Source organism: Grampus griseus, assembly GCF_964374135.1.
Source record: "Grampus griseus genome assembly, chromosome: X".
NCBI lineage: Eukaryota > Metazoa > Chordata > Mammalia > Artiodactyla > Delphinidae > Grampus > Grampus griseus.
In genome coordinates, this window is record NC_138999.1 from 97067725 (window position 1) to 97139813 (window position 72089).

The 72089-nt window shown below is 41.6% G+C and overlaps 1 protein-coding gene across 1 annotated transcript; it reads right to left on the reverse strand.

The window, feature by feature from the left end:
* Window positions 1–10444: 10444 nt before the first annotated feature.
* LHFPL1 (LHFPL tetraspan subfamily member 1) lies at window positions 10445–53946 on the reverse strand (the record flags this gene model as incomplete). Its single annotated transcript, XM_082681161.1, has 3 exons — window positions 53470–53946; window positions 42179–42277; window positions 10445–10626 (listed from the first exon to the last, which is right to left on the reverse strand). The coding sequence occupies exons 1-3, from the start codon at window positions 53849–53851 to the stop codon at window positions 10445–10447; spliced, it is 663 nt and encodes a 220-aa protein (XP_082537287.1). The 5' UTR covers window positions 53852–53946.
* Window positions 53947–72089: the final 18143 nt, after the last annotated feature.

The following is a 72089-nucleotide window of genomic DNA, read 5'->3' on the forward strand; positions in this document are numbered from 1 at the left end:
GCCTTTGTCTGGACGAAGATCCTAATGAGACCTGAAAGAGGAGTGAGCCCTTTTCCATTCTCATGATCATGTTAAAAGTGTAACTTCATCATCTGACTTCTCATCAACCCAAGAATGAGGGCAGCAAGTGCCTAGTGGTTTATTTTTATCTCTGATATCACAGCCCAGATCCCAGAGGGAGCCCAGCCTGGCTTATTTAAGACCACACAATGTTGCTATTAAACTCGTGTGTGCCTGAGGGACCCTTCCTATCTGCTGTAGGGGAAGAGAGAACCAAAGCTGAACCTTGGCTGTCTGGCCCTTGTCTTCCAGCCAGTAGTTTAATAGTAGCACTGAACCAGAGAAAAGGCTCAGTGACACTCCGAGTCTGGTGAGCACATTGAGCAATTGCACCTGGCCCAGTGAGCTGATCTGTCACCAGTTAACAGGTCTGGAGTACTTACTGGACACGAGACTTTGCATTAGGGACAGTGGGCCTTTTCCACGGAGATGACATGATCTATGCCTTCAGCAGCTCCATGATCCTGGGACAAAATGAATTCATTAATATATTAGTTTTTATTGCTGCCTAACAAATTACCATTACTTTGTGGCTTAAAATAATACCCATTTATAAGTTCACAATTCTGCAGGTCAGAAGTGCAGCATGGTGTGACGGGAACCTCTGCTCAGGGTCTTACACGCTGTCAGCTGAGCTGCATTCTCAGCTGGAAGCCCCAGGCTCTCTTGCAGAGTTGAGTTCCTTGCAGTTGCAGGACTGAGGTCCCTGTCTCTGTGCCGACTGTCAACCAGGGAGCCACTCTCTGCTCCCAGAGGCCCCTTCCATATTCAAACTGGCAACAGCATTTCACATCCTTCTCATGGATGTGAATCTCTCTAACTTCCCCTTCTGCCTTTCCTTTCTGCCACCAGCTGAAAAAAGTTTTCTGCCTTTATGGGCTCATGTGAGTAGATGAGGCTCACCGGGCTAATCGCCCTAATTGAAGGTCAGCTGTGCCATATAATAATATAATCACAGGAGTGATATCTCATTATACTAGAAGCTCAAACTGGATGTATTTTTAGAATTCTTCCTACCACAAGTAATAAAAGGACACTTGTATATGTGTGTGCACCCACATACACTCTTTTCCCTTCCCTCTTCACCATTCACAGTTTTGCAGACCTGTGAGTCCATAAGTCAATACATTTCCAGGATCTAGCAATAGTCAGAATTTTCCCCAACCTCTCCTTTCTTTTTGGTATGATTTTGGAAATAGATCCTACTGTTCCCATCACTTCAGATACTAGTGCAGTCCTTGACTTTAGACCACAAAAGGGTGAGTTTACAGTTATGGTAGAGCACTGCCTTGAGAGCAAATTCTCCCTCATGGTTGGTCAGAAGAATGGAAACTGTTTTGTTGTTGTTGGTTTTACAGAAGTGCTCAATGGTGTGTAGCAGTGGGTGGTAACCATTTACATTTCACAAGTTCCCTGAAACCCCAAATCTCTTTGAGCTGCTGATTTTGAAAGTACTTCCATTTATCTAAATGCTCATGATTTTTCTATTATTTAGAAATAAAATAGGTTTCTGGCTATTGTCACATTTGATAGTCTAAAATACAAATTCAAAGAGAAAACTGTGCACAAGTGAAGACGTGAAAGCAGGATATGTTAAAGTTATGGTGCAGCTGGGAATCAGGTTGAACAGAGGGCTACTGCCCATGCATTGCTGTGATTTCCAGAAGAAAAGGGACGTGCATTATTCTTCAGAACCCAACCCAACAGAAATATGATTATGTTTGAATGGTAGTATGCCAGCCCTGCAAATGATAATAGTCCTTGAAACTTAAGGTGTAAGAAGATTCTAGCCTAAAAGCAATCAGGGAAAGATCAATTACTGAGGATGGCCCTCATATATACCTTCAACCTATATCTGAGTTATTCTTTATACTTATGCATATATACCACGGATATTTACATGGATTCTTTTGAGCTTCCCAACTACCCTGTAAAAGGAATGGCTATGCAAAAAAAGGGGAAAAAAAACCTCTTTCTAAATGTGCTAATTGAAAACAACCTTAGTCTGGCAAGAGTTTAGAGTTAGGAAAGGCAATTTTGTTGTTAATGAGTTAATGTTCTACACTACTGCTGACTCAGACCTAAAAGTATGGTGTGGAGATGTGCTCGTCCTGGCTGAGAGAGCAAAACTGTGAAAGAGCTTAGAGATCTGTGGGGAAGTATACTGTCAGAGAAAGGAAAGCTTGCATAACAATGAGATAGGTCCTTTTTCCTAGGTTGTATTCCAAAGAGTTTAGAGTTTGGTTCAGAATCCTAGAATGCTACTGAGTCAGAATTTTGTATAAATAATGAGAGCGTGTCTGACCTAGAAAAGAGAGATGAAGTGTATAAAGTTCAGCCAAAAATAGCTTTGCATTTGGGCGCAGGGAGCAAGGAAGCTGAGACAGAAATGTGGCATTAGACTGGGGGAAATAGAGACTTTACTCTTAAATGGCGCACACAAAAACTCACATGTTCCAGGACCCAGGGCAAAAGCAGTAATTGGATAGGAACCTGGGTCAGACCTACCTGCTGGTCTTGGAGGGTCTCCCGGAGAGGTAGAAGGCAACTGCAGCTCACCCTGGGAACGTAGACACTGGCGGCAAACATTTTCGGGAGCTCCTTCTACCACGGGGATACTGGTGCTCCTCCCTCTAGCTTATTAGCCCCAGGACCAAGCCCTACCCTGGCCCAACAGCCTGCAGGCACCAGTTCTGTGATGCCTCAGGCCAACTAACTAGCTGGGCAGGGACACATCCCCAACCAGCAGCAGACAAGCTACCTAGACCTCCTGAGCCCACAGCCGCCAACTCTGGACGTGGCCCTGCCCACCAGAGGGCCCAGGACCCAGCTCCACCCACCAGGCCAGAATCCCCTGGGCCCCGGCCCCGCCCTCCAGGAAGCTTGTTCTAGCCTCTGGACCAGCCTCACCCACTAGGGGGCAGACACCAGACGCAAGAAAACCACAGCCCTACAGCCTGTGGACCCATCCTGCTTATCAGTAAGCCAGACCCTGCCCTTAGACCAGCTGGGCCCGGATACCTTTCATTTTGGCCAACTAGCAGGCCAACTAGCAGGCCAATACAAGCTTCGGGACACTCCAGACCCCATACCCAACTGTGTCAAGAAGTTCCCCCTCCCCACCACCAGTGATCTGACACCTACTCTGGTTACCCCAGGCCCTGCAACCAGACTTTAGGACCCAATTCTGCCTGCCAGTAGTCCAGCACTAACCCCAGGACCTGGCTTCACCCACCAGCGGGTGGGCAACAGCCCCAGAGTCTTCTGAACACTGACTCTGCCCACTAGTAAGCCAGCACTAGCCTAGAGTTATTACTTTGGGAGTCATCAATATTTAAGTCAGTGGTTCTCAATCACAGCTGCACATAAAAATCACATAGTGACCTATAAAATTTATATATGTCCAGGCCTTACCCTAAACCAATTAAATTAGAACCTCTGAAAGTGGGCCTAGGCATTAGCAGTTTTAACTCTCCAGCTAATTCCAATTTGCAATCACCGTTCAGAACCACTGGCATAGATCAGTGCTTCTCAAACTTTAATGAATATGAATCACCTGGGGATTTTGCTAAAAGGCAGATTATGATTCAGTACACCTGGGGTAGGGCCCAATATTCTAAATCTCTAATGCACTCCCATGTTTTTGGACTATAGCTCACACTTTGAGTAGCAAGGGTATAGATAATATTTAAAGCCATGGAATTGCATGAACTCATCAAGGGAGTGGGTATAGACAGAGAAAATGCAAGAACAGTTATTGTTTTTCTTTGTCAACAGTTGGGACCAGGCAGATTATTAAATTTAACAAGGATTAATTAAGATTTTGTCAGACAGGGCTTCCCTGGTGGCGTAGTGGTTGAGAGTCCGCCTGCCGATGCAGGGGACGCGGGTTCGTGCCCCGGTCCAGGAAGATCCCACATGCCGCGGAGCAGCTGTGCCCGTGAGCCATGGTCGCTGTGCCTGCGCGTCCGGAGGCTCTGCTCCACAAAGGGAGAGGCCACAACAGTGAGAGGCCCGCGTACCACCAAAAAAAAAAAAAAAAAGGTTTTGTCAGACAAATATATTACAGGGTGAGCAGGGGGCAAAAGAGTGGTACATTTATTCAAGAGGTGATTACATTGATGAACTATGGACTTTGGATTGGGTAAGTAGGATGGGATCGAAGAGTTGATAGAGTGGGGATATTAAAAAACATGAGCTGAAAGAATAAGAAGTGTGGTCAGGAATGGGAGGCTGGAAATCTGGATTTTGGTGATGGTGCACTTATGGCCAATGTCAAAAGTGGGAGCAGCAGAGCTTGAATGGAAGAAAAATATCATCGGAGGTAAGGAAGTCAAAGAACTGAGAGTCCAAGAAGTTGGCAGAGTGGTTCATGTGGATGTTAAAGTTTCCAAAAGGATGACAGAAATAGGAATGAAAAACAAAAAGAAAATGAGCCAGGTGCTGAAGTCTTCAGTGAATGAGAGATGACAAGGGGGTCAGCAGATGATGTCAACAATGAAGATGGGATACTATGGTCTAGCAGCCCCCAGAGTCTGACTCAGTTGGACTGGGGTGGGACATAAGCATCAAACTTTAAAAAAAAATCTTCTCGGAGCAATCTAATGTGAACCAGGATTCAAAATTACTGTGTTAGAATAATCAGTGCGAAATGAAAGGTATTGGGCCACTGGATGGTACATGCCTTCTATAGATCCTGGGGTGTGCAAAGGTCAACAGCAGATAGGAGATGCTGTCTTAGAAAGTTTTGTAAACTCAGAGAAGTAACTTGCCCAAGGACACATAGCTTGGAAATGTCTGGGCTGGGATTCAAACTTTGATCTGACTGACTCCAAAACCAAACCTGAACTGTTTTCACTTTACCATGTTGTCTGGGGCGGGGAAGGGGGGGCAGTATTTTAGCTCGATATACGAAGAGATATCTCGGAAAAAAATTGCCAAGTTTCCCCAAATGGGATTCTAATAGGCCACAGTGGAGGGAGGCAATGTGTCTCTGGAATGATTACCATGTCTACCTCTTCATCTACCCCTCTTTATTCCCCTTGATCTTTCTACCAGCTTTGTTTCCTTTCTGTAGTTGCCACCACCTCTTCAGGAAGTAGAGGCACTACATGAAAAGGAGGCAACATCATGGGCTGCCCTCATGGATGCCAGGTGGCCTTGATGCCCTCCTCTCCCAAGTACTGTTCTCTGGAGCCTCCTTTCTGGAGAGGGAGGAAGAACCAGGATACAGTGCTGCAGTCAAAACCAAGCATTTTGTCTCCCCCTACTTCTGCCTCCTGACATATCGGCAGCCCTGTATAATGAAAATCTAAATCATTTGTGTGCACACAGAGCAACTGTTTATTTGCTGTTAGCTTTGAAGACTCAGTAGGGGTTCGATGCCTTTAGAGAAGACATCAGCACTGGGAGAGTCTAATCTCATAAGTAGACGAAATGAAAATTGAAGCTGAAAATACATCTCTCTATATCTGAAAGAGAGGCCAGTAATAGATATCCTTCAACTGCAGCCCCCCTCCAGATCAGAAAATGCTTTTAAACCAGGGACACAGAGCAGAGATGACTCCTTGTAAGGGTGCTGCCTTCTGTCTGCTAAGAAAGCTTTACTAGGTCTGGGTAGAGATTGATGGTGAGTTCTAGAAATAGCAGAACTTTCCCCTCAAGCCACAGAGTGTGTTGCTTGCCATCTTTTACAAAATGCATTCACTATTAGTTTTCTTGAAACTTCCATTTTTTTTTCTCACCAACAGACTGCCTTGGGACTAAATACAATCCTGAAGCTTCTGCACATTAGTATTTCTACCAAGAGTGAATGCGAGATTGACGACAGTGTCCTTAGCACATTATGAAGGGGCCAGACCTCCCTCTTAGTCCAACTTGTTGGACAATTTATAAAACCTCTGCTTGCCAGCAGCTTCTTCATCCCCTCATCCTCCTAGGGTTTCCCCTCATCCAACCTAAATCGCATATTACCACCGACTCTTGCAGAAGCTCAGAGGCCAGAGCCTGTCCATATTGGTTCAGGGCACACGTCCTTGCAAGGCGGGAACCCACTGCCTGGAAGTCATCGGCATGTGAAAATCAATGGCGGCAGCTACTGCTCTGGGAACAGGGATAATGAGAGGTGACATTAGGGAGAAGGCATCACTCAAGATAGACCTGGATGACTTGACACTTGCAGTATACCAAGGGCCACCTAAGGTGGAGAAATTGTAACCCTACAGACAGAGAGACATGCCAAATGGGTGAGTGCTGTCCATCTGACATTCTTTCCTGAAGGAATATCCTGCTAAATAGACTCTTAAGAAATAATCCGTTGGCTTTGAGCTAGCCTGGGTGAATAGCCTCCCACCTCTCACCCCTCTACACACAAGATCTAAGTGGTTCCAAGAGTCAGAAAGGACCCATGGTTAAGCACTCGATCTGTGTGCACAGGCGGGGAGCAGACCAGCCAGCCTGGCATGGGACAGACCACCATCTCTGAGATCCTCACTTTGCTCCTTCAGTCCTCCCCCGACCCATGGGCTCTCCTTCCTCTCTGCTTAACAGCAGCCAGAGGAGGCAGCCTTAGCTTCCAAGAGTCTGCTCTAGGCCACAGGGGAAAAAAAATAGGCTAGTCAGACATCTATGCAAAAACAATGCTTGGCAGGAAAGAAACCAGACACAGGCAGGGAGGAATTTAAATTCAAATTGAACAAGGGGCTGGATCCCTCTTTGAATATAAGCCCCTGCAGGCCTGGTTTCTTCACAGGAAAAAAAAAATCCCTTTTAAATCCTCTCCCCTTTCCCTGGAAGAGGAGAGGAAACATGCCAGCTAATACCTTATACAAGGTGACAGTCATTTAAAATGGTTCTTTTGAATTAACCCCTTCCTGCTCAGTCTCCTCTCTAGGGTATAACTACTTTACAGTGTGTTCAGGTATCTGGGTCATGGAGGGCAGCAAAGCATTGACTTCCCGGGAAGCAATGTGTAAGGGAATGGTAGCAACGGGAGCTGAGAAAACTCACTGAGCTGTTATTTTCCATTTGCCACTCACACCCGCAAGGTCCATTCTCTGCCCTTCTACTCCATGCTCTGTGACAAAGGAGGCTGACCTCAATGGACTGTAGCAACAGCCTTTTTTGCCAGCTGGCATCTGGCTGGGTCTGGCTAATGGTGAGCATTGGGAGGAGATCAGAGAGCGGGAAGAGAGGGAGATAAAGATTTTGTGCTCCTGTCTGCCTCCTAGCTGTGTTACATTTGGGCAGAGTTCACACTGTGCTACCTAAAGACACAGCTCCTATCAGGCAGCCCTTCTTGCATGGCTACAGTTCTTGTTGGGTTCCAATAACACAGTTACTTCCCCTTGTCCCTTCAGTCTTTGGGGTGATAACAGCTCCCCGCCATGCATCGCCTCTGTATGCCTCACCATCACTGTAGATTCCCTGAATTTTACCCACACCACCATAAATAGCCCCTTCATTAAGCTCAGCTAGGAAAACTCCTTGAGTATACCATCTCTTTCCTGCCAATACCCTGACTGAAACGCTTATATCACTTTCACAAATCCTATCCCGCAGAATTCCAGAAGGTTCCCTACCCTGAGAAGAAAGATCACCTGATCCGATTGCCTTTTCGAAAGAGACTGATCTGCATTTCCTCAAACACCTGACATATTCTCCATACATTGAGCTCTCCTAATTTAAGGTTGCATTATTGTGCCTACACAATAAAAATGAAGTTTGAGCCGGTTCCATTTTTGTTTTACCTGTTCTTAGTCATCTGTCTTGGGGAGAGGGGATGCTGCAAACCTAATTACATTGCTTTCCTCCCAGTGAGATATGTTCAACTTGCTTTACCTTAAACACTTAATCCAGTTCCATGGGGAAGATGATACTTGACATGAATCCAATCATCAGTTCCTTACTATCTGTTATTCCTACGGTATTCCCCATCTCGGTGATAGCCCACATCTCAGAGCGATCATGCCAAAATTTTCACTTGTCCTCACCTACCATATCCATTAGACATCAAGTACCATGGGATCTACTTCCTAGATATCTTTTTGAAATTTTAATATGCTCTATTTAACCCAATATACCCAAAATATTATCATTTCAACATTTACTCAGTATAAAATTATTAATAAGATATGTTAATTCTGGTAGGTAACAAAATATTCTAAATATCTTCTTTCAAATTCATCCATTTGCTCCAGCTCCACAGTCACTATCTTAATTCAGGACTTGATTTTCTTATACCTAGATTATTGAAATATCTATAGTCTCTCCCTATTTTCTTCCATTCTCCTCACATTAGTCAAACTGATCTTTGAAACACAAATATGTTCACATCACTTCCCTTTCAATGGCCCTCCTTTAGGATAAAATCCAAACTCCTTACCCTAGTGTAGAAGATCCCATTGGTATTTCCCTTTTCAGCTTCAGCTTCTGCCTCCTCCCTTTTCACACCTCTGTTCATCATTCTTGTGATGGGGTCGTGTTTTCTCATGTCTCCATGCCCTGCTTTCCACATTCCCTTGTATGGTACACACTTAGCCTTTGCTGACTAACTCCCCCTATTCATCTCTCAGACTCATCTTAGGCATCATCTTTTCTAGAAATCTTTCCCATGAACCCCTTCACCCCAAGTTGGTTTAATAGCCCCTCTATGTGATCCTTTAGCCCCCAGCCCTTCACTTGGTAGCATGTAACACACTGTTTGGCAATATTTATCTACATGTCTGTCAATACCCTGTCACTTTTAGGGTGAGAAACTGTATCTTTTTTTTCCCCCAGTGCTTAGCACAGAATGTGGCATACAGTAGGATATTCAAAAAGTGTGTCCTGAATGAGTGATTAAATGAATGAATGAGCTCATGAATGGAGTGTATGCTTGAATTCACTTACCTGCATAAGGCCGATATATGGACCCTGACCCTTCTTGGGATGGCATATAACTAATGAGAACATTTTTTGCCATTTCTCTCCTTCCAGGTAGGGCTGTATCGGGCTGTACCGAAACCACTCTGGAGTGATTAAGAATAGAAAGAGATGAGCTGGCCTTTTGTGTCACAGGCCTTCCCTACTCCCTAAAGCTATAGTTATGGAGCAATAGAGCTAGCCTGAATTAATTAGGGAGGAGTGGGGGAGACAAATTCTGTCCCTGAGAGACACCAAGTTCTTCTACACCATCCATCAGCCTTGAGCACAGATGGGATGGAGGCCAAGCCTAAACATACATCAGCCTTAGGTGACATCAGGACTCTGTTCTTTTATGTCTAATTCACCCCAGATGGAAGGGAAAGCACTTGATGAATAGTCTTTGAAACAAGTAGAGAAATGTGTGTCATGCTAGGAATGACTATAGGGGCAAAAGGCCACTGTGGATTTCCTTGTCAATAAAAATGAACTCTAATAGGAATTTCAGTAAGGAACCAGCAGAAACATCCTTGTCATCATCATTCTGAATTTGTGTTTATTGAGCACACAGCAAAGGCTAGTCTCTGCTCAGAACATTTGATGAACACCATTTCTGTATCTATAAGGGACTAGGGAATACTTGCCACTATTGTGATGCCAGTCACCCAGCCAGAACACAAAATGAACTTTTATGAATATTCTAAAGCATTATGAGGAAGGGGTCTTAGACTATATGCAAGCATCCTTGATTAGTGTTTTCCCCATCGGGAGTCACCCTCCCCATAAGCTTGCTCACAACCGGCAAGGAAGAAAAACAGGAAAAAAGAGGACGAGTCAAGGTATAGTCCTGAGAAAGTCACAAAAATTGGGGCAGTGGCACTCCATAGATGTTTGGAGATGGCAATAAGTATCAGGGGATGACCAAAGGAATGGAGTGGTAGGAACCATCCCTGTCCATCTCATGACCCCTTCATGCACAAGTGTTTTTACCCAAACTTTAAGCTTTGGGGTAAGTGATAGGAGCTGTAGAGCTCTGAAGAGCTGCTTGACTGTGCAGTTACCTCTCAACTGAGGATCTTTCTTATCATTTTGTATGAAGGAGCACTTTGGGAGTTGGGGGCTAGTGGGCACTCACCAGCTAGGTAAACATTAGAGAGAATTATTTTTCTTTTTTTTTGGCCACACCGTAGGATCTTAGTTCCCCGACCAGGCATCGAACCCACGCCCCCTGCATTGGAAGCACGAAGTCTTAACCACTGGACCGCCAGGGAAGTCTGAGAATTATTGTTCTTGATGAATTTTGTAAATAGCCACTGACCCACTGGTTTAAGGGAAACCGAAAATGAATGACTGGGGAGTTAAAAAGCATGCAAACACTGGGTTACACTACTGGCAAGTGGGTAGGAACTGGCCTCGACTTAGTACCTCTTTTCAAGGCTCCCTTCCCTCCTCTTTCCCACCCTCTCCAATCTTCTGCTAAAGCTCAAGGTTTGAGGCAGTGGTCAAGCTCCATGGCATAAGAATTGGTGTTCCTCATGATGCTCTCCACCAACATGACAGGCTTGGGGTGTCTTCCAGCAAAGCAAGAGAGCCAGGTGCAGATCAACATGGCTGCAGCTGCGCCACCTCCAGCACAGTAGTATGCCCAGCCAAGCCGACAGGTACCTGTGGAAACAGGGACAGAGACATGAGGGTTAGAGTGTCTTCTCATACATTCTCTTTGAGACGTTAGGGTTAAAGTGAGAGTAGGAAACATTGAATGCGGGTGGGCTTACTCTTTCCTCCCTTGCTGATGGCTGGTATTAGCTTCAGCAAGAGGTTATAAAATTTTATTCTGTTACAGTAGGAACCTGGGGGTGATGTTGGTGGTGGCAGTGGTGGTGATGCTAATGACAGTGATGACAAGAACAACTTGATCAAGTGTCAAGAACTATGCTAAGCTCTTTAGACATATATTTCATTGATCATTATAGTAACTATATGAGTTAGCTACTCTTATTATCCCTGTTTTAGACAAGATGAGGCAACCAAGGTACAGGTTAAGTTAATTGTGAAAAATCACACAGAAAGTGGTAGGGCCGGGATATAAACCCTGGCTCATCTTGACTCTGAAGCTCCACAGTTTTAACTACACTGATATATTACAGTTCATGGACTGTTTTCAGAGAACTATATCCTGTATCATCAGGAAATTTGCAGGCAAAATCAAATCCCTTGCTCCGTACCACGTGTCTCTATCCTAACCTAATTTTTCAACATCCAGGGAGGAAATATGCATGGGAATCAAGGCCAAGCTTCTAAGGGGTAGCTTCAGTTTGAAGGATAATGGGAAAGGTCACCTGCTCAAAAATATCCACCCCACAACTTATCATTCATTCTACCAGAGGTAGATTCTTTCCTTTGAAGTGTTTGAGTTTTTTCAGAGATCCGTCAGAAAAGGTCAATGCCCAAAGAAAGAAAGCTATTATATTACAAGGGATCAGAGTAATAAATAACTGCTAAAATCAAGTGCTTAAGCAAATAGGACTCCAGAAATTGGAGTAGATGTCCAGTGATACAAAATTGCAAAGGAATTCTGAGAAAAAAAGGTGGGCAGTGACTTTCACCTACCTCACAGTCTTGCAGAAAGTGAGTTCTGACTATAGTCAGTCAGGTGGGGATGTCAAGACTGATCTTCATGACAATGTACTTTTTTAAATTGAAGTATAGTTGATTTCCAAGATTATATTAGTTTCAGGTGTACAACATAGTGACTCAGTATTTTTACAGATTATACTCCATTAAAAGTTATTATAAGATAATGGCTATAATCCCCTGTGCTATAGAATATATCCTGTTGCTTCTCTATTTTATACACAGTAGTGTGTATCTCTTAATCCCATACCCCTGTCTTGTCTCTCCCCCCTTTCCTCTCCCCACTGGTAACGAAGTTGGTATTCCATATCTGTGAGTCTGTTTCTGTTTTGCATGTACGTTCATTTGTATTATTATTTTAGATTCCACATATAAGTGATACCATACAGTATTTGTCTTTCTCTGTCTGACAAACCACTAAGCATAATATTCTCTAGGTCCATCCATGTATCTTCAAATGGCAGAATTTCATTCTTTTTTATGATGGAGTATAAATAGTGCTGCTATGAACATTGGGGTGCACGTATCTTTTTGAACTAGTGTTTTTGTTTTTTCCTGATATATACCCAGGAGTGGAATTGCTGGGTCATATAGTAGTTTTTTGAGGACTCTCCAAACTGTTTTCCATAGTGTCTACAGCAATTTATATTCCCACCAACAGAGTACAAGTGTTCCTTTTTCTCTATATCCTCACTAACATTTGTTATTTGTAGACTTTTTGATGATAGCCATTCTGACAGGTGTGAGGTGATGTCTCATTTTTTGTTTGACTTGAATTTCTCTGATAATTAGCAATATTGAGCATATTTTCATGTGCCTGTTGGCCATCTGTATGTCTTCTTTGGGAAAATGTCTATTCAGATCTTCTGTACAATTTTGACTGGGTTGTTCCTTTTTATGATATTAAGTTATATGAGCTATTTGTATATTTTGGATATTAACCACTTGCAGGCCATATCATTTGCAAATACTTTCCTCCATTTCATAGGTTGTCTTTTTATTTTGTTGATAGTTTCCTTTGCTGGGCAAAAGCTTTTAAATTTAATTAGGTCCCATTTGCTTAGTTTTGCTTTTTATTTCTTTTGCCTTGGGAGACAGATACAAAAAAGACATTGCTACAATTTATGTCAAAGAGTGTTTTACCTATGTTCTCTCCTAGGAATTTTATGGTTTCAGGTCTTACATTTAGATTTTTATCCCATTTTGAGTTTATTTTTGTATATGGTATGAGGAAACCTTACTGTTTTACATGTAGCAGTCCAGTTTTCCCAGCACCAGTTTTTTTTTTTAACAGTTTACATCTCTTTATTCTCAAAACAAGATCACAAGACATTTGTTATAAGTTACTGGCTAGATTAGTTTTTTTTTTAACATCTTTATTGGAGTATAATTGCTTTACAATGGTGTGTTAGTTTCTGCTTTATAACAAAGTGACTCAGTTATACATGTACATATATCCCCATATCTCTTCCCTCTTTCATCTCCCTCCCTCCTACTCTCCCTATCCCATCCTGCTAGGTGGTCACAGAGCACCGAGCTGATCTCCCTGTGCTATGTGGCTGCTTCCCACTAGCTATCTATTTTACATTTGGTAGTGTATGTATGTCCATGCCACTCTCTCACTTTGTCCCAGCTTACCCTTCCCCCTTCCTGTATCCTCAACTCCATTCTCTAGTAGGTCTGTGTCTTTATTCCCGTATTGCCCCTAGGTTCTTCATGACCTTTTTTTTTTCTTAGATTCCATATATATGTGTTAGCATACGGTATTTGTTTTTCTCTTTCTGACTTACTTCACTCTGTATGACAGACTCTAGGTCCATCCACCTCACTACAAATGACTCAATTTCGTTTCTTTTTATGGCTAATATTACATTGTATATATGTGCCACATCTTCTTTATCCACTCATCTGTTGATGGACACTTAGGTTGCTTCCATGTCCTGGCTATTGTAAATAGAGGCCAGCACCATTTATTAAAGAGACTGTTGTATACTCTTGCCTCCTTTGTCATAAATTAATTGACCATAAGTGTGTGGGTTTATTTCTGGGCACTCTATTCTCTTCCATTAATCTATGTGTCTGTTTTTGTGCCAGTACCATGCTGTTTTGATTATTGTAGCTTTATAGTATAGCCTGAAATCTGGGAGGGTTATACCTCCAGGTTTGTTCTTTTTTCTGAAGATTGCTTTGGCAATTTGGAGTCTTTTGTAGTTCCATATGAATTTTAGGTTTATGTGTTCTAGCTCGGTGAAAAATATCATGGGTATTTTAATAGGGATTGCATTAAATCTGTAGATTTCTTTCTTTCTGTGGTATGGCCATTTTAGCAATATTAATTCTTCTAATTCAAGAGCATGAAATAGGTTTCCATTTCTTTGTTTCATCTTCTATTTCCTTCATCAATGTTTTATAGCTTTCAGAGTACAGGTCTTTAACCTCTTTGCTTAAGTCTATTCCTAAGTATTTTATTCTTTTTGATGCAATTTTAAAACTGATTTTTTTTACTTTCTTTTTCTGATAGTTCTTTAACAACGTATAGAAAAGCAACAGATTTCTGTATATTAATCTCATATCCTGCAACTTTATAGAATTCACTTATTAGTTCTAATTGTTTTCTGGTGGAGACTTTAGGGTTATCTCTACGTTGTATCATGTCATCTGTAAGTAGTGACAGTTTTAGTTCTTCGTTCCAATTTGGATGCTTTTAATTTCTTTTTCTTGTCTGATTGCTGTGGCTAGGACTTCCAATACTATGTTAAATAGAAATGACAAGAGTGGGCATCCTTGGCTTGTTCCTGAATTTAAAGGAAAGGATTTCAGCTTTTCACTGTTGAGTATGATGTTAGTTGTGGGTTTGCTGTAAATGATCTTTATTATACTGAGATACATTCACTCTATACCCACTTTGATGAGAATTTTTATCATGAATGGATACTGAATTTTGTCAAACGTTTTTTCTGCATCTTTTGAGGTGATCATGTGATATTTATCCTTTCTTTTATTAATTCATGTATCACATTGAATGATTTGTGAATATTGTAGCGTTCTTGCATCCCTGGAATAAATCCCACTTGATCACAGTGTATGATACTTTTTATATATTGTTGAATTTGGTTTGCTGATATTTTGTTGAGGATTTTTGCATCTATGTTCATAAAGATATTGGCCTATAATTTTCTTTTTTTTTTTTGTATCTTTGTTTGCTTTTGGTATCAGGGTAATGGTGGCTTCATAGAACGAATCAGGGAGTGTTCCCTCCTCTTCAATTTTATGAATAGTTTGAGAAGGATAGGTATCATTTTTCTTTATATGTTTGATACAATAGAATTCCTATGTGAAGCCGTCAAGTCCTGGACTTTTGTTTGCAGGGGATTTTTAAATTACAAATTCAATTTGACTACTAGTGATCAGTCTGTTCAAATTATCTGTTTTTTCTTGATTCAATCTTGGCAGGTTGTATGTTTCTAGAAATTTTCTTTCTTCTAGGCTGTCTAATTTGTTGGCATATAACTATTCATAATATTCTCATTATTTTTTGTATCTCTGTGGTATCAGTTGTTATTTCTCCTCTTTCATTTTTTATTTTGTTTACCTGGGCCTTCTCTCTTTTATTCTTGGTGAACAAATTTTATCAGTTTTGTTTATCTTTTCAAAAAATGGATCTGGGTTTCATTGATCTTTTCTATTTTTTAATCTTTATTTAATTATTTCCTCTCTGATCTTTATTATTTCCTTCCTCTGCTGACTTTGGGCTTTTTTTTTTTTTTTTGCGGTATGCGGGCCTCTCACTGTTGTGGCCTCTCCCGTTGCGGAGCACAGGCTCCGGACGCGCAGCCTCAGCGGCCATGGCTTACAGGCCCAGCTGCTCCGCGGCAGGTGGGATCTTCCCGGACCGGGGCATGAACCCGCGTCCCCTGCGTCGGCAGGCGGACTCCCAACCACTGCGCCACCAGGGAAGCCCTTTGGGCTTTTTTTTGTTTGTTTGTTCTTTTTCTAATTCCTTTAGGTGGTAGGTTAGGTTGTTTAATTGAGATTTCTCTTTTTTCTTGAGGAAGGCCTTTGTTGCTATAAACTTCCCTCTTAGAACTGCTTTTGCTGCATCTCATAGATTTTGGAGTGTTGTGTTTCCACTTTCATTTGTCTCAAGGTATTTTCTGATTTACTCTTTGATTTCTTCATTGACCCTTTTTTTTTTTTTTTTTTTTTTTGCTGAGCATGCGGGATCTTAGTTCCCTGACCACGGATCGAACCTGTGCCCCCTCCATTGGGAGTTCAGAGTCTTAACCACTGGACCACCAGGGAAGTCCCAACCCATTGTTTTTTAGTAGCATGTTGCTTCATCTCCATGTGTTTGGGCTGGAGATGGAGGGGCTAGAGCTGGAGCCACTGTGAGGTGGGACTTCCCCTCTGCTCAGTGGCTGTCACCACACTATCAAGGGTGGGATCTGATCCCATGTTGCTGGAGCAGAAGCCCTGAAGTTTGAGCCCAAGCTGGCTCTGTTGCCTTTATGTGTGTCTTTTCCCCTCTCCCCAAACTAGGATCCTTGCCCCAGAGATGGGGAGTGCTGAAGCAAAGGGGCCCTGTGCAGGCTCTCTGCTCAAGTCAGCCACAGACAGAGATCCAAGCTGTCTCCGATGTGCTGCCTGTACAGGCGCCTGCAATTGTTTCCTCTCTCTCCTCAGACACAGCCTCAGGTGCAAGTCCCCTTTGTCTCTCATAGCTGCCACCCATACCTTGTTGTGGAGCCACACCACAAGACAGGCAGGGCCCATGTGAACTGTCAGTGTATACTTGGGGGTGAGCTATAGTGGAATGGCCACCATCAGAGGTCTAGGCTGCTTCTGATGCACTGCTTGAGTAAGTGCCAATGGTAGCCACTGCTGTTCCAGCCACTGCTGTTCCACCGAGGTTCTGCCCTGAGACCTGATCACCTCTGTATCCCATGGTCAATTCTTCTCCTCACTTGTGGCTGCCCCAGATCCAGTGCTGCACTATGATGTGGAGTGGGTGGGGCTGGAGTGTTGTTTAGCTTGGGCTGGGAAGCAGTGGGGCAGTTGTGGGAAACTCAGCAGCCACCAGAGCAGACCTCTCTCTGCCCCGCTTAGGGGGCAAGCAAGCATGCATACACAAGCACATGCTCCTCAAGAACAGAGTCCAGGCTTCCCACTAGCCCTCCTGCTAGTCCCTTTGGTTTTCCAACCAGCCAAGGTGGCTTGTCTCCTATGCATAAGACCCCGGGACTGGGGCACACAATCTGTGTCTCTCACTGGTCAATCCTCAAGTTGGGTCTCCATCTTTGCATTCTCCCTTTTCCTCTGAGTCCCTTCCCAGGGACGTAGGTCCTGACCCGATCACTTTTCTTCCCTTCCTACCCAATTACATGTGTATCTTTTGTACAGACTTGGTTGTGCAGGAGTCCTTCTGCCAGTTTCCAGATGATTTTCAGCGAGAATTTTTCCCCATATAGATGCATTTTTGATGTTTGTATGGGGGGAGGTGAGCCTCATGTCCTCTCACTCCACCATCTTGATTGATCTCCCCTCATGACAATTTATTTTTCAATAACCAATTATTTCTCTTCACATGGTTCCCAGGGAACCTAATTTTCCTTCTTTTAATTGTCTGGTTGCCATGTTATATAAAGAGTCTAAGATGCCCCCAAGTCAGGCTGCTTTGCTTTTTCATTAGGGCCAGGCTAATTTATCCCAAATTTCCTACCTCAGAAATAATCTTTCTACCACCAAGTCATCACTCATGCTGTCTCTCCTGACATAAACATCTTCTTTCCTCTTATTCACCAATTCATATCTTTCCTCTTATTCACCAATTCATATCTTCCTCAGAATACTCTTCAGGACTCAGCACCTCCAGGAAGTCTTCCCTGACTAACCCCAGTGGGCTCGAGTCACCTCAACCAAGTAGCCCTCCAGAAATTCATCTATATACCCCTTATGTAGGTGTACTTGTTAGGCAAAATGTTGGAAGGAAGATTTTTATATCATGCAGTTTTCACCTACTCTTTACCCCCTTCCAGATTGTTGGCTCAACAGAGTGAATGTATTTGTTTCTTTCTTGATAACGCTCCCATGCTCTGTCAACACTGGGTACTCAGTATGATTTAGCCTAACAATACTTCAAAGATAGAACCTAGGGGTAAAACAGGAATAAAGACACAGACCTACTAGAGAATGGACTTGAGGATATGGGGAGGGGGAAGGGTAAGCTGTGACAAAGCGAGAGAGAGACACCGACATATATACACTACCAAATGTAAGGTAGATAGCTAGTGGGAAACAGCCGCATAGCACAGGGAGATCAGCTTGGTGCTTTGTGACCGCCTGGAGGGGTGGGATAGGGAGGGTGGGAGGGAGGGAGACGCAAGCGGGAAGAGATATGGGAACATATGTATATATATAACTGATTCATTTTGTTGTGAAGCAGAAACTAACACACCATTGTAAAGCAATTATACTCCAATAAAGATGTTTTAAAAAAAAAGATGGATACACTTGCATTTTTAACCCTTAACACCCAAACTTATGACTTAAATTTTGAATTAAAATTATAAAATCAGCTATTCTATTTGTTTCTGGAATGTGCTATAAGGCCTATGCACATTCTGTTCCCTTTGCCTAAAATGCTTAGTGCATGTACGCATGTACACATACACTTCCCACCACTCTCTTTGCCTAGTGAATGTTCAACCATTCTTCAGAGCTCAACTCAATCATTAATTCCTTAGTGAAGCCTTGCTTGACATCCCTAAGTCAAATTCCATCAAAAGCCCTCATTAGTACAGTGTACCTTTCCTTCTGTACCTGAATGAATTAATGAATTCCTTATACTCTCCCATGGCAAGTGTCAAATCTTAGTTCTTCAGAGGAGATGGTACTTTACCAATAGACTTAGGCAGTCATATGATTTCCTGAAGTCCCATAGCCCCACCCAAACTCATGGTGAGAGCAACAACAGTAGCTATTGAAACAATGCAATCTTCAGAGAGAGGGGGTAAATCTGAAAGAGAAGCCGCCTTTTTTTTTTTTTGAGAAGCCTTCTTAAAGAAAGGAATCCAACTATCTACAAAGTAACCTCAACGTGAATAATAATAGTGGAACTCTGGGAAGAGTGAACTGAAAAATAAGATGTTGAAGCAAGCAGCCAATAGATCTGGATTCCCCCCCTCCAACATTGTCATACCTCCTTTTAGACACTGACTCACTCACTCAGTAAAAGTAGGAGGTTTTATATAATGCTTTGTGTATCACAGAGTGAAAATTCTAGAGATGGGCAAACCTTCAACTTTTACCATCCTTGGAAGGAAGGCTACAGGCTGTATTGCACCCACTTCACAGACAAGAATGTGAGGCTCAATCAAAAGCCCTAGGAACCCTCTCAGAAGCAGAGGTTAGAGGCAGGGATCCAGACCAAGTATCTTTACTTTCAATCTGGTTCTCTGCCCTCTACTCTTTTCCTCATACTCCCAAAAGCCATTTTCCTCTTATAGGACACTTAACCTGTAAGCTCTAAAGAGGGAGCTCCTAAATCAATTTGCAATAGGCTCACCTGAGCTTCTCTCCTAGCCTCCTCCAACAAAATTCTGTGCTCACGTAGCAGAGTAGACAGGCGCTAGCTCTTGGGGTGGGCCCACTGTTGGGAAGCTTCCTCCTCTCTCGCATGCTCCCAGGCTAGTCTAGAGAGGCATCAGAAGTCTCATTCTGTTTCTTCAGTTGCCTGTCAGTTCATCCCCCCACTGGAGCAGCAGGGCTTTTTCTATTAGGTACATGCACCCTGGGACCAGGGAAAGACTTGTTTCTGTAAATGAAAGGAATAAATGCATAGCATGCCATTACTCCAAAGCCCTGAGCAGGAAGAAAGCTGACACAGTGGGCAGCTCAAGAGTGAAGAGCTAGCTAGAAAGGCCTTAATAAACCTTACTGAAGTCAAGTCAGAACCAGGTATCACTGGGCTAGGAACCAACACCAAAGTGCCCCCTTTGCCACCCCAAGTGCAGAGTTTCCTCTCACAGAGATGCCTATTAGGCCACTGAACAGCATCTAAGGCCAAGGCTGCTGCCACACAGGAAACCAAAGAGAAACAGAGGAAATATATCTTCTATCCAGTCCCCTCCCTACAACCCTACCTGTTATCTGCTTGAGGGAACAGAGATGTTACATGACTAGCATTGCAAAAGGGAAAAAAAAAAGCAAACCTTTTAAGGACTACATTTCCAAGTTGAGAGCTGCTGTCATTACTCACCTACTCCACAGAAAGCTTGGACACTGGTCTGATGGCTTACAGAGGAACTCGTGTTTTCTATGGAAGGATGCAAATGTAGGGAGTAGTGGCAATGAACTACCACACTTTACCTCCAATCACCTTTTAGTGAAGTCCCATGGACCATCACCAATCCCTAACTTCTATTCCTTGAAGTATAGTTGATCCTTCTATTCATCTGACAAATATTTATCAAGTACCTACTATGTGCCATACATTCTGAATACACCATCTTATTTGATTCTCACAACAGCCATAATTATTTCCATTCAGAGCTGAGGAAACCGAATCTCAGAAAGGTAAATTACTTTACCAACTTACGAATGTCAGAGTTGAGATTTGAATGCCAAGACTAAGTCCATGGTCATCCGTTTCAACCATGCCAGGAGAGTGGAGTCAAGGATACAAATTACTATGGTCCAAGTTTTATGAGACAGTATGATACCTTCAACTAATCACTCCACCTTTCTTGGTCTCAATTTCCTTTTCTTAAAGTGAAGGGAATTTTACTGGAGAGATTTCTAAAAGCAACTTTTAATTCAAATTTTCCATTCTACTATGAATGTGATAAATGCTTTAAGAGACATCTGAGTAAAATAGTCCAGTAACATCCAGGGAAAGAATTATTTGTAGCTAAGAGGATTCAGGCTCAGATAGGACTTTATAGAGGAGATAGCATTTCAACCAGACTTTAATAGTGGGACGTGGGCATTCTGTGCAGGGGGAGAGGTTGGTGTGAGCAAAGTTATATAAGCGAGAAAGCAGATCACATGTTTCAGAAAAGAAGCTGTAGATGGCAAATAATAAGTTGAATCTAGACCAGGAAGGACCATGAAATCTGTCATCTTTCCCACAAGGAGTGGAGAACAATGGAAAGTTTCTGATCAGAGAATGGTACGATACAGCAAGGCTTCTCAACCTTGGCACTATTGACATTTTAGGCCAAAAAATTCTTTGTTGTAATGGGGGGTGTGTGTGTGTTGTTTTGTGCATTGTAACACCCTGACCTCCACCTACTAGATGTCTGCAAATTACCCCTCCACCACTGAACTGTGGAAACCAAAAATATTGACAGACATTGCCAAACAGATGTCCCTGGGGGTGGAGGTGTGGGGTCAGGGTAGGGGGTGGATTGCTTTCCATTAAGAACCACTGAGTTGGACGTACAGTTTGGGAAGATTAACCTAAAAGCTCTGTGTAAAAGGGATTGGAGGTAGTTTTATGCTACAGGCAGGGACCGGTTAACCAGAGGCCAGGGATGCTGTTGACACATCCAACAATACACAAAGCAGCCTCCCACAACAAAAAATGATCTGGCCAAAAATGTTAATATTTTCAAGGTTTATCAACCATCATTTAGGCAAACACCACATGTTTATACTTTGAATTACCTCCAAAACGAATCTTAGTGACTGAAAGATTACCAGAGCAGAATGGATCCTTCTCCCTTAAGAACAGCTGTACATGTTTCCTTACTGACCTGGGAAGCTGGCTGAAAGTGGGGCCTGGTCAGCCTTGAGCATTCTAGTGTGCTAGCCCAGGGAGGCTGGAGAAGGTCAAGGAGAGAGATCTCACAAGGTATTGAGAAGGACCTACAAATTCCCTGGGAGTCAAGAGATATATGACATTTCTTTCTTTGAAGAAATCTCTTAACCCTACTGGATCTCAGCTCTCTTGCCCTTAAAATGAGAGAAAATAATTAAGTACCTGTGTAAAGATAGAGCAATAGGACCAGATGAGGTTTTGAGATCCTCTTCAGAAATAGCCAGGCTCACTGCTGCCTTGCCTTTTAGATAGAATGCACTGAATGCAATTCCATGCTAGAATTGTTCAAGGACCTGTGTCCCCAGAAAATACTTCAGTGAGCTGACATCACACCTGGGGATTGTGTCTACATACATGCATAGGTGTCTGTGAAGAGAAAGATTGGGTGGTAGGATAGGGGGAGAGAAAAGGTCCTACCTGCAGATTAGCTTTACACACAGCTTTTGGATAAGCCCTGAGATAAGCCTGTTCCTTTTTGTGCTCTTCTGTATCATTTCTAACACCCTATCTGTGAGTCATTCTATTCCAGTGTTGAATTTGCTGTGACAAGATCCCTCATAAAAGTTATTAAATCATCACTCAGCAGTGGGCCTGACATTTAAATCAAGACACGTTGCTTTTATTCCAAGTTGCAAATCAAATTGGCTTGGAGTTTGACTCTATTTCCTTTGATTTAGCATTAAGTTATCTTATTATATCTCTGCTGTTTAGAGAACAAATTATCACTGTCTGCTACTTAAACTGACCCTCCCCCTAGAGCCCCAGTCCTATGCTCTTCAGGGACTTGGTGTCTGGCCAGCTGTCAATGGTTCATTAGTGGGAAGGGTTAGCCACAAGCCAATGCTATTTGTGGGGTCCAACGTTGGTGTGGGTGTCAGAGTTGGGAATTAGAGTAAGAATGAGTCTGACAGAGAATATTTCTCTGCAGGAGGCATGGTCATAGTTCTAGCTCAGAAGCCATAAATGCCAGAGAAGTAATCCAAAGAAAAGAGTCCTCCTTGAAGGAAGAGGGGAAAGGCATAAAACGAGAGTGCGCCCATTTTGGAAGACAGTTTGACTGTTTCTTACAAAACTAAACATATTCATACCATATGATCCAGCCATCATGCTACTTGGTATTTACCCAAATGAGTTGAAAACTTATGCCCACACAAAAACCTGCACACAGATGTTTACAGCAACTTTATCCATCATTGCCAAAACTTGGAAGCAACCAAGATGTCCTTCATTAGGTAAATGGATACATAAACAGTGGTACATCCAGACAATGGAATATTATTCAGTGCTGAAATGAACTCTCAAGCCATGAAAAGACATGGGGGAACCTTAAATGCATATTACTAAGTGAAAGAAGCCATTCCCAAAAGACTACATACTGTACAACTCCAGCTATATGACATTCTGGAAAAGGAAAAACTATGGAGGATCAGTGGTTGGAGGTATGTAGGGAGGAATGAATAGGCAGAGCACAGGGGACTGTTAGAGCAGTGAAAATACTCTGTGTGATAAATACTGTAATGATGGACGCATGTCATTATACATTTGCCCAAACCTATAGAAGGTACAACACCAAGAATGAGCCATAATGTAAACTATTGACTTTGAATGATTATGATGTGTCAGTGTAGCTTCATCAGTTGTACCATTCTGGTGGAGGATGTCGATAATGTGAGAGATTGTGCATATGTGGGAGCAGGGGGCATATGGGAAATCTCTGTACTTTCCCCTCAATTTTGCTGTGAACCTTAAACTGTTTTATTAAAGTCTTAATTAAAAACAAGAGTGAGGTAAGTCTGTCTTTGGGGTTTCTCAGGTCTTACATTTTAGAGAATCATCTGATGGAATTCTAGGCTCCTGAAAGGTTGGAGGAGGAGACAGAGAAGCAGGGATATAGAAAGAATAATAACAACCACTAACACCTTGAAAACTGACTATGATTAGATGAAATGTAATGGAATTTTCAGATACATGAAGTTTTGATTTGATGCAAGAGTGGCCAAAAGTCAAGTTCTGAGAGCTAATACTCCAGAAAAAGGCTTACTTGTGACTTGGGATCAGTGGTAAAAGCCAAAGATATTAGTGTGCTAGGGGAGAGGCTGATAGAAGCAAGCCTTAGGGTAGGGCAAGAAGGAATAAAGCTGTTTTAAGGAGGTAAACAGCTCAAGGGTGTAGAGAGAAGACTGAATTCCTATACAAAGATGAGATACAAATTCTAGGAACTCATGGAGTCAGGATGTCGGGAGGTGGTTGAGGTAGAATGCAGAGAGTACCATATTAACATCTGTTCTTTTCATCTAAGATACTCCAATAATCAGGGAATTTGAGAGACACTACTCTAGCCTTAGAGAAGCAAGATAAGGGAAGGAGTGACTACATGGACAGAGGAGGACCTGCAGTGGGAACCAGCATATTGCCCTCGACCTCAGCACCCAGAGCAGAGGGACAGGATAGATACGAGATATGCCGGATGTCTGTCTGGGAGCCACCTGGGGGGCCTTCACAGCCTTCATCATATCAAATCAGGCTGATTGCACTGGCCCTGAGGGCAAGATACTCAGCTACAGAGAGACACCCAAGGTTCCTTTGGAATTCTACAGAGTAGATCGAGAGGGGAAGGACTAGAGAGAGATCAAAGGAGAGAAAGAGACTAAAGGAGGGTCAATGCAGTAGGTGGAAGAGGATGAGAATAAAGGCAGGGGGAGTTTGTGGAGATAATATTAGAAGATTAGAACACTCGAGAACACGAGACACACTGAGGAGTGAAGAGATTAAAGAGATTGAGCTCTTCAACAGACTTCTTCTTAATGAGAGTCCTATTTTTTCCAAAGCAGACCCAGCTCAGAAAAACCAGGTGCTGCTCCCATTACTGTGGCACCATCTAAGCTTATGAAACCAGAGCTCCAACCCACCACCGCTTGCTGTTTGGTGTGCATGGTTGGTGCGGGGAGGGGGGGGGCGTGGTGAGGAAGAGGGCAGGTTGCTATTTGCTTATTCAACATATTTTTTGCCACAGGGACCTGAATTTAGTGCTAAGCAGACAGTAGGGTTTTGGAAGAGGCTGGTGGTCCCATCTGTTCTGAGAAATCCTGCTGACTTTAAGGTCTACATAGGTAGCAGCACAAAAACATTTTCAATGTAGCCAAGCCAAGGCCAAGCTAAATGAGCAGAGAACTTTCTGGATTCAGTACAGATGAATAATTGTTAATGATAAAGCAAAGCCAATGAATTCAAAGGTAATTGCCGAATACCCTTCCCTCCACACCCACCACAGACCCCAGTAAAAAGATAGCCAAAGCCATGAGAATGGGCTCTCTTCTCACTCTCTAGGCTGGATATGAGTGTCAGGAAGAGCCCAGACTGGAGGCGCAGAACCTACTGAAGATTCCAGGAGCCTATCAGGCTCCCTTGCCAGAGAAGAAGGAAACAAACAAACCACAAACCAAACAAGCAAACAAACTCCTCTGAAAACTTCAGTAGTTCAGGTAACCATATTATTGCTAGTAGCCACTATTTGGCTGGCTCAGTCAGGTCTGCTAGGGAGGCAGGACATTGTGAGTTGCCAACTCTGTCTTGGTCAAACCCAATGCTCTAAAGAGTAAGGGCAGACCAGGGCACTTGCTAGAAAGTCAGGGTAGCACTCACTCAGTAAAGTGTCAAATCCTCATGGTGACAGAGATGCCCTGATTTGATTGATTTTGTTCTCTCTCTTACACAAACTTCTGCTAAACAAATTGAATCCTTTTACTGAAATCTTCCTCACCACTACTGAGCATTTGTTTCTGACTTAACTTCATACTTTGCCAGCCTGCCTTTCCTACTTATATCATTTCTTGCATAACTAGCCTGAGGTTTAGCTACTCTGCTCATCTTTTTATTCCACTGGGGGTGAGGGGGAGGAATTATGTCTCAGGCCAATTTAAATTATGCTACTGGATCTTTTCCAAGATTGACTCCTACTTGCCCCTGAAAAAAACCTCCATGTCACTCTGTGTTGTCCTTCATACTGCCCATCAACTACCCTTGGAGCAGCTCCTCAGAAGATCTTTGGGAACTGCCATAGACTAAAAGTCCGCGTTCCCCCCATTCATATGTTAAATGCTAACGCCCAGTGTGATAGTATTTGGAGGTGGAGGCTTTGGGAGGTGATTAGGTCATGAGGGCAGAGCCTTAATGAATGGGATTAGTTCCCTTATAAAAGAGACCTCAGACAGCTCCCTTGCCCCCTTCTGCCATGTGAAGACACAGAGAGAAGATGGCCCTGTATGAAATCAGGAAGCATTTCCTTACCAGACACATTGATCTCGGACTGCCCAGCATCCAGAACTGTGAGATAAACATTCTGTTGTTTATAAGCTACCCAGTCTTTGGTGTCTCTATAGGAACCCAAACAGACTAACACATACTCTCCCCAAAGAGACAGGTTTAAAAAAAATATCTAATCAAGTATTGGACCTCTCTGACTCAGCATGAGTTCTCTAGGATACTTGACCTCTAAAAAACTGGCCCCTCTTCTCTAACATCTGCTCAATAGACCTCTTCTTGCATCCATTTGAATTTTCTCAGCTAATTAAGTCTGTAACTGGAATAGAAATAGCCAATATTGGTCAAATGCATCTATGTGCCAGGCACTGTGTTAAGTACTTTAAACATGTTGTTCTCAGATATGTAAGATCAACAAACCAGATGAGTGAAAGGGCACCAGAGACAGACGTGGAACAACTAAACAGAGTATTGGTGTGACAAGTGTTATAGCATAGAGTGATATAAGGATACAGATGAGGGGCATCAAATCCAGTTTCAAGGGAGCAGGGAGTTTTCAAGAAAAAGTAAAAAGTTAGGTAGGTAAGAAAGGGGAAAAAGGTATTTCTAACAAGGGAAGAACACATGAAAGGTTGCAAAAGTTTGAAGGAACATGGTATTTTCAGGGTGACTGGGCAAAAGCAGCTTGAGTGGTGATGGAAATGATGGCCAGGGTCCCCATAGACCATGCTAAGGAGTCTGGACTTTATCCTGAAGGCAATGGGGAACCATTGCTAAAAAATGAGAATGGCATCAGATTTGCCCTTTTGAAAAGCCACTTAGGCCACAGAGCAAGGCAGCAGTGTGCAGTAACTTGAGGAACAGATATAGAGAGTCAGGAACTGTTGTCTGTTATCCAGATAACTGATACTAAGGGAAAGAAGACAGATTATAGAGTTCTCATTGTATGCCTTTGCTAGCAGTATTTATTCCTTCTGATGACTGACATCATTATGGTTTGGGATTGACATTATTATGGTTGTATTTGTTAGATGTCCGTTGTTTTATATATATATATACACATATATATATGTATGTATATGTATATATATATCATGCCTCCTCAAATAAACTACAAGCTCCTTGAAGACTGTATTCTTGAATTCTATGAATTATGTACAGTTGTCCATTTAGCAGCTTGTATATAGTAAGTGTCCAGAATATGCTTATTGAGTGACTGTTATCTATTTTTGACATACTATTCAAAAACTTACGAGTGTTAAAAGGCCAGACCTGGCAAGCTAACCTACCTCAGAACTCAGGAATGAATGCACCCTCATTCCAGCCATTGACTTTACCCCGTATCAGCAACGCCAGCATTGAACATCAGCTGTTTCTATCCATGCTCCGTTGGTCAACACATGTATCTACACCATAGAGACTTTCCTGGGACCCAAGTTACCTGAGCAATAACCAATGCCACAAATAATACAATATGTGTATAGCACTTTACCATTTTACAAGGTAATTTTTCCATCCATTATTTCATTTAGTCCTTTTTCATTTATATTATTCATTTATCAACTCCCAACCAGAGACAGAAATATTGTTATAAGGAAGCAAATGAGCAGCCAGATGAAGTGTTTGACCAAGGTTCCCACTTAGTCAGAGGGTAGAGACAGGACCAGGCACATGTGTGCTCGGTAAGTCATGTGGTGCAGGGAGAAGGGCCTGGGATGAGGGTTACAAGGAACTGCATTTGAAACCATGCCCTGTCATTTATAGACTAAACCTCTAGGCAAGTCATTTAATCTTTCTGAGTTTCAGGCCCCCCATGGGTAAAATAGAAGTGACACCACCTACCTCTTAGGGTAGCTGTGAAGATCAAATGAGATGACACATATAAAGCACTTAGCATGGCACCTAGAATGATCAGTACTTCTCAGCTCCCTTTTCTCTCAGCTAAACACTTTTCAACTAGTCCACCAGTTCCCAAAAATGTCTGGGGAGAACTTTACAATTCGGATTCCTAGGCCCTACTCCATGCCTACAGAATCAGTCTCTGAGGAGAGGGCCCAAATGATTTTGATGCAGAGCACAGTGGGAAGCCACCCGAATCAGACCGTATCATGAGCCCAAACTGGTCTAGCTTTTAGATGAAAAGTAGAAGGGAATCAACATTTATTGGGACCTACCTAGCTCGATGCAGTGCTTGAAAGATACGTCTGATGCAATTCTTCTCAATTCACCTGGATGGGGCTTGGTGAAGATGGTTTGAAAAAGTCATATGAAACAACACAGAGACATATATTTTCACCCCTGTAACATTAATTTAGCCAGAGAATTGCTCCTAGGATGTGAAGGAGTTGTCCCTGGTTTTCTTTCTGGCTCCTGACTTTGAAACCCATTTCATTTTACTTAAAAAAAGAAACTTCTGGGTCAGTCTAAACTATAAAAATAATAACAGTAATTATAATAGCAGTTATTGTTAACATTTATTGAGTACAGACCCTGTACTAAATGTTTTAGGTATATATCATTTCATTTTATCCTCACAAGAGCCCTGTGAAATGGTTGCTGCAGTATTAACACCTCCAATTAAAAAATGATTTCTGATTTTAAAACAGAGGCTTAGGAGATAGTATCATCCCAGAATAGACAGGGAAAGACACTCACTCACTAAAGGTGAGGGGAACAAAGAAAGCTGCTGCTGAAGTTTATAGAAGGAAATTGTGTGGAGGAAATGGAAGCAAGGAAATTAAGCGTGAATCACGTTCTTTGACCTGAGCACCAGGCAGGACCGAGAAAGAAACAGAACAGAATGAATCTGCCTGACTTTACTGCCATCGCGTGGTGGTCTGCTGTATAGACAACTGGTTCACAATTCTGCCTTCACTGTTTCAGTCAGTGAGCCCACTAGACCCTCTGCGGGACACTGGGTGGGGAAATAAGGCCAAGTAAAGCTGAGGACCTGCCCTTGAGGCCTTTTTAGAGCCTTGCCTCCCTCTGGAGTCACCAAGCTGGAAGTCATCTTAGGGATCCACTACTCCAGGGGTATGCACCCTCCTCTCATATGGGGAATTTCAGGAAAGACTGAAATGTTTATAAACACCATTATTTTTTCTATTCAAAATAAAAATAGTTTAGCATTCCATGTGATGTATAGAGTCTCATTACTTTAAGTTCTTCTCTATTTTTTTTTTTTTTTTTCGGTACGCGGGCCTCTCACTGCTGTGGCCTCTCCCGTTGCGGAGCACAGGCTCCGGACGCGCAGGCTCAGCGGCCATGGCTCACGGGCCCAGCTGCTTCGCGGCATGTGGGACCTTCCCTGATCGGGGCACGAACCCGTGTCACCCTGTATCGGTAGACGGACTCTTCAACCACTGCGCCACCAGGGAAGCCCTGAGTCTTTCTTTTTAACAGGAGATGGTCAGTGAGAAAACTAGCACTGAATTTTAGCTACTGAAATGATAGGGAGGAGGAAGTTAATGGTAGATCAGCTTTCTCATTTTTTACCCCTTACACCTGTTGGGCATTTTTTTCATCAAGCACGTTCATGTAAACTTTGTCATTTCATGGCCAAAACAATCTCTGAAGGTAGATAAAATCATCCTCACTTTAGTCATGGGGAAATAGGTCGAAAGAGCTGAAATCTGTATGTAGAATCTAAAAAGGCCAAACTCGTAAAAAACAGAGAATAAAATGGTGGTTATCAGGGGCTGCGGGGTGAGAGAATAGATGTTTAAGGATACAAACATTGCAACAAGTACTAGATAAGCCCTAGAGATCTAATGCACATTACAGTAAATATAGAAAACAATATTGTATGATAATCACCAAACTTGCTAAGAGACTAGAACATAATTATTCCAACCACTACAAAGAAATTATAATTACATAATGTAATATAGGTGCTAATGATCATATTACAATATATAAATGTATCAAACTAACATGTTGTACAGCTTATATTTATACAATGCTATATACCAAATGTATTTCAATTAAAACACACAAAAAATAAAGAACTGAAATGACTTGGCTATGGTCACACAGTAAGATGGCAACAGAGCCACCCTACAATTTGTTCATTCCACTCAATGCAACATTTAGAGAGTGCCAAAAGTGTGCCAGGCACCAGGGATCTGCAGTTGAATTAAGTTGCTCCCTCACCCACTGATTCCCTCCTCCAGCTTAGCCCAGCTTCTCCTCTGGGTGGAGACTTCTCTCTGTTTAGGCTAGGAGGGCAACTGAAAAACCTTAAGCAACACCTGAGCCGTAAGTTTTCCAGAAGGATTGGCTGCCCAGGGCATTCTAGCTGATGTTGCCCAACGAATGACTTGCTTCTGGCAAGCCCTTTGGCTAATCCCTAGCCCCACCGCATGGGTGAGTGATACTAAAAGGCTCCTATCCTCTAGGAGGGTTGCCTTAAGAAGACTGGTTTATTTCTTCACTATCCTTCTGGTTTTTAAGAACAAAATACATATGAAATTAGATCAAGGGCCTCACCACAAAGGTAGGTAGGTCACGACAGGGAGTTAGGTAGGTATCTGTGGCCTCTAGTTGTTCATCAGTCTAGTCCAATGCTCTCTATGTAAAAACGGGGGAACCAAGGCTCAGGGTGGGAAAGTGACATGCCCAAGCAAGCTTAGGAAAATTAAAACCCAGCTGTTCTGATACCCAGGCGAGGGCTGTTTCTACCACACTCTGCTGCCCCTCTGTGGACATGAGAATGTATTAAGCTGTTTTATTATGCTCTGGTGAGCACAAGAAAACGTCCATGAAGAAGGAAACTGACAGAGAGGAAAGGTAACAGGAAACGCCTGTAAACTGAACCCATAAAGGCCAAACCCCGAGTCACCATAAAAGGCTTTGAACTGGCAAGAATGAAAGGAAATGATGGGAGAAAAAAGGAAATGGGCCTCTGAGAGAGGAAACACAGGGCACATACACAAGGCCTTTAGGTAGCCTCTGTTGTGGGCCTTTGTCAAGTGGAGTGGGTCTCTCCCTCCCTCCCTCCCAGAAGTCAAGCCTGGGGCATCCTCTCCAAAGAGGCTCTTGAGAACTGGGCTGAGTACCTACTAACAACAGGTTACATTTAGTGCAACCTAGTGTGCTAAATATTTTTAGGTGCGTCTTACTTCACTTAATCTTCTCAATAACCTTAGGGAGAAAAATATTTTTATCCACCCCATTAATGGAAATGCAGAGAGGCTGAGTAGTGTGCCCGAAGATGCACAAATAGTAAGTGGCTGGGCTCACATGTAAACCCAGGTTTTTCTACTATTAGCCTGTGTTGTTATTCATCATGCTATGTACAAGTGGTTCCTTGCTTTTTTCTGAAAACTAAAGTACTGGGGACCTTTTCATTTCAACAATTGGTATCATTATAATGATGATAATACCAGACAACAAATGTTGACTGGTTACTATATACCAAACCCTGGACTAGGGGTTTTGCATGTGTGATGTCATTTGATCCACACAACGACCCAGGAAGTAGCAATAAGCTCCAAATGCTGAAAAACTTGCCCAAGGCCACAGAACTAAGGGTGTAGCTATGATAAAGCCCACTCTTACCACTAGGCAATCCTCCCATGGGTTCTTCCCTGGCTCCCATTCTTGTTGAGGCCAATTAAAGGCTTGGTGAAGTAACTAGAATGTGGAGTTAAATGCATCCATTTAATGTTGAACTGAGATAGATTCATTTGTGTGGGATCAAGTCCATGAAATCTTCATTTGATGTCTAGAGTTCAATTAACAACCATCAACGAAACAACTTTCTCAGCTTAAATCTTTCATTTACTTAATCAAATTAAAGTGTGGGAAAGTTGGCACTTGGCCATTGCTGGGAGCCTTTGTCTGACTTTCCCCTTGTTACTGAATAGGTGATTTATTCAACAAACAGATATTGGATTGCCATTGAGCAACATCTCAGTGTGCGTGAGAGTCAGTGAGCTAGCCCCAAGTCCCTAGTGGGGAATTGAGATAGTCACTGTGCTTACTGGGTCTCAGTAGCTATAAATGAGACCACTGATTGATCTACAAGGTCCCTCCCATTGTAGCTTTCAGTTCAAGTTCATGATTATTGTTTATTTTTTCTCTTTAAAATATTTGTTAATTTCTTATTTTTATTGAGATATAATTGACATATGACATTATATTAATTTCAGGTGTACAATATGTATGATTCACTATATGCATATATTGTGAAATGATCATGACAATAAGTCTAGTTAATATCCATCACCACACATAGTTATACATTTTTTTCTTACGATGAGAACTTTTAAGATCTACTCTTTTAGCAACTTTCAAATATACAATAGAGTATTATTAACTATAGTCACCATGCTGTACATTACATCCCCAGTACTTATATATTTTATAACCAGAAGTTTGTGACTTTTGACTCCTTTTACCCATTTCACTTAATCCCCACTCTCTGCCTCTGGCAACCACCAACCTATTCTCTGTATCTGTGAGTTTGTTTGTTTTTTTCTTTTGTTGTTGGTTGTTTTTTCAGATCATACAGTATTTGTCTTTGTCTGTCTGACTTATTTCACTTAGCATAATGCCCTCAAGGTCCATCCATGTTGTTGTAAATGGCAATATTTCCTTGTTTTCTGTGGATGAATAATGTTCCATTGTCTATATATCCACAGTTTCTTTATCCATTCATTCATCAATGGACATATAGGTTGTTTCTATGTCTTGGCTACTGAAAATAATTCTGCAATGAATATAGGGGTGCATATATCTTTTCGAGTTAGTGCTTTTGCTTTCTTTGGATAAATACCCAGAAGTGGAATTGCTAGGTCATCTGGTAGTTCTATTTTTAATTTTTTGAGGAACCTCCATACTGTTTTCCATAGTGGCTGCACCAATTTACATTCCCACCAGCAATGTACAGGTGTCCTCTTTTCTTCACATCCTTGCCAACACTTCTTATTCCTTAAATATATATATATATTTAATAATATATATATATATTTAATAATATATATATATATTTAATAATATATATATATTTAAACATCTTTATTGGAGTATAATTGCTTTACAATGGTGTGTTAGTTTCTGCTTTCTAACAAAGTGAATCAGTTATACATATACATATGTCCCCATATCTCTTCCCTCTTGCATCTCTCTCCCTCCCACCCTCCCTATCCCACCCCTCCAGGTGGTCACAAAGCACCGAGCTGATCTCCCTGTGCTATGTGGCTGCTTCCCACTAGCTATCTATTTTACGTTTGGTAGTGTATATATGTCCATGCCCCTCTCTCACTTTGTCCCAGCTTACCCTTCCCCCTCCCCGTATCCTCAAGTCCATTCTCTAGTAGGTCTGTGTCTTTATTCCCGTATTGCCCCTAGGTTCTTCATGACCTTTTTTTTTTTTATATATTCTATATATATGTGTTAGCATACAGTATTTGTTTTTCTCTTTCTGACTTACTTCACTCTGTATGACAGACTCTAGGTCCATCCACCTCACTACAGATAACTCAATTTCATTTCTTTTTATGGCTGAGTAATACTCCATTGTATATATGTGCCACATCTTCTTTATCTATTCATCTGTTGATGGACACTTAGGTTGCTTCCATGTCCTGGCTATTGTAAATAGAGCTGCAATGAACATTTTGGTACATGACTCTTTTTGAATTATGATTTTCTCAGGGTATATGCCCAGTAGTGGGATTGCTGGGTCGTATGGTAGTTCTATTTTTAGTTTTTTAAGGAACATCCATATTGTTCTCCATAGTGGCTGTATCAATTTACATTCCCACCAACAGTGCAGGAGGGTTCCCTTTTCTCCACACCCTCTCCAGCATTTATCGTTTGTAGTCTTTTTGATGATAGCCATTCTGACAGGTGTGAGGTGATATGTCACTATGGTTTTCATTTGCATTTCTTTGATACTTAGTGATGTTGAGCACCTTTTCATGTACCTGTTGGACATCTGTCATCTGTATGCCTTTTTTTGGAAAAAATGTCTATTTGGATCCTGTCACCATTTTTAAATCAGATTGTTTGATTTTTTGCTATGGATTTATATGACTTCTGTATATATTTTGGATATTAGCACCTTATCAGATATATGATTTGCATATATTTTCTTCCATTTGGTAGGTTGCCTTTTCATTTTGTTGATGGTTTCCTTTGCTATGCAAAAGCTGTTTAGTTTGATGTAGTTCCACTTGTTTATTTTTGCTTATGTTGCCTTTGTTTTTGGTGTAAAATCCAAAAAAATCATTGCCAAGATTTATGTCAGGGAGCTTACTGCCTATGTTTTCTGCTAGGAGTTTTATGGTTTCAGGTTTTATGTTAAAGTCTTTAACCCATTTTAATTTTTGTGTATGGTGTAAGATAGTGGTCCAGTTTCATTCTTTTGCATGGGGCCGTCAATTTTCCCCAATACAATTTATTGAAGAGACTATCATTTTCCCATTGTATATTCTTGTTTCCTTTGTCATAGATTAATTGACCATATTTGTGTGGGTTTATTTCTGAGCTCTGTATTCTCTTCCACTGATCTATGTGTCTGTTTTTAAGCCCAATACTATACTGTTTTGACTACTATAACTTTGTAATATGGTTTGAAATCAGGAAGTGTGGTGCCTCTGGCTTTGTTCTTCATTCTCAAGATTACTTTGGTTATTTGGGGCCCTTTGTGGTTCCATACAAGTTAATTTCTTCTTTAAATGAAGAAAAAGAAGAAAGAGAGTCAATTACCTAAACTTAACTGATGAATCTTGTGGGTAAGAGCCAGGTAAGTGAATTTCTGGGGTGGGCAGGATGTAGAGCAGGCACTGGGGGAGGGCTGGGATGGCAGGGAACCTGGAAGATGGACTGAGAGACAGGAGATGAGATCCTAGAAACAGGAGAGGCATTGGAAAGAAAGAGTTCAAACTTTTGGAGGGCAAGGGGTCTGAGATTCCTTTTGTAACTGTAAGTTTTTGTTTTGAGATCTGTATCTTCCCCACCCCCTTCAGATCATTTATCTGACACTCCCCCCAAAAAACACACACAGTCTCCTTATCTCAGGAAGAAAGACTGAGATAAGACACACATAAGGAGTAGATATCCCAGAAGACCAGAGAGAGGCCCTAGGTAGACTGCATATGATCTTAGAACGTGGAACACAAAAACTTTTCTACACATCTTTATATCTTTCTTCTATGATCAAGTTTTGCTGGGCAATTTAGGTTCCTTTATTAGTGCAAGTCAAATCTAGAGGCACTTTAAAATTTCCCACACATATTCATTCCACTGAGGAACTCTTTGAGAATCCCATCACGTCCAGCCACTGCCTTATTTATTTGTACTCTGATTATACTAAAAGATTGACAGGGAACTCAGGCTGAGCACAGGTGTTGAGGGTGGGGGAAGACAGGATGCAATACTGGGTACTTTCCATGATGTTTCAGACATTTGTTTCTGAAAACAATAGAGCTAAAGCATATCTTAAGGAAAAAAATTCTCAAATGACTCAAGATACACCCTCACCAATAGAGAGGAAAAAAGTCATTGTAGCACACATAGGACAGTGAATTAGGAGATAAGGCTCTACTCACAGTTCTGCCTTTAACTTGCTGTGTGACCTTACACAAATCGCTGTACCTCTCCATATTTCAGGGTTTCCTCATTATAAAATGGGCATACTACCATCTGCTATGCATGTACTTTCAAGGATCAGATTAGATCATATTCATGAGAACATGTTGCTAATGTGATCCATTGATAAGGTAGAGACCTTACCTTAGAATTATGTGCTCCTGATAACACAATGGTTTTATAAGCTTGCTTGAAAACAGCTATGTGCCATTAGAAGTATTTAGCTTCTCTAAATTCTCAGTGGGGCTCATTTGTGTGTCCGATGCTTATAGGTCTTTGGATATGAAGGAATGCTCTAATAGTTTTATAGATCTAAGAGAATTTTGAAAATCACAGTGAAGCTGAAATATGTGTATAGGAAATCAGTTGAAATCAACTGAAATCTCTGTTCACGGGTCCTGCTCATTACACCTTCACTTTGTCAAGGACCTTTCTATTCTGCATCAATCTCTCTCCACTATAGGATCATTACCATCATCATTCAACTATTTGGTCATCTTAGTAAAAGCCTCTCTTCATCCCACATTCTCCTTCAGTTACTACACAGTTTCTCTGCTCTCCTTCATAGCAAAACTTTTTAAAAGAATTGTCGGCATGTACTGCATTCATTTCCTCATCTCACAATACCTCTAATATCTATAAATCCAAAACTGCTCCTCTGGGTGCCTTCGTCTGGCTGACTCCAATGGCCACTTCTCTATCCCCAACCAGCAACTTGCAGCAGCATTAAACACAATTGACCATGCCCCTTTCTTTTTTTGACATACTCTCTTTCTCTTGGCTTTTGTGACACCACACTCTTCATTTTCTTTACATCCCTCTGGCTACTCCTTCTGAGTCTCCTCAATAGGTTCTTTCTTCTCTACAGAGGAGCATAGTGGCTAAGAGCACAGACTCTCAAGCCCTGCTGTCCAAAATGGTAGCCACTGGTCACATTGTGAGTATGACATTTAAATTAATAAAATAAAATAAATTACATTCATAAAATTAAATACATTAATATTTATTAAAATTTAGATTAATAAAATAAAATTAAAAATTCAGTCCCACAAACCTAACATTTCAACCACTCACCAACAACACGTGGCTTGTGGCTAACACATTGGACAGCAAGACACAGAATATTTCCATCACTGCAGAAACTTCTATTGGATGGTGTTACCTAGACCAGGTTTCTAGAATTTGAATCCCAGCTCTGCCACTCTACCAGCTGAGTGACCTTAGGCAAGTTACTTAATCTCACAGACAAATATCCCTGCCCTCGTGGAATTTATGCTATTCCTACAATGGAAAAATTAGGGTGTGTCTAAAACATAGGCTGGAGATCTATAAATGTTAACAGCTCTTCAAGAGATATTGGTTAGTGGAAAATGCAAAGTGCAGAACAGTATGGATAGCTAGATAGTTAGATAGATACATAATACGATTTTGGTTGGACAAAATAAAGATATGCATAGAAACACATATTTTTACATTTATGAAAAATTCTGGAGAGATACAAAAGGAATGTAATGGTCTCTTTGGGGAATGGTATTGGTGTCAGGAAAAAGACTTACTTTGCATGTTCAACCTTTGTGTACTGTTTTATTTTGTCACATACATAAATTACTTTTGATTAAAAATAATAATCTTAAATTTGTATGTATATGAATTGGCATTTTTCTGGTTGTCTATTATTGTATAACAAACCACTCCCAGAACATAGCAGCTTAAAACAACAATCATTTTATTATATTTCATAAATCTGTCAGTCACAATTTGGTCAGGGCTCAGCTAAGCAATACTTCTAGTGCAATTGGCATCAAAAAGGGTCATTCAGTGGTATTCATATGGCTAGTGTGGAGGGTCCAGGACTGCTTCACTCATATGTCTGGTGCCTTGGCTGGAAGTTTGGACTCAACTGGGCCTCTCTGTCTCCAATTATCTCCAGGACTTTCCATGTGGTCTCCAGCAGAGTAGTCAGATTTTTTTTTGTATGATGGCTCAGAGCTCCAAGAAACCAACATGGAAACTACAGGTTCTTTAGATGTTAGGCCTAGAATAAACTTGATGATACTTCTGCCATACTGTATTGATTAAAGCAGTTGTAGGTAGGCCAGCCCAGATTCGGAGGATAGAGGGTAGAGATTGACTTGGCCTCTATATGAGAAGAGTATCAAAGCATTTGTGGCTATCTCTAATGCAACACAGATATCAAGATTGCTGTCTTAATACAAGTCATATCTTTGATAATTCAGGCTAGGACTAAAAATCATAACTGTGGATGGTTTAGGATAACTTGACTGGGAAACTTAGGGAAAGAGGAGTTGAAGACATGAGGGTTACCCTTTCATACTGGAGGCTGCAGGATGCCATTCAAAGTATCAGAGTGAGAAATCTACTTACTCTAAGAATCAACTTCCCTGACTGGCAATGCCTGCTTCTATTGTCCTCCCTATCCCCTTCACCTCTCTCAAGCCACTCAGGGTACGAAGCTCAGGTAGGGTCCATGTCTTTCTTGGCTCTGTGTCTCTCCCTTCCCAAAATACAGAGCACATAGGAGGGTACAGAGCCTACAGCAGAATCAAAGTAATGCCATCATTTGACAGTCTACCCCCCAGCACATTCTACTCTGCTGTCTATTAAGGAAGCCCATCATCTATTTTAAGTCAAACCCTGTGTTAGATACTTCAATATACTTTTTCTTATTTCACCGTAACAACAGAACTGATATGGGTATTATTAGCATCCCCCATGTTACAGAGAAGGAAACTGAGACATAGATATCTTTACCCCATACAACTACAAAGATGGCAGAGCCTGGATACCAACCGAGATCTTTGACTCCAAACTCTATGATCTTTCAGTATACCATGCTGCCTCTCAAGGAAAAGGGAACAAAGGCCTATACACCGGACACTCAGTACTTTTCTCCTATTTCATTCATATATCCTCTTAATATCTAAGGTGTGTGAGGATGCTTCCATACTGCCAGAATCTCCAGGGTATTAAAGAAAGGTCTAAGGAGAAAGGCTATACTTCTAGCATTGGCATTCCCAAATCTTGGTATTCACAAGCTTGGCATTCCCATCACATCATGAAAGATTTCTTTTTAATTCTACTACAAGTTTTACTGCTGCTCCTAGCACCTCTACACTGCAAGGGAACAACTGTTAATAGAGTTGTCATTGCCCTGTATGTTTGGGCAGCTGACTAGAAATGGGTCAGGAATGGCACAGGTTATCTCATTTTTTCAGTACTAACCAGAAAGGTGCTAATATACAGGCATGCAATTGGAGAATATGGGCAGCAAATGTGGGCTTCAGAGGAATAAGAGACACAGGGAGTTGGAAGGATGTGACAGTGATTCAAAAAAGGAAATAAGAGGGCTTCACTCAAGCAGGATTCTTCAATTCCTTCACCCTTACAGATTCACAGAACAACACAGTGTCCAGTGCACTAAGGAGAGGGGAGCTAGAGCCCTTAGGCAAATATATGGTGTAGGAGAGAAGGGTAAATAAAGGAGAAGAATGCAGTGGAGAGGGAAACAGTAACCAAAGGAAAAAAAAAACCTGAGTAAATGAAGGAAGAGAAAAGTAATGATCCTGTGGTAAACACAATTGAAGCCCATCAACTTGGGACAGAGGCAGCCAAATACAAAATTGCCCATTTGGGAACTAGGTCCTTGGAGGTGGTGATTGGTGCAGAAAACTGCCATACGACTACATGCAAATGACATCTCCAGTTTTTCACTCTGGCATTTTACATTAATAAAAGTAGCCACTCATTTTATTAGAAAAATATTATCCTCATACCAAAATCCAATCAACACATCACAAGAAAGAAATCTACAGACTAATATTCCTAATAAATATAGATGCAAAAATCTTCAACAAAATATGGCAAACCGAATCCAGCAACATATAAAATGGATTATACACCATGACCAGCTGTGATTTATCCCAAAAATTCAAGGTTGGTTTAACATATGAAAATCAATAAAATACATATGATCATCTCAGTAGGTGTAGAAAAAGCATTTGACAAAATCCAGCACCTTTTCATGATGAATACACTTACACTAGGAATAGATAGAAAGGAACTTTCTCAAACCTAATAAAAGCCATCTATGAAAATAGTCTAGCCAACTTCTTACTTAGTGGTGAAAAACTGAATGCTTTACCCCTCAGATCAGGGATAAGACAAGGATGTTGAATAGAAAACTCTGACGAGTTCTATTCAACATTGTCCTAGAGGTTCTAGCCAGGGCTATTACACAAGGAAAAGATTGGAAAGGAAGACGTAAAACTATTTCTCTTCTCAGATCATGTGATCTTGTATATAATAAATCCTAAGTAATCTACTAAAAGTTCATTAGAATTAGTAAAGGAGTTCAGCAAGTTTGCAGGATATAAGGTCAATGCAGAAAAATTATTTGTATTTCTATACACTAACAATGAGTGATCCAAAAATAAAATTAAGAAAGCAATTCCATTTACAGTATAATCAAAACAATACTTAGGGATATATGTCACCCAACAAATTGCAAGGCTTATATAATGAAAACTACAAAATATCATCAAACGAGGTTAAAGATAACTTAACTCACTGGAACATCATCTTGTGTTCAATGAGCTGGAAAACTTAATATTGGTAAAGAGGCAATACACTCCAAACTGATCCAACCTCTATCAAAATCCCAACTGATTTTTTGCAGAAATTGACAAGCTGAACCTAAAATCCACATGTAAATGCAAGGGACCCAGAGTAGCCAAAACAGTCTTCATGACTTTAGATTTGACAATACTGTATTCCTAGATCTGATACCAACAGCACAAGCAACAAGAGAAAAAATAGATAAAAGTGGATTTCATCAAAATTAAATAATTTTGTATTTCAAAAGATGTCATCAAGAAAGTGAAAATACAACCCACAGAATGAGAAAAAGTACTTGCAAATCATATAACTGAAAGGGGTCTAGTGTCCAGGATACATTAAGAACTCTTACAACTCAACAAAAAAGGGCAAATAGCCCAGTTAAAAATCAGCAAAAGATTTGAATAGATATTTCTTCAAAGAATATATAGAAATGGCCAATAAGTAAATGAAAAGATGCTCAACAAAATCAATCATCAGGGAAACACAAATTAAAATCACAGTGAGATATCATTTCACACACATAGGGATGGCTGTAATTTAATAAATGTAAAATAAGTATTGGTGAAGATTTTGGAAAATGGGAACCCTTATACATTGCTGATGGAAATGGAAAATGATGCAGTTTCCAAAGTGATGTTTTCACTTTGGAAAACAGCCTGAAGTGTCCTCAGAAGTCTTAAATATAGTGTCCCCATTTGTCCCAGCAATTCCACACCTACCTAGATACCTACCCAAGAGAAATAAAAATATATTTTCATACAAAAATGTATACACAAATTTTTATAGCAGTATTATTCATAATATCCCCAAAGTAGAAAAACCCAAGTATCCATCAACTGATGAGTGGATAAAATATGTTATATCTATACAATGGAGAATTATTCAGCCATGAAAGGCAGAAGTACTGATACGTGCTACAACATGGATGAACTTTGAAAACATCATGCTAAGTAAAAGGAGGCAGACACAAAAAGCCACATGTTATAATATGATTGCATTTATCTGAAATGTCCAGAACAGGCAAATCTAAATTGATGGTGGTTTCTGGGGTCTGGGTACAGGGAGGAATGAGGAGTGGCTGCTAATGGGTAAGGGGTTTCATTTTGGGGTGATGAAAATATTCTGCAGTTGGATAGTGGTGATGATTGCACAACCTTGTGAATATACTAAAACCCACTAATTGTACACTTTAAAAGGGCAAATTTTATGGCACGTGAATTATATATCAATAAAGCTGTTATTTTAGAAAAGTAGAATTATAGAACTAACAACCCAGCACCTGCCAAGTATTTACTCATTCCTTCACCTATGGCAGAATTATTATATTTAGCAGTCATCCCTGCCCTGAGCCAGGAACACTGAACATGCCGGGGTCTACATTTGTCATGTCTTCTATATAGCCCTTCCGTTATGTTATGTTTGTAGAGTAAACAGCTCCTTCCTCCAAAAATGAGTCAGGTGAGACTCAAAAAACAATCTAAGGCCACAGAGAAAAAAGCAAAGTATTGGAGCATAAGCTATAGGGAATGGGTGGCCTCATTGTTCCAAAATCCTCCTTCAACTGAGAATACTCAAGGAGACCTGGACATTTCTCCTCCTATTCTCTTCCATCATGGTAGGTTGGACAAATATTTTGAAATCTTCCAGGGAGAGTCCAGTCTATTCCCAATTCACAATAATGAACTTAAGCCATTCTCAGTGAAGTTGGTAACCACAGAAGAGCCCAGAGCTACTTCTGTCACCCATTTTAATATTTAACACCTCTTGTCATTAACATGCCAGTAACAATGTAAAAATGTCAGTAACAGTTCCCAGCGTTTAACCTAGGTTCCTAATGCATGATGTAAAGCAAATTACCTCTTGTTATAACCTCAGTGGGGAGCGAGAAGAGATACTGTTGATTTGTATTTGGAAAATAGTGCCTAGAAGGATATACAACAGGGACTAGTATTTATTCAGAGGATGACGGATTAGCAGTCTCCAAGCATTAGGAATCCCTCTGTAGATAGGGTTGTCCCAAATCGGTCGCAGGACTCTGGGTAAAATTACATAAAGAGTGTGGAGAGATACGGTTAAAGAAGTAGAATTTATGTTCAACGCTTGTAAATTAGCAAGGCCACATAAGTCTGACCAATCCACCACTTCCCACAAGCTAACATAGTGAGAGACTCAGGCAAGCACCACGAGCAAGCACAGGTACCTCCAAGAGCACTTTGAAAAACAGATTCCCACTGAGCCATCACCACCATCCTGCACAGGTCACCTTACCTAACTGAAATTGATTGGAGACATTCCCACATGTTTGCATTATCTCTGGGCTATTCCATCCCAAGGGGTATAATGCACAGCCTGAGCTTATCAGCAGTCCTGGAAAAAAAATAAAAGCATACACACAGGTAGAAAAAATATAACAGGTCTTCTATCATCCCAACATTCCCTCTGAATTAGCTCAGCTCAAATTCTCCCTCCTCCACTCAGAGCTTACCTTTCCCATTTTACCCTAAATGTCTATGACACTACCAACTCAACAGGATTTCTTTGCTGTGCCAGAGGTGGTGAGTTGCAGTAGATAGTGGAGGGGACAACTCACAAAGAAAGGACAGTATTGGGGATTGAGACAGGCCAGTATGCTTTTCACAGCCAAAATGTTTTTGCCAATGACTTACAAAGCTGAATTGGCCTCTCCAGCCAGACTCCTCTTCTATCTTGGTCTGATTTACAAAGAATAAAAAGGTAGGGGCTGCTACTCTTTCCTACAATTCATCTTTTTCTAAGAGTCAAGTCAGTCCTTACTAGTCGAAGGTAGGTCATGACTTCTGTAGCTTGAATTCAGCTGCCAGACTGGGATCTACAGAAAGCATCCACGTTATCTAGGCTTCTCCCGGTGAGCAGGGCACCAGACTCCCTCTTCCAGAAACACTTCCTTCTGAGAAACCATCCCAGCTTCATGCTAAGCATTCCTACTTTCTTTGGCTTCCAAAACCTTCCACTGTGCCCCTTGCCTTCACCTCCATTTTGTTTAGGTCATTTGGTTACTACAGGGAAAATCTATGTGATCTTAGTGATAACCTTACTCTTCTGACCAGAGATACAAATCTGGGTCTGCTTGCTGACACTGTCTTTTAAGGACAACTGCCTCATCCACAGCTCTTGTTTACTGCCTAGGTTTACATTTTATAACCTATGATCACCTCTCCGTTGCCTTTGGCGACCATGGATTGAACTAAGCATTGGCATCTGACACAAAAGCAACCAAATTCATTGGCTGGCCAGTAATGGATGACATCATATCGTGCTCTGAAGAGAAGAGCTGGGCCAGATTTTTGTTTCTGGAAATTTTAATCAAGAAACACAGATGCTGGACTTCCCTGGTGGCGCAGTGGTTAAGACTCCACACTCCCAATGCAGGGGGCTCAGGTTCGATCCCTGATCAGGGAACTATATCCCACATGCATGCCGCAACTGAGAATCAGCACGCCACAACTAAGGAGTCAGCCTGCCGCAACTAAGACCCAGTGCAACCAAATAAATAATAAATATTTTTTAAAAAGAAAAGAAACATAGAGAAGCTGAGCTAGTTAGCAGATGGAGCAGAAGTTAGGAAAAAACACCAGGAGGTAAAATCAAGTGTGTGTCAAGCTAAAGCCAAGTTCAGTCCAAACTTATGAATAGACATCAATTCTGGGTAAGCTGAGGAAACCGATTGGTAAAATAAGAGAATAGAGAGGCAGGAAGCAGATACATCCTGAGGGGAAAACTCCATACTGCTCCTGAAAGAGCTAGAGAATCTAGTCCTTCCCAATGGCTTTCCAGTTCCATTTTTCTTGTGTTATAATAAGTCCCCTTTTCATTGGAGAACTCAAGCAAGTCTCTGCTGCTTACAGCCAAGAGAGCCTAACTACAAGAACGCTATACTTGAGTACTACACCAAAGTTCATAGGAAGGTCACCCGCCCTGAGTGTGGATGTAGAACCTAACACATGACACAGAGCCTCCACAAAGCAGGTATCTGATTAATGATGACTGGGTGGCATAGTTAGAGGTTACAGAAAGGTTTCGGACCGTGAAAAGCAAGCTGCCCCAGGGACTGCCAGCCTCACCTTCGTTTCTCTTTCCTCACCGAGGAAGACTCCATATACACTCTGAGAAGCTAATAAGCCCACTTTGCCTTCAGCTGCAGCCTTTTGGAAGATCTCAAAGTACTCGCTAAGCTTGTCAGCAACATGGCAACCAGCTGTTCTCAATACTCAGTGAGGCCAGAGAAAAAGACAAGGACCTAAAGAAAAATCAAGAAAAGTTTAAATAGGAAAACAGAGAGAACTTTCTGATGGTGAGAGAGGGTTTAGAAACCAAAAGAATGACTAATTAAGGTTAGAAATTCCCTTCAGTGGAATGCTTAAAATTAGAAGACACTCTTATCTGTCTGATAGTCTTAAAGGAAATGAAACTGGTCACTCAAAAGACTTTTCTAGGCTCTGGAATTTATCCAGTGGCAATGGAACAACACTCCTATTTTTTCTCACCACAGATAAACTGAAATCATAGGATATGAGGAGGTATGAGCCAGAGTATGTAAGCCCAGAGTATGTACAATGGGTTAAGGACAAAATTGGAAACAAAACCTCAGGCTTTTCCTGCTTTCAGTGTGTACCCTTTGAGAGAAGAGTTAATAAAAGGTGAGCTTTCCCACACAGACTAGGAAGAAAAGAACACAAGTTCGTAAAAGAACAGCAGTTCTGTATTCTAACCTCCACATTCAGATCCCTGGGACTGGCATGAGCTCTGACTTCTCAAGCAGGAGCTTGTGCTGGCTAAGTGCCTTTCCTGACACGGCAGGAGGAACCTTTCACCTTTTTCAGTCCCCCTAAAGACAGGGCTTGACTTAAAAGCTGCCTGCTTGGAGTTGTTACCTTGCAATTTTTCACAGGCACCAGGCCAGAGACCAGGAATCTCTGCCCAGGTATGTGTTTTGCCCCAGCGCATGTGGCTCCGTGCTCTGCCCAACCTGCCCTACCACACCTCCCATCCCCTATCCTCCCTCCTGCCTTTTAGACAGGTGAGCACAGTAGGTTGTAAACATACTTCACGGAGACATTGGACCTGTAACTGACAGAAGATTCATTACATTTGATCATAGATGGAGAAAGATGTCCTAGAAGATGTGTTATTTTAAAATGAAGTCACAGGATAATTTATCCTCAATTATATTTGTCCCCAACAGTTCTAATGAATTTGGGATATGAAGATGGGCTTCAAATAGCAACATAGAAGTCATTTTCCATTGACAGGCTCTGCCACCTTCCGGAAGACTGGGGGCTTATTTAAAATGTAGATTCTTGAACTTTACCCACAGATATTTGATTCAGTAATTGTAGCCCAGGAATATGTCTTTCAAAAGCACCCTAGTGATGCTGATGCTTCAGGTTCTGGCACCAACACTTAAGAAAAACACCACTAAAAATATTAAAAGCAGGAGCTCTGGGGGCAGAGAAAATTAGTTTAAATCCCAGCCCTGCCATGTATGAGCTGTAGCCCTGGCTTCTACTTTTCTACATGCCATTCCTAACTACAGGTTTTACTGCCCCTCCAGACACATACGCCCCATGGAGAAGTCTGTCCCAACTGCACCTGCCTCTAGAAAGGGAAAGCCCTTTAGAGTGTGTTACCACCCTTACTCCACCACTGAACATGTGCAGGTGACCAGTGGGCTGCCATCTTCCTTCCCTTCCTCAACTGCTCCTTCCACAAGAATCCCCTATCACAAAACGTACCAAGCGTCCTCCTGAAACACGGTTGCTATAGTTTTCATTCCTTGCTCTGACCAAACAGAGGCCTAGAGTTAGACACTTTGCTCGGGTTCAGCCCTTGTGGCAACCTCAACGCCAGTACAAACCTTTGGGCGCACAATCTCGGACAGACCTCAGAACCCTCTCTGCTGCTACATTCCAGCTGCCCTCAATCTTCCGCTGCTGCCAGAATGACTACTTCCCCATATCGCAACAGCTGTATAACCATCTCCCACATTCTCAATTAGGTAGATGCCTAGTTTTTGTCTCCGGGCAGGGAAAGTCTCCTCAGCTGGGTGTTATCAACCTCCTTTGTCCACCACAACCTCCCATTCACAAGTGCAACTGTTGGTTGGGCAGCCATCTTGTTACACTTCACACCCCACTCCCAAATATCTGTCCAAGTATGGCTGTTTGGTAGTTTGAATTTACTACCCTGAGCAGAAGTCTAGTATGGGTTAATTTGTTATTAATTTGTTCAATTTATTCCTCTTATAGCAACTTCAACTCAAACATAGTGGAAAATTTATGTCTGCCGTCCAGCTATAGCTCAGCTTTCCCTTCCCAGGGAACACTCCCACTCAACTCTGCTATTCATTTCACTGCATATTCTCTCTCAGAGTTATAAAACAGTTCACCTCTGCTAGAGATTTCTGAAGTACATCAGGAGAGGCTTCACAGAGAGGCTGCATTTGACCTGGCCTTTGAGAGAGAGAGATTTACAGGCAGAGATGGAAGAAAACAGAATTTCAGAAAAAAGCAACACTATGAACAAAACTGAGCAGAGGTTTTCAAATGTTAGTGTGTACTGGAATCATGTTGGGAAATGATAAATAACAAATCCAAGACAGTAGTTAACTTTGCTGTGGGAACAAGAGAATACTATCCGGGTATGAAGGAGATTTCAACAACATTGGTAATATTCTATTTCTTAAGCTGTATAGTGCACATATCTGAAATATTTCATACTATGCTTTCAAAAATAAATCAGCATGAGAGGCCGTGTAACATGCAGAGTGCCAGGCATCAGTTCTGATTGGGTAGGCTTAGAAAGGCACTAAGGTATCTGTATTTAACAAGCACCCCAGGAAATTTCTTATACAAGGGCTTCATGGACCACTCTGAAAAACATTGTGATAGAATTTCTTCTCCAAACGGAAAAAGAAAAATCAATGACATCAGTGCATAAAGCCCAGGGCTGAGAGTCAGAAACCCTGGACCACAGTCTCTGTTCTGCTTCAAATTTGCTACATGAGTTTTTGTTAGTAGGTTAACTTCTTTAAATACCATTTCCGAAACAGAAAGCCACTTTTATAATCCTTGTTCAGCATGGTAAGGCTAAGTTAAATTATGCCTGATGAAACTTTGGAAGACTTTCCAGGAAATGCTTGATTTCCAGAGAAGATAATGGTTTTTAGAAAACAGCACTCTTTCCTTGAATCAAGTTCTCAGTGATCCATCTCCAGTGGCAACTTTCATTCAGCTTGAAGCATGTAGCATTAGGACCTTCCATGGAGAAAATCATTAGTGCCTGTCTGGGTGTGTTGAATTCCATCTGCTTAACCAAAAAAAAAAAAAGTCCAGAGTGGTAGTTCTCACTTGGGTTGGGGAAAGGGAACACATCAGAGTCACTGGAGAGATCTTCCAAAACATGCAGCCTTCCACCTGTTGCTGTGTGTATCAGTATGGGAAAGAGGACTGGAGAGTTGGGTCCACATTTTTTAAGCACTCCATTTGATTCTGATACATTCCCTGATCTAGAAAGATTCTTGGCCTCCCTCAAGGAACCTGATCCAAGATCTTACACTTTTTCTTGCCAAGAGTTCCTTATATTTACTTCTCACTTATTTCTTCTTTGGTTAGCTCTCACTGAAGGTAGAGGATAATTCACAAGCATCTTGCATATGTATACACAGGGGAATGTAAATAATGACCTTGTTCTCAGGGACTGGGGGCCAGCTGGTTAGAAACCTCAGCATCCCCAGGGTTGAAATAATCTCCTGGCCAGATGTTTCCTTCACCGGTTAGAGGAGGGCATGAAGGTCCCAGTGGAAGGCTCTCTGGACCTACACTTGTCCAGCTGGATCAGCTGCAGGTGGAGCAAATGGGACCCAAGGGTCCCATCAGGTCACCTTGCTGAGTATGACTCAGGCCAGCAGCTCTTTATTTCTTCCTGTCTCTCCCACTTCCCACCACTCATCTCTGTGGGCAGCCGCCAAACGGGGGAACAAAAGTCAGGCAGGGGGAGGGAGTAGTTCTTAATGGATCCTCCATCTCTTCAGTGGTTTGGGGTCTGGCAGAGATAAACCAGACCTGAAAAAAAATGGCTCTTCCCCCTGATGTATTTTGGTTAATGCGCTAGCTGCCGAGAAGCAGCCAGGCCTGGAGCAACAAAATCAATTTCCCTCTGCTGAACAACAAGCTTAAACTTAACCCTCACAGCTCTTTCTCTTATGTCTTTTATCCACGGAGCTCAAAATGCTGTTCAGGCTTGGCTTTCTGCCACAAGCAAAGCCCATCTCTGAGGAGTGAGACACCAAGATCTCTGAAGAACCTTGGATAATGATTGTATGCCAAGGGGTGCCTAGAAAATATGATACATTCAAGCAGCCTTCACCATTCCTTCACATCTGATGCAACTTTGACAGGCACCAGTTTCTAAAAAGGAAATGAAAATGACACTTAGTTGGCTGGTATTACAGGCGGGGAAGCTGTATAAATTTAGCAATCTGTCCAATATCCCCAGGGATAACCCTTGTAGCACACCTTGGATCTTGATTCTTTCCATGAGTACTGTCAAATGGCATTTTATTCTTGAACTTTAATGACCCCCATCTAAGTGTAAACACTGTGACTATGTTCCTATGAGCAATGGTTGATGGGGAATATAAAATAGCAGAATCATATGAGATTAACATGATACTGATGTTTCTATTGCCACTGTATTATATCTGCTGCTCAATTAAAGCTCTCCCCCACTCAGTCCATGAGTGTCTAAATCTCCATTACCTACCCACATCTCCCTTCAACAATTTCCTTTGAGTTTCTGGACCTAGAAAGTGAGATCAACCAAAATGTATTATATGGAGAACCATAAACATTTTGTGAAAGTCTCACCACTCAAGCCTAAGATAGGAGGCAAGGTGGGTGTAGGAGCCAGTGTTAATGCTTGGAGTCAGATGGAGGCTATTGCTACTGATGTTCTGATTCCTAACAGTTAGTCCCTGTTCACCCTCTGCTGGAAATTCTTAGAAAAGCAAGTGAAGCTAAGTTATCACTCTCAAGTCAGAAGAGAAGAGAACTCAGGGTGCTAATGCCTTTGAATGGAAGCCTGGAAAAAAAGCAAAGGATGTGAATGAACCCAGCTTTCACATGACCAACTTATCCCAAAATACACTAACATTGCCTTAACCATATGTTCATTCTTTCTACCATTACTGAATACCTGCTCTGTGCCAGGCACTGAACTGGGCTCTGGGGCTATAAATATGAGTTGTAAGGAGCACCCCTTTCACCTGCCAGCTAAGTGTCACTTCCTGAAATAATGTGCCCATAGAAGTACCAAGCTAGCCATAGTAAGCCCAAGAATGCAGGTGAAAGGTGAGCCGACTTAAGGTTCATTTGTAATATCTGTGGAGCCTCCAAAGGGAGATAAAGTCATAGGCTTAAACCAGCCTTAATAACTGGTTCTGTACCATGGTTTTGAAGCGGAAGAGAGAAATTAATCCAATGACTTTCCAATGTGGCCAGAAAATCATTAGTAGCTAAAGAGTGGGATTATTCAGAGATAAGGGAGGTTAGAATGTGAATTCAAATAGGAGAAAAACCATATGATCATCTCAATAGATGCAGAGAAAGCTTTCGACAAAATTCAACACCCATTTATGATAAAAACCCTGCAGAAAGTAGGCATAGAGGGAGCTTTCCTCAACATAATAAAGGCCATATATGACAAAACCACAGCCAACATCGTCCTCAATGGTGAAAAACTGAAAGCATTTCCACTAAGATCAGGAACAAGACAAGGTTGTCCACTCTCACCACTCTTATTCAACATAGTTTTGGAAGTTTTAGTCACAGCAATCAGAGAAGAAAAGGAAATAAAAGGAATCCAAATCGGAAAAGAAGAAGTAAAGCTGTCACTGTTTGCAGATGACATGATACTATACATAGAGAATCCTAAGGATGCTACCAGAAAACTACTAGAGCTAATCAATGAATTTGGTAAAATAGCAGGATACAAAATTAATGCACAGAAATCTCTGGCATTCCTATACACTAATGATGAAAAATCTGAAAGTGAAATTAAGAAAACACTCCCATTTACCACTGCAACAAAAAGAATAAAATATCTAGGAATAAACCTACCTAGGGAGACAAAAGACCTGTATGCAGAAAATTATAAGACACTGATGAAAGAAATTAAAGATGATACAAATAGATGGAGAGATATACCATGTTCTTGGATTGGAAGAATCAACATTGTGAAAAGGACTCTACTACCCAAAGCAATCTACAGATTCAATGCAATCCCTATCAAACTACCACTGGCATTTTTCACAGAACTAGAACAAAAAATTTCACAATTTATATGGAAACACAAAAGACCCCAAATAGCCAAAGCAATCTTGAGAACAAAAAAATGGAGCTTGAGGAATCAGGCTCCCTGACTTTGGACTATACTACAAAGCTACAGTAATCAAGACAGTATGGCACTGGCACAAAAACAGAAATATAGATCAATGGAACAGGATCGAAAGCCCAGAGATAAACCCATGCACATATGGTCACCTTATCTTTGATAAAGGAGGCAGGAATGTACAGTGGAGAAAGAACAGCCTCTTCAATAAGTGGTGCTGGGAAAACTGGACAGGTACATGTAAAAGTATGAGATTAGAACACTCCCTAACACCATACACAAAAATAAGCTCAAAGTGGATTTGAGACCTAAATGTAAGGCCAGAAACTATCAAACTCTTAGAGTAAAACAGAGGCAGAACACTCTATGACATAAATCACAGCAAGATCCTTTTTGACCCACCTCCTAGAGAAATGGAAATAAAACAAAAATAAACAAATGGGACCTAATGAAACTTCAAAGTTTTTGCACAGCAAAGGATACCATAAACAAGACCAAAAGACAACCCACAGAATGGGATAAAATATTTGCAAATGAAGCAACTGACAAAGGATTGATCTCCAAAATTTACAAGCAGCTCATGTGGCTCAATAACAAAAAAACAAACAACCCAATCCAAAAATGGGCAGAAGACCTAAATAGACATTTCTCCAAAGAAGATATACAGATTGCCAACAAACACATGAAAGAATGCTCAACATCACTAATCATTAGAGAAATGCAAATCAAAACTACAGTGAGATATCATCTCACACCAGTCAGAATGGCCATCATCAAAAAATCTAGAAACAATAAATGCTGGAGAGGGTGTGGAGAAAAGGGAACACTCTTGTACTGCTGGTGGGAATGTGAATTGGTACAGCCACTATGGAGAACAGTATGGAGGTTCCTTAAAAAACTACAAATAGAAATACCATATGAGCCAGCAATCCCACTACTGGGCATATACCCTGAGAAAACCATAATTCAAAAAAAAGTCATGTATCAAAATGTTCATTGCAGCTCTATTTACAATAGCCAGGAGCTGGAAGCAACCTAAGTGTCCATCATCGGATGAATGGATAAAGAAGATGTGGCACATATATACAATGGAGTATCACTCAGCCATAAAAAGAAACAAAAAGAAACAAAAATTGAGTTATTTGTAGTGAGGTGGATGGACCTAGAGTCTGTCATACAGAGTGAAGTAAGTCAGAAAGAGAAAGACAAATACCGTATGCTAACACATATATATGGAATCTAAGAAAAAAAATTGTCATGAATAACCTAGGGGTAAGATGGGAATAAAGACACAGACCTACTAGAGAATGGACTTGAGGATATGGGGAGGGGGAAGGGTAAGCTGTGACAAAGTGAGAGAGTGGCATGGACATATATACACTACCAAACGTAAAATAGATAGCTAGTGGGAAGCAGCCGCATAGTACAGGGAGATCAGCTCAGTGCTTTGTGACCACCTAGAGGGGTGGGATAGGGAGGGTGGGAGGGAGGGAGATGCAAAAGGGAAGAGATATGGGGACATCTGTATATGTATAACTGATTCACTTTGTTATAAAGCAGAAACTAACACACCATTGTAAAGCAATTTTACTCCAATAAAGATGTAAAAGCAAAAAACAAAACAAAACAAACTTTGCATAATGAGTCTAAGGAAAGAGGGAAACAGAAAACATCACCTTAACTGGCACAGCAAAGAGAATCTGGTGCTTTTCCTACGAAGGCCAGGAAATCATGATACCTTAGCTCAGTGTTTCTCAACCTTGGCACCACTGACATTTGGGACCAGATACTTCTTTGTTTGGGGGAGTGGTCAGCTGTCTTGTTCTTGTGCATTGTGGGATATTTAACAGCAACCCTCACCTTTATCCACTGATTGTCAGTAGCACCCTCCCCAATTTTTGATAACCAAAAACATGTCAAAGACCTTACCAAATGTCCCCCGGTGGGGGATGAGGTATGTAAGAAATCAGCCCCTGTTGAGAAGCACTGTCTTAGCTCATCACTAACGTCTCACCCCAAGGCCACATAAATGCAGTCATTGGAGAGAAGAAAGAAAATTAGGATCTGGGTTATCTTGCCAATGAACAAATTTAAGGAAAGAAAGGAAGTGAACAAAAGAGAGGTCACTGTCATTTGCTTACAGCCACAGGGCAACTTAGTGAAAGAGCCAGAAGTGGGATCCAAGTTTCCTGGCTCCAGGCACCCACACTGTGCTGCTAATGGAGATGACAGTGATAATGAATAGTGATTCTACGACTTTAGGAACAACAGCAACAAACTTCAGCAATAGGTTCTACCAGCGCTTTTTTCCACTGCCCCAACTAGGTGTAAAACATAGCTCACATGTTCACACACACATTTGCCTGTCTGTCTTAAACTTGCTTTTTCTTCTCCGTTCAGATTAAACTGCTCCCCTTGCTTTCCTACAGTCTGCCATTTTTGCATTTTGCTCCTTCCTAGCCCATCCACACACTGCCAGCATCCAGGTCTCCTGCATTAAATTTAGAGGGAGGCTGAATGAGGGAAAAGCTAAGTAGGGTGCGTCAGGGCCATAGGAAACCTGGATAGTCTGTTAACGGCTACTAGACAGGGCTAGCCTTAGATGCTGTCAAATAAGCAGTCACCTGAAGTCTGCCTGGTACCTAGCATTTCACTATTAGAGATGTATTTTTTGGTGAGGACTGTACATTAAATTCTTATTAGTAATTAACACCTGGGTGTATGTGTCTATCAGATCACTGTCCTCTGAGATAACTACCAGAGATCAGGGCTCTTAGAGGTCAAGTTTATTTTGGAGCAGTAATACTAGAGTATAAGTTGCTGCCCCTGGAAAGCAGACCTGGATAATATTCTTCAATGGGCACTCTGCAGGGAGAAGAAGGTGATGAAAATCAGGGCTAAAAAAACCAGATATCAACTCTGCCTACTAGCCAATCTTGCTGAGAATAAAACCCTGATGTAGATTGCACTTTGGGGAGTCCCAGGCTAGGTGTTTCAAACGAGTCCCCATTCATAGCCCTAGAGATGGACAAAGGGGAGAAGCTGAGAGTGGATTTCCCCATGAGACAACATCCCCACTACCCACACCCCTGCAAAGCTCCCCAACCTACCCAATCCCAGCAACACCGTCTTACCTCCCATGAACTGTGCGGCTCCCATGCAACGTCCCATCATTCTGGAGATGAGTTCCTCCATGCAGCAGCCTAGGACAGCAGCCAGTGCCACCAGGAGCAGCAGAGCACAGCCGGCACCTGTCACTACTGTGCACATCTGCCAGGCCAGGCTTGGGATGGCATTGAAGCTGGCATAGCGCCCACACTCTTCCACCATGATCAGACTCTGTCCCTCTCCCCTCACAGGGTAGTTGCACCTCCGGAATGTGCTGAATGACACTGGCTTCCCCAGCTGGGATCCAAAGAGCCAGTAAGGCAGGAAGTAACTGGTAGAACTGGCCACAGCGGTAACAAGGGACAGGAAGGCCCAGAGGGTCCCCGCCAGGGTCAGGCTGCTCCGCATGGTCCCAGGTTTCTCTGCGGGGATGGGGAGATGAGTTGGGTCACAGCACCAAATGTAGAAAGTTATCACGTAGGCTCCATTGGCCTAGTTTTCATCTGCCTGGCCAGTCCTGGGGCTCAGTCATGTGCTTCTTGGCCCTTACTTCTGGATAAGATTATTGTCTCAAGGACCATTTGGGTCCCTATGGGATTCTGCTCTCCAGCACTTTTCCCATCTTCCCTTCCTTCCGCCTGATTCAGAGTTCTATGGTCTCTAGGCTGCCATGGAAGAAGCGTAGAACTGAATTAGTGACTGTTCTGCCCACTCCAATGCAGCCTGAGCAGACAGCTTTTAGCTCTTGACATCCAGCATGGAACAAGTGACAGGAGGGAAGTCTGAATCAAACCAAGGCTCTCTGGAGAGCCCCCAACTTCTGGTGGAATGGCCTTGTTGACCTGAAGGCCTGGAAGGAGGCAATATCTCAAGAAGGCCAGGAACCAAGTTGTTTTCAGAGAGTTAAGAAAGAAGGAAGATAACTCACAGGGCCTGCCTCTACTCCAAGGGAGAAGAGGGAAGGAGAGCTCACCATGGAGTTAGAGGATGTGCCCATTTGACCTTGGTAGGATGTCCAGGAGAGCATTAATGTGGGCTTTCACAGTACTACATCAGCTAGGTTAAAATGGGTAAATAAAATAAGGGGTGCCTAGTCTCATACACTTTGCTTATCACTGAGTGAGCACTGTTCAGTCACTTTTTCCCAAAATCAAAATGGGAGGCACCTTTCCAACCAGTGAGGGTTGTCTAACACTAGGCTATCTACTAAGAAAACCTGCCTGGTCCTTTGCTGAATGAAGTTAAGAAAGCATCTCATCTCTCTGAAATGGATCAGGTACCCCCTGCCTGGCATCAGGAACATAGATCTATAGCTGTAAGGGCCTTTCAAGGTGCCTTTTGGAACAAGTCATCTCAGATTCAAGACAGTGAGAGTCTTTTTAGATCTAATCTCCTCAGCCCAGCTCACAGATGGTTTTCACAGACCCCTCTGTCAAAAATCCACCACTTCCCTCCCAACTCCATTAATCTGCCATTGCTTTCTGGCCTGTTTCTCAATGAGGGCAGCCAGAGACCACACTGAAGCTTGCTGACAGCACTGTGAACATCTCCAGCAAGCAGACGGTGGAGTTTGTTTCAGACACTTCTCCATGATTCATCACCACTGCGTAAAGTTACAGGTGGTGGGAGAGGGGTTCAGCTGTGGGGGACTGAATGCATGGGAATTACAGGAACTGGCTATATTGCCAGTTTGGGACATTGTCAGGAGGAAGCAGCAGTTGTACTCAGGGTCTCAAGGACCTCGTCCAGCCATGAGCTCTGTCATAACCATCATCAAACAGTACCTGGCACAGAGCGGGCACTGCAATCCATATTTGTTTAATGAAACCCATTTTATAGAAGAATCCAATTTCCAGGCTGGCAGGGATCTTAATGAATCACCTAATTCAACCTTCTTGTTTTACATATGGGGGAATACACCCTTGTAAAGGGGGAAATAATTTTCCCCAAGTCGCAGAGTAAGTTAGCAAGCAGCCACACTGGAATAAGAAACCCAATGTGCAAATTCCTAGGTCAGTACTTTTGTACTACACAGAGCTAATCACCCCCCTGCGCTATCACTTTACAGATGGAAATACGGAGAGGAAATGATTTACTCAAGGGTAAAGAACTAGTGAAGTACACTGGCCGGACTAGAGCCCAGTTATTTGATTCTTAGTATAATGCTCTTTTTTCACTCCACCACAATTCCCCTCTTGATACATACGTATTGTGTGCTATGTGTTTCGTGCAGGAAGGGAGCAGAGATCATAAATTGCAGGTGCTTACTTTGGAATGTTAAGGCTTTGGGAAGAGAGTGCCCTGAGCTGGGCCCCAGGGAATGAGGCTTTATGCCTGGGAGTGGAGGGAATGAGAGAAAGATGTGATGAGGGATTGAAAGCCAACAGGAGGAGAAGTGGAACTAGTTTTGAGTGATTGCTGTTAGAAAGCAGGTACGCTTGGACGCAATGAGGCAATGCCTCTGCTTGCTATATTAGAGCATGTAAGATTATGGAAAATGCAAGCAGCCCTCTTTTATGAACTTACTTCTTCGTGAAGAAGCCCAGGCCAGAGGATGAGAGGAAACAAGCTGATGAACAGCTGCTGGCTGTAGCATCATATTCCCTTCCAAGTCCATTATTTCATGTGCTCTGCCCAACAATCTTCTTAGGTTGGTAAGAAAGGTATGAATAGTACCCCCAGTTTACAAATGAGCAAATTGAGGGTCAGAAAGCTAAGTGACTTGCCCAAGGTTACACAGTGATTCAATGGCAGAGTCATAATTTCCCACTTCTCCTTCATCTGCAATTTTCCCCCATATTCTTCCTCATCACCCCAAAACTGTTTCAATGAAAAGCCTCCGTGGTTTCCCACCCATGATGCCAAAACTGTTTAAGGATGGCAAAAGAATTAGAGGGGAAGGACAGGGAACGTAGGAGGAAGGCCACTTTCTCTAAGCAGCATGTAACCGTTAGGATCCGGGTATTCACTGTTTCAAGTTTGTAGTCAGAACTAACCCCATATGTCCCCCACAAATGTCATCACCTTGAGATCAGAAGTACCAGTATGACAGCCAGTAGAAGGGCAGAGAGCTTAAGGCAGAGAAAGGGACCATATCAGTGAGTGGTACCTACAACTATACTAAAATAGGAGGGGGGCTTCTGACATAAGGTTATCACCATCTGTGACAAAGCAGGATGTTTAAAAAACTACAAGACTGCCAACCACTGTTACCATAATTTCATTAAAAAAAAATGGCATTTCGAAGCCAAGAGGTAGGAAGTCAGGATTACAAAATTCCTTTTAAATAAAATAGGTTTAGCTTTAGAAAAACTCATTGGCCTTCAGAATTTAAATACTTTCAACTTCAGGAAAAACTCATTGTCCTTATTTCATTTAGAATGAGGGTGTCCAACCATGCTAGTTCACTTGGGACTGAAGGATGTGGGACTGTCAAGGATGAAACTAGGAAAGTCCCAAACTTGGATGGGTTAGTCATTCTCTTTAGGACTAGAAGTGTGGAGAGCCAGCACTGTCCATGGACAGCATGTTGAGAATCACTGCCACAGATAATTTTCTCATGTTATCTCTCCAGGACCTAAACAATATAAAGTTAAAAGTGACCATGGAATTAAATAATGGAGAGATGAAATCTTTATATTTTGAAGGTAAACCTTTCTGAATCATAGGCTTGACTTCATGTAGACAAGAGAGGTCAGGAATCCAGTTGCTCAATATTTTCTGTTCACAAAATAAGCCCCAGCCCAGCTTCACCTGTGGCCAGATAAGGAGGCAATGGGCCATGTGGAGTCTGCGTGTACATTGCTACATGTTCACATGTACAGACAGGGAAGTGCATTCACGCAAATGCTTTGAGTTACTGCACCACCTGCAATGGAGTAACCTCCCTTCATGACAGCCCTCCAAAGCAATCCAAGTTCATTCCCAGGGGCTATCCAAGTCTCTTTACATTCACATTAATAAAAGTCACACACAATGCTATACTTCACTCTATCTTTATTCCTCTTGTGTATTTCATGTAGCAATCGCTTTTTTTGCCTGTCCTGGAATGCCTAGCCACAGAGCCACACTGGATTTCAGAAACCAAGAACTCACCCTGGTGCTCCTGCTAAGTGGTCCAGTAACCAGGTATTGATAGGATTGCTATTGACTCCCTCTCTTTGGTTACATGGTCCCTCACCCTTAGTTGCTCTATCTCATAAATGGGTCACATGCCTGTTTCTGAGAGCAGTTGTATGAGATGCAGTGAGTCTGGCTAGAAAGTTATAACGACCAGGGTGAAAGTATGAGGTCTGTTCTAAATTTGTTGTTTTTACTAAAGACTAGTGGTAAAGATACAGTGGTCATTCTAACACAGACTCATGGATAGAGGTCATTTCAACCTGTAAGATGCAGGAAACCCACCTAAGCCATACATGTCAAACAGTTATCTATATTGCTTTCAAAGAACTCTAGAGAAGAGAACTCTACAATTTTTCTCAGTAGCTTGATAATTCTCACTGTCAATAAATCATTTGTTACATCTCATTTTAAACCGTTTTCTAGTGCAACTTAAGGCCAATTCCTTTGGTCGGGGCCTCAGAGGGAATAGAGAATAGCTTGGCCACTGTCCTCCAGACGAGAGCCCTTCATCAACACAGATTAATTCAGATTGCTGGTAGCTTACCTTTAGACTTTTTCCTCCCCAAATGAGCACTCCACATCTCCCTGTGGTGTCTCGTTGCCAAGACTGTAATCATTTGTTCTCACCTTTTCACTCCCATGTGTACCTACTCATATGTGGGCACGCACTTAGTATCAGTGAAACTGGAAACATTGCTCTTATATTTTTCTTGGTGGAGAAAAACAAACCAAATTCTTCCAATACCTTACCTCCTCCCCAGTCCCCACAGAAAAAGACTCAAATCCTTTTGTTCCCACTCAAGCTTGTCATACAATTTCTGGGTTAAGGACAGTGCTATCTTGGCTAACAGGGTCCAGGTAAAGAAGCCAACGAGTTAATGACCAGAATATGAAGTGGTCAGAAAGGGAGTCTCTGACTTGCATCTGCTGAGGAAAATGTGACTGCAACACTACCGGTTTTGGACTGCTTTGTGAAGAGCAGCTCTGTTGGCAAAGGAATATGAACGGACTTTCGCCTCATGCCCCTAGACTGTGCGCATAGCCTACCTGCCAACCCTTTTACAGATACATCATGCTCAGTGTTGAGACTTTAGGAAATAAGCAATATGCACAGGCATATGGTTCCAGTGGGTAAATAGAGTCCTACTCCAGAGAAATGTCTTGCCATTGTATCAAATTGGATATATAAGCAACCTGACCATTCTAGATCTTTCTGCTTCAGACACAGCCTCAAAAAGAATCTACGACCACTTCCCAAACATTTCTCTCTTTATTTTCTGCCACCTGAGTTCCCCAGAAGTTTCTCCTCCTCTGTACGTCTCCACAATGGGAGTGTCTCCAGGTTCTCCTGTGCCTGAAATCATCTCATGATTTATCTACTCCCAGAACTTTGTTTCCCATTTGCATCCCGGTGACTTGAGGAAGACCTCACTTTTTGTAAGCTTTATTGAGGTATAATTGATATATGAAAACTTGTACATATTCAATGTATACATCTCTCTGAGTTTGGACATATGCCTACATCTGTAACACCATCACCACAGTCAAGGTATTAAATATATTCATAAACTTCAAAAAGTTCCTTGTATTGTTTTGTGGGTTTGTGTGTGTGCTAAGAACACTTAACATGAGATCTATCCTCATAATGAATTTTGAAGTGCCTATTGTTAACTCTAGGTACAAAGCTGTACAGAAGATCTCTAGAAGTTATTCGTGTAGCATAATTGAAATGTAAACCTATTGAGAAACAACTCCTCGTTCCCCCTCCCTCCAGCCCCTGGCACCCACCATTCTACTCTATGCTTAAGAAGACCTTGCTTTCAGTCTAAGTCTTGTCTGTCAAATCCTCAGCTTTCTTGCTTGCTGATGGTCTTTCTAAACCTTCTCCCTCCTTCCATCCTCTTTTAGTCTGGGGTAGAAAGATTAGCAAAACTAGCTGTGTTGGGTTTGTTTATTTATTTATTTGCATTGCTCCATCCTGAGGTGAAGATGTCCACAAGCAGGTAAGGCACGAGGAGGCAGGAAGCCAGGGAGTGAGTGCAGAGACAGGACCAACCAAGTCATCAACAACCTAGAAGGCCAATTCTAAATAATCAAGTTGGCCAGGCAGAGACAGAGAGAGCTCATAAAAAGAACCTCCATGTCAAGTCCTGGGCTATTCCCCTTCTCCTGGGTCTGAGGTTAGAAAGGTGGGAATTGGAATGATTTCCCTAAATTTCATATGAGCTTCTCCCTTCTTTGTAAATTAAAAAAAAAAATACTGCTCACTGAGCTCTCTGTCTTGTCTTCTGCTTTGGAAAGTGGCAGATCAATTAGAGATCTTCACCCCAGTTCTTATTCTGGCTGGAACGATGCCACCACCTTTAGTGAGCAATTGATTGGCTAGGAGTCCTATCTCACTACTCCAACCAGCCTGCTCTGGCAAGACACTGTTAAGTCCTATCAACAATGGACTAACCGGTAAAGCATTTCCTCACACGCTTAGGTTCATAGCCCCAGGCCTGCTATTGTTGCCCAGGAGTCCCTCTACCCATGGCCTCAATAGTGAATAAAATGCCACCATAGCCAACCTCCCCCATTCAGTGAATCTGGCCAGTGTAGGAAGAAGGTGGGCTGAAGGCTTCTCCTCTCACTTCAGCAGACATGAGAGGCAGCCTGGCATATGAAGGGTGTTTTTCAAAATGGGGTCCCTAACGCCTCTGCATCAGAATCACCTTCGATGCTTGTCCAAAATGCAGGCTGTGACATCCTTTTAGGATTCACTGAATTAAATTTTATGGGATTTGCATTTTTCAAAAATCCTCAATTGATTCTGATGGAAATTAATGATTGAGAAATACTCTTTTAATGGACAAGAGTCCAGATTTTAGAATCCAGATCTGGGATAGGGTCCTAAGGTCTGCCCCTTGCAGGTTATATGAACTTGAAAGGATCAATTAAAACCTCTGAGTTTTAGTTTCATCTATAAAATGGAGATGATGGAACATAAAGTTCAAGTGAAGTAACATCTGTGCTATGTATACCTAACACCAGGATAGGTGCTCATTCCCCCACCTATCAGAGAAGACTCCATTCTCCCATAAGTAATAGAGAAGACTCAAAGTCACCCAAGAAGTAGAATATCATACCTCTTCCCTTTCTCTGCTAACCAGTCTTTCAGTGATTTCTCCTCACCCCTAGACTTCTTTCTGTTTTCTGTTTCCCACCACAAAACAGAATCATTTGGCCCAGTGTTCCTTTCAAGAATGGATTTATAGTTAAACTATTTCAGGTTTTTCTGGAAATCGTCATGCTTTGGCACACAGTAGGAACTCAAATATTTACTGAGCTAATGCAATCTTTTATTTCCAGCCCAACTCACTTTAACATCTGCATTTCAGTTTAACCCCAGCACCCCATTTTAGTACCATAACCCCAATTTAGGCAAGTCTAAGAGATCAACCCAGCATATCAGCAAACCCAATCCACTTTTATTTCAATAGATAGGTCAGAACAAAATCCTTCCCTCCACTCCCAGAGACATGGACTTCCTCTCCTCAAATTACCAACTCTCCTGGGGAAACCAACTAGCATTTAACCCTTCGGTCTTCACACCATGTCAGTATGAAATAGGAATTCAGCCCTGATTCCTCTTAGCCTCTGTGCAAACAACAGACTTGAGGAAGTAAAAATGCACCAGGCTGCCTTTGGGAAGAAAACAGATTCTCTGAGCTGTGAGATGAAAGGACAGGAAGCCTGAGAAAGGAAGGGGAGAAGGGGGGGTTGAGCAAGGGGAGAGCAAACAGTTTCTTATCCAGCTGTTTCAATTGCATTTGGCCCAAGTTGCAAATTTACCTTCTGACCACGAAGGCTGATTGACTTGTTTCCTCTCTTCGGACTCAAATCTGAGAAACAACTTCTCCTTACAGCTTGTCAGAAGGGGATGGGAATCCCAGCTGCTCTTTGCAGTGATGCCTGAAAATCTTGCTTTACCTTTGGGAGAGAGGGGCGGAGTCCAACCTAATGGGAATTAACTCCAAACACGCTGGAGGCTTCAAAGTCAGCCTCAGACATGCAGGTACTTGAAGTAGCTTAGCGGGCACTGAGTCCTCCACCTCCATCCTCACAGCTGTCAAGTTAGCTGTGTGTGAGTGTGTGAGTGTGTGTGTGTGTGCCTGCCCACACTTGAACTGCATATCTCTCTCACTTCCTCACCTGTTACCCAAATGCCTGCTGAGGAATAGCGGTTCTCCCTAACTTCCAAAGCCCTAAATAATCTCACCATGTATATTAGGTATATTAGGTTCTCCCTAACTTTCAAAGCCCTAAATAATCTCACCATGTATATTAGGTAGCACCTAATGTGGCTGGAAACAACTCAGAAGACACATGCCTGAAGGGAGTAAGACAGAATAACCTCTTTTTCCCAAACTGATTTCCACTATGTGATAGGGAATGTGCTCCCACAGAGCAACCTATGGCTCAAAGATATGACAAGTTTACATTTCAGAAACTTAAAATCACACATTGAAAAAGCTTAACAATACCTTTAAAAAAATAACAGTACTACCAAAAGTCAGTGTCTAACTTATCCCAAAGCACCAATAACTGTTTTTGTGTTTGAGAAAAGAGCTGAGAAGACTGGAGATTAATGGAGCTTTGCCTAACACTCTGCTCCAACCTGATGTCATCTCTCCCACCTATAATGTCCCTGGCACTCCATGTTTATTTTGGTAAACGTATTACCTTCTACCTTGTATTAGTTTTTTGCATATATGTCTCATTTTGCCTCTGAGTTGCCTTGTGAACAGGGAACTTTGCTGAACAAAATGAGTTAGAAGAAGGAATGGTAGTTAACTTAACTTAATAGAGCATACTAGATTGATCCAAAACACTTGCCTTCTCAGAATGCAACGAAGGTTATCAGGCTTGTTATCTAGCATTTAGTGGTAACAATTCAAAATATGAGAGTAAATGAACCAGCAGTTTAGCACATTCATTGTACCCTGATAATTTAATACAGTTGCTGAAGTTTTTTCCTGCGGGCATCCTCTCTTTTATCAGTGATAAAGCCTTATATTCTTCTATGCCTACTTTCCATCAGTAGTTTCTAACCATTTTTTTCTGCCCCAACACACTGATAAACCACATTCCCATCTGTAATAATGGCTTACTATGTCCTTTTCTGGGGGAGGAAGAGATGACCCCATAGGTGGAATGTCAGACGTTCAGCAATATAAGCTCCCGATATAAGTTTTATAATCTCCCTGATCGTGTCCCCTTAAAAACGATGGCTTCAGATATAGGGATATATAAAAAGAAATGCTACGGGCTTCCCTGGTGGCGCAGTGGTTGAGAGTTCGCCTGCCGATGCAGGGGACACGGGTTCATGCCCCGGTCAGCGAAAATCCCACATGCCGAGGAGCGGCTGGGCCCGTGAACCGTGGCCGCCGAGCCTGCGCGTCCGGAACCTGAGCTCAGCAGCGGGAGAGGCCACAACAGTGAGAGGCCCGCGTACCGCAAAAGAAAAAAAAAAAAAGTAGAAATGCTAGACCCTCTGTCATTAAAAATAAGTCAGTATTAACAGACACATAATAACTGTGTGTGAAACATGGATGAAAATTTTGTCATCAGAAAGATAGTGATTCCACTCTATGCACTGATAAATATTGCCTTTTGCTTAGTGGCTACACCTGACATTTGGGTAACTGACTCCTATTTGCAACTCTAAGGGCTCATTTTTACTTACCTCTTCTTATCCTCTTTTCCCTGTGCCTCCAGTTTCCTTAAGTAAATACTATGGAAACTGAAATGTATGCTAAATAATGATCAAATTTATTGGATAAAGTTTTGCTTTCTGTTAATTTAACAGTTGATAGTGGTCTCAGAAAAAAATTGCTGGTATCTTGTGGCTCTTGATATATTTTCATCTAAAAATGCTTTTCAGCCCTGCTTCCAGAAGATCATATGGGAAGGATTGAGAAGGGAACACTTCTTGTTATTTATTTAAGGGATAGGATGATATATAATATTTTAATAATGCTAAAATAGGCATTGGTCAAGGACCCAGGGAATACCTACATTCTGCCTTTGATCAGTATGGAATAAGAGATCCTGCAAAGACAAGATATGGTGATAGGTGATTCTGATACATATCCCCACCCCCCACTCCTAGTTCGCAAAACACTGCTCTATACAGTAGAATTTCCCAAGCAAAATCAACACTCCCACGACATTTTGCAGTCTAGACAAGGGGTCAGCAAGCCAGAGCCTGTGCTATGCACCAAATCCAATAGGCTGCCTGTTTTTATAGTTTTATTGGCATAGAGCCACAACTTATTCATTTATGTATCATCTATGGCTGTTTTCATGCTACAACTGCAAAGTTGAAGAGTTGTGACAAAGATCTTATGCTCCACAAAGCCTAAAATATTTACTCTTTAGCTATTTACACACACACAAAAAAATGCTGACCACTGGTTTAGACCCACACCGTTAGATTATAGTAGAGACATTAAGTTAATTGTTATGAGAAAGGCATTGAAAAAGGAGGAAGGGAAAGTGAGATAAAGAAAAGTGCTGTTTGCTTTCAGCTTTGTTAAGGTGCCAGTCAACCCTTGCCAGTCCTTTAGAATCTGTGAAGTTAACAATGCACTAGAGATCAGTATAAACCAAATATTCGGTAAGCTTGTGAAAATGTATTTCTCTGTTAACTGACTATCCTTTGAACCTGTGTTTATGTGTTTCTCCAATATGCCTTAAGTTTTTTTAACTGACCATTTTATTGAGATATAAGTCACATACCATGAGGTTCACCCTTTTAAAGTATAGAATATGGTTTTCTTAGTATATTCACAAAGTTGTACACTCCATCACCGCTAATTCCAGAACATTCTCATCACCCCAAAAACAAACCTCATACTTATTAGCGTATAACTTAACTTATTTATTCCTCTTTTGTCAGAGCTGCTTCTTCTTTGGGGGCTACTTGTTTTTTTTTTAAACTTTCTTATTAATATGGCTCTATGTTTTGTTCTAGTCTTACAGGAAGGGACCATTTATTTCCAGAGTCCCATTGCCCTTGAACTTTGGAGAATTTGCACTATGTGCTTACAGATTTAAAACCACATAGACTCCATGACCTGTCACCCATGCAGGTTGAATATGGAATGTACACCTTGCTTATACTATAGTTTCAGTTCTAGACTGAACACCTAGAGATGAAACTTATATATTTCTTTTTTGTATAAAACTTAGAACTGACAACTCTTTTGGTGAATGTCCTTATTCAGCTCAGAGGATGACCTTATTAGTGTGATATGGTGTGCAGGTAAATATTTAATAACTGGCTTCACATGGCAGGGGAGCAAGAGAGCCCTGATTAGTGGCATTTGCTGATCGCTGTGTTGTAAATACTCCCACCATGGCCAATTTCAAGCTACCAACTTGAAGTCAATGAAAGTGGAGTTGGGAAGACATACACACAGTCTACTCTCGTGAGCTGGTACAATCCAATTCCAGCACGCTACTGGAACTCAGATTCAAGGAATTACTTCAGTCTTGGTTTGTGTAGATTTATAAGCTATAAACAGTACTAACCAAAATACTATAGCTATTATAGTTGTTTATGTGTTGCACACAGACTTCTCCCCACTCTCTATACACTATGTTAGCTGGCACTGAAACATTTCAAAAATATTTTGCTGCCCCAACTTAAAGCCTTTAGAGTGCAATGTGTGTATTATTAAGAAGTAAAGCAAAGATAAATTGTTCATAGATCTTGTTGCCTGCTTTAACAACTTTTGAGATAGTATCTTTATTATATTTATAATAGATTAAAAAAAAAGATCGCAATCCCTTTTTAAAGAAAAACTTTAAAATATAACATATTTTTAGTCCAAATTGTGCAGTGTAAATTAAACTAAATTACACTATATTAACCACTATGAGCATCTTTCTGTAAGCATATTTATATTGAAATTAACTTTCAAAAAGAAAAAATATGGGGCTTCCCTGGTGGCACAGTGGTTGAGAGTCCGCCTGCCGATGCAGGGGACACGGGTTCGTGCCCCGGTCTGGGAAGATCCCACATGCTGCGGAGCAGCTAGACCTGTGAGCCATGGCCGCTGAGCCTGCGCGTCCGGAGCCTGTGCTCCGCAGCGGGAGAGGCCGCAACAGTGAGAGACCCGCGTACCGCAAAAAAAAAAAAAAAGGAGAAAATTTGTCAACATATTAAATGAAATTCTTTTGAGTCTTACTTTTATTTTCAAAAGTCCTATATATTAGGTGAGGAGGATCCATCACCCATGCTGATTGTTTCCCTCTTGGAGAAGGGCAACCTGCCAACAATTACTTATTAATTTCTAACATGTGCCAGGCTCTGTGTTAGGTGCTGGAAACACAAGAGTTAAGAAGATAGACAGGATCCTTTATGATTTTTACATTCTACTCAAAGAGATGCAAAAGATTAAACGAACAAACAAACATGATAATAATGGACAGTGATGAATATTGAGTAATTAAAAAAATAGTGATATTGATAGAGTAATGAGGTTGAGGGAGACCTACCTTAAATAGAGGAATTAGGGAAAGCTTCTCTGGTGAGGCTTGGAGCTTAAAAGTTGAAGGATGAGAAGCAAGAGAAGAGCTGGAAGAAGTTGGGTGAAAACTGTAAATTCAAAGGCTCTGAGGAGGGGAGGATCTTGGCATGTTAAGGAACAGAAAGGCCAATGGGGCTGGAACATGGTGAACCAAGAAAGAGTGGTACCAGGTAAGGCTGGAGAGGTAAGCAGAGGGCAGATCATGCAGGGATTTATAGGATTTCTTTTTAAGTACCATGGCTAAGACCACACAACTTCATACGTACTTCTATGAAAACAGGAGCAGCTACAAGGAAACAGTGACCATCATCTCCTATTTTTATCTCAGGGTTTCTGATGTACTATTGTTCACAGATTTGTTAGTAGTAAACTGAGGTTTATTACTTAGGCCTGAGATTTACTACTTTATCACTTAATCTGCCTTGACCTAGTCTAAGTCATTATCCTCACCAGTCTTTGACCCTTGACCCGCCTTTCTGATCTGCCCAGCTCAGAGCAATGGGAAGACACTGTGTGGTTTAAAGGATTATCTGATTTATATTTGGAAACTGTCTTCTTTTAAAGTATAAAAATTTGTAATATTAGCATTTCCAGGCCCCAGGTCTTCCTCAAAAGCTTTCATCTTCTCTCGGAGATCATCTTGCATTTACAACAGCCAAACTTCACTTTTCATTCCCTTTTGGCCCCTGCATTCAAGGTACCCCACTGCTGACTAATTATGAGATTGATTTGCCTAGGAACAGAAGGTCCACTTTCTCATGCTCCAGTTAATCAAAGTTTGACTAGAATTCTATTCCTAGGGCAATGTCCTAAATGATGGTCCACACAGCTGAAAGAACAAACGGTCTCCTCCCAAGTCTCTCAACAGTATTTCCTCTGTCCTTCTCCACCTCACCTCTCTTACCACAAAGCCATCAGTGTCTTTTGAAGCCTTCCGAGCACTAAGACCCCTATCTTCACAGTTGGCCAAACCATGTGGGAGAGTGGCCTCTGGTAGCATAACTGATTTTCTAAACCACCCTGATTCATTTCCCAAAGGATACTCTAACTGGGTTATGAGTTTCAGTGAAACAAGAAGCAGCATTCCAGAACCAAAAAATCCTTGCTATCCTTGCCTCTGATTCCTGAAGCAAGTCACAGAGTTTTGTCAGTTTGGGGACCTCACTCACAAAGATTTGTTTCTGGGCATTTAATTGGTTATCACAGCATTACTACCCTTTCCTGGCCTTGCTGAATGGTGTAGCCAGCCAGGCTGCCCCAAAACACCTGAGCAATCACACTACAGAAGGACATTAAAAGAGCTGAAAGGATAAGTGTACCTCCTGCCAGTTCAGTGCTGGCTTAGAGGCTGAAGGAAAACTGAGGGTTACAGGATAACCAAAAAATGCTCAGGAAATGAGATGTAGAGCTCAGGAAATACACAACAGCCTTTTCCACAGGGGTAATCTGATAGGGCTAGTGGCTGGCCAGTGGAGACAGTGCTACGGGCCAGACTACTTGCCCACAAAATCCCATGAAGCAACAGCTGCAGGAAGGAAGGACCACACAATAAGAAAGGCCCTTCTCTATGAACCTTGGCTTTGTTCTCTGGGTAAGTATTTGGGTACTGGGGTAAAATCACCCCAGGGCATATCTGAGCATTTGCCTAGTGACCTGCAGTATATACCATGTTTTCTTGTTAGCTGTGGGTAAAATACAATTGGCAGCCAAAAAAACTTTGTTCATTCTCTTCCTGGGATGTAATTCTGCTTTCTGGGGACATCATAGGCACATCTGTGATTCTAAAATGACTTCTATCTAGAACTGCCCACAAGGCTGTCGTCATGGATATTTGCTGGGCATTTGGAGCAAACATTGCCTAATCTTTGCAAGCAGGACTTGCCTTTTACTTAGTAACTGACCCTTAAATTTGAATAGTAAAGTTGACCCTCACAACAGCCTATGAAGTAGACATTATCTCCATTTTCAGGGCAGAAAACTGGGGCTTAGAAATGTTAAACGATTTTCCCAAAGCCACAGAACTCTAAGATGACATATTCAGGAAAACACTTGGAGACAGAAGACAGGTTGCATGGGAAAAGAGGGGAGGGGCCAAAACGGGTATGAGGGAAAGGAAGAAATATGGCATGAACCCTACATTTCTACTTTGAGAAACCAGGTACATGCAGATAGCCTTTATTAAAATAAGAATAAAGGCAAATTGCAGTGTGACCTCCCTACACCCCTTCTCTTTGGTGATGGACAGTGAAGAGCAGGGAATAATTGAGTTCAGCTTGGCTATTAGGTTAGAAGCATCTCTGGAACATCCTAGTACATAGTAAATAGTTATATGAGTCTGGTGCTCAGAGGGAAGTTCTGGACTGAGAGTTCAAGTGTGGAAGACACAAGCCCTAAGAGTGGATTACAAGACCAAGATGTTTGTCAAACATTATGGCCAAGGACATGAATAACCCTGATAAAGGTTATCCCCACATTTAAAGGATGGGTAAAGAGACAAGGACCTATGAAGGAGACACAAATTGCTCAGTCCTTCCCTTACCATCCTGTTTCCCACACACCACAACCTCTCAAGAACAGGAGCTGGCTCAGGAAGAACTGGCTCAGGAAGGATGTGGGGATATGGAGGTTGAGGCAGACAGCGGTTAAAAATCCTTCAGTGTTAAGTGCTTTATCGACCAACCATTGTCTGGAGGTAACCAGGGATGAGCTGTGAGAAGCCAATCTCACTCAAATGCGACAGTATTTCCAGCTTGTTTAACAAGTCTCTTTCATTTTTAATGAGTTTTAAGGGGCCACTCAGTAGCTGATGCTTGCTGTGCTTGGCAAAGAGCCATCAACTCTGGTACCACCTGGTTTTCTTTTTTGAGTTTAGAGAAATTTCGAGGAATGGCAGGGAGGCTGAAAGCAGGTTCAAGCACCTTGGATTTGACCTTGAACAGTCTCCTGTGCCTTTTTCCTTTACTCTTGTGGGATACCACAAGCTAAATTAATGCTGCGGGAATCACTCCACAAATAAAAGACTCTCTGTTTGATCTTGGGGAGTCACTTATATCCTTCCCAGAACTTAATTTTCCTATCTAGGGAAATATTTTAGAAAATTAAAAACCAGCCTCATCCACAGTGGAAACAGATCATTTATTAAGTTCCAAAATGACTTGGAGGACATTGTTGTCAGTATTATACTACTGATGGAACCATTCTGTTCATTCTACAATGAATTGTTGACCATTTGTTATGTATAAGGCACTGGAAATACAGTGATAAATTGTATCAGACAGAGAAGGCCCTTGCTCTCACCAAGCTCACATTCTAGTGAGGAAGATATTTTTTAAAAAGTGAACAATTAATGAAGTAGAATGATAAGGTCTAAAGCAAAAATAAAATTTGATCATAAGAAAGGGTGTTGGGGTGGGAATAAGGGCAACTTTAGTTTAGATGAAGTAGTTGGGAGAGGCTCCGAGCTGGTATTTGTCAAGACATGAAAGATCAGAAGGAGCCGGGCATGCAAAGAGCCAAGGTAAAAATCTTCCCCAGAGGGAAAGTAGAGGCAGAGGACACAGAAAATTAAGAGGCTTTAAGTCATAAAAATGCTCGGAGTATTTAAGGAATTGAAAGCAGGTTAAGGACAACTGGATGTCCATATGCAAAAGACAGAAGTTGAACCCCTACTTCACATCATACCATAAACAAAAATGAACCCAAAATGGATTAAATATCTAAATATAAGAGCAAAGAACATAAAATTCATAGAACAATATTTAAACATAAACCTTCTTGACCTTGGATTATGCACTGTGTCTTAGATATGACACCAAAAACACAAGCAACAAAGGAAAAAATAAACTGGACTTCATCAGAATTAAAAACTTTTGTGCATCAAAGGATACTATCAAGTTAGTGAGAAGAGGGACTTCCCTGGCTGTCCAGTGGTTAGGACTCTGTGCTTCCACTGCAGGGGGCCTGGGTTCGATATCTGGTCAGGGAACTAAGATTCCACAAGCCATGCAGTGCTGCCAAAAAAAAAAAAAAAAAAAAAGAAAGAAAGAAAAAGAAAGTGAGAAGACAACCCATGGAATGGAGGGAAATGTTTACAAATCATATATCTGGTAAGGGCCTAGTGTCCAGAATATATAAAGAACACTTACAACTCAACAACAAAAAGACAAACAACCTAATTTTAAAATGGGCAAAGGACTTGAGTAAATATTTCTCCAAAGAAAATATGTAAATCGTCAATAAACTGGTGTGAATGTAAAATCATGCAGCTGCCACGGAAAAGAGCTTAGCAATTCCTCAAAAAAGTTAAGCACGTAGTCATCATATAATCCAGCAATTCTACTCCTACCTATATGACTCCCCCCCAAAAATAAAAACAAATATTAAAAAATTGTGCATGAATATTCACAGCAGCACTTTTCATAGTTGCCAAAAGGTTTAAATAACCCAGCTATCCATCAATTGATGAATAGATAAGCAAATTGTGGTATAGCCATCAATGGAATATTAAACATCTATAAAAGGAATGAAATTCTGACACATGGATGTCATTATGCTAAATGAAATAAGCCAGACACAAAAGATCATATATAATATGATTTCATTTATATGAAATGTCCAGAATAGGCAAATTTATAGAGACAGAAAGAAGATTATTGTTTGCTAGGGGCTGGGGGGAGGGGATGGAGGAGTGATTACTCAATATGCATTGTTTCTTTTAGGAATGATGAAATATTCCAAAACTAGATAATGGTGAAGGTGTCAGTGTCACAGCTCTGTGTTTATACTGAAAATCATTTTAAATGAGTGAATTGAATGGTATGTGAATTATATACCAAAAAGCTGTAATCACAAAAAAGCAGGCTGTTATAGGACAATAGTGAGGGAAAGTGATAGAAGGGGCAGAGATGTAAATTACCTGAGGATACCATCGTCCTAAGGTTTCATGCAGATCTAAAGCTTATAATGATAAATGTAGGCTGAGCAGCTTCTTTGGCCCCTCTGTGCTAGACCCAAGGTCTCTAAAATCAAAGATCAGAGAACCCTCTAACTCGGGGAAAGAGAATGCTTTCCCCAATTGAAAGTAATGGAGAGAGGATACAGTATGCTTGTTCCAAGGACATGGAAGTTTAATGGTTCCAACTGCATAACATCAAAAGCTCTACTGTCCGGAACTGTGGCTCAAGGATCCCTTTGCTAACGTTAACAGCTACATTTTATTAAATGCTTACTCTGTGCCAGGCATTATGTTAGATAAATTCATATAGGTTATCTCATTTGATCCACACAACAATCCAGTGAGGATTTTACACGTTTGTATCCCCAATTTGACAACTGAGGAAACTGAGGCATAGCTGGGTGAAATCCTTGCCTAAGATTTCATAGATAAGAAAGAATACCAAAGTTCTGTCAATCTAAACTTGCTCTTAAGCTCCACATCATACTACCCTGCCTCCTCTGACCCCCAGGAGTGCTCCTCTTTGTGGTGTTAGAAGAGGGGGCATTGAGATCCTTCTAGAAGTTAGGGGTATGCTCCTAACACCTTTTATTCTTTCTCTGGTAAATTTAGTGGGCTAAATAGACAACATTTTGGTCAACCAGAGGTGTAGCTGGCTGCTTTAAAGGAGATAGGCAGAGTTATTAGAAACAACCTGTCTGTACACATTCATGGTGCTGCTTCTCTGACCCTTTAAGGTCTGTGAGAAAAGAGAAGTGTATGTTGGTCATCAGAGTTCAGGCATGGTTTCCTTCATCACATAAACAACTTTACTCTAGAACTGTAGCTTAAAGGTGTCCTTAGATAGCAATCATTGCTAAAAATACTAAGCACTTACTATCCAGTAAGCACTGTGGTAAGTGCTTTTACATAGTTTATCTCATTAGATCCTGACAGCAACCTTGTGTAGGAGATACTGTGTTATCCTCTTTTTTATAATTGGAAGTACTGA